This window comes from Passer domesticus, chromosome 9 (genome assembly GCF_036417665.1).
Source record: "Passer domesticus isolate bPasDom1 chromosome 9, bPasDom1.hap1, whole genome shotgun sequence".
NCBI classification, from domain to species: Eukaryota; Metazoa; Chordata; class Aves; order Passeriformes; family Passeridae; genus Passer; species Passer domesticus.
The window spans coordinates 15,316,167-15,385,247 of record NC_087482.1 but is presented as its reverse complement, the minus strand read 5'-3'; the positions used below and the strand labels follow the sequence as shown (position 1 = coordinate 15,385,247).

Below are 69,081 nucleotides of genomic sequence, written 5' to 3'. Positions count from 1 at the left end.
CAGCTCTCTCAAAGTCTTTTTTGTCCATTTCCAAGCTCCAAGCGGTGTGGAGGGCAGCAGTTTTTCTGCTTTCTTATGGTTGTTTTTATCCTTTTTGCATATTCATGTATTTTTTCCTTTCTTGCTGCAGCTCTTGCTGAGAGTTTCCCCAAAACTGGTAAAAAATTCACTTTGTTAGAGGAAAATCTCCTGCAATATGCATTCTAGGAGGCACACATTTATCTTATAGATGATGCAAATTGAATGCACATTGCTGAGGTTTGGTCAGAGAAATAATCTTCTGGAATCAGCATTTCTGGGGATGAATATTCAGGCTAGGATTTTGGTGCATGTTGATTGCCCTGAACCCTCCTTTGTTGTGCTAGGATTTTCATTAGGCGAGATTACTGTAGTCTCAGCATGAATTTGTGCATACAATCTATCAGAATCCCTCCCTTTCTCTATTAATTTATTAAATTTGTACTTTTAGGATACACTTTGACAAAGCTTACTTATTTTCTAATTTAATGTTTAGTATTTATAAAACTTAACAACTACGCTTTTATACTACTAGTCAGGGTATAAAATTAACAGCTCTTCTCATAAGGTAGATTATTCTAAATCTTTAATTTCTTTTCTTTGGATTGTCAATTATATTTTTTTATATCAATGCATGTGCTTATTGTACTTTAGATATATTTTGACTCCATAGTCGTTTAAGGCTGGTAATATTTGTAAAATAAGTTTTTCATGTTTTCTTATGTTGCCTGCTAAAATGTGTCTTTATAACTGTCTCATGTTCTTGTTTTCTAATTCTTGAGCAATTTGCTTTATTCTACTCTCAGGATTTATTTCTTCTCTATCTCTTCCAGAACAAAAAGTTTTAATATATTGCTTACAAATTTTGCCATTTTCTTCTTTTTGCTCTATTTCACGTTTTCTTTATTCCAGTGTCTTTTACTACTCATAGTGCACCTTCTGAATTTGTTAAAATTATAGCGTACTACACTAACTTGGGAGTGTGCATATGGCTCATTCTTTTTGGGCTTGGATGACTGATACAGTGACAATAATCCTCTGCAGTTTTAACACTCTAGCTCTCTCAAAGCCCCTTTGGGTTGCAGCCAAAGGGCCAAGATGTGTATCTTCTTGGTAGCAGAGCTTACACCTTGGGATCTAGTCACTGGTGTCATTCGTCTCATTCTCAGTATTTACTTCATAAGATTTATAAGAGCCTTTTAAATTGTTTTTCAGGATTTAGGATAGCATCTGCTTATTTCTAATTGTTATAGTTTTATTTCTTTGACATTTTAGCTGTAAAGTTGTAATTAGTCTGTACACTTCTCTTTCTTTCAGCTCTACTTGGCTTTTTTCCTTTATTTTAATTTGATCCTTATTAAATATCTAACGGCTTTTGTTATACCCTATCTGATTTAATGTTACTTTTAGTGTTTCTTGGAACTTAAATCTGGTTTGTATCTTATATACTTATTTTTTTTCCAATTTTTCACGAATCATATTATTGTTCTAATATATTCTTTACAGTGTTTCATTAGCTTTTGCTTCTATTTCTTTTGTCTGTTATAACAAAAGCACAAAAATATTTTATTTTTTGAAATAAATTTGCATATCACTCCTTAAATATTCAGTTCACTTAAAACAACCTCATGAATAATACACTTTAAAATAAAATATTTTACTTCTCATAACAATGGGTTTTACAGCTTACAAGCTTAGGTATTAACATGCATCAGTCTATTTTACTTCAAGGAGTAGTGGTGACATTTTAGTGAGGTTTGGCTGGTGTTTCTGTTGGTGGATTTACAGGTCTCCTGTCCTGTCTTTCTTTGCAGCTGAACCTGCTGGTGAAGGTGGTGCAGCTTCCCAAACCACCTCCAGGACGGAGCCTCTGGGAGATGCTGAGGGTAGGTCAAGGCCTTTCCCCTGGGAGAGCTGCCAGCTCAGAGCCCAAAGCTGGGCCAGGGGGGCATCGCTGCAGGTGCCAGCACAGAACCATGCACGTGTGTGCCCTAGCCCTGCACGATCCCCTCACCGCTGCTGCGGCTCAGTGGTGCCCGTGCAGATCAGCAGAGATGGCAGAAGCTTCTGTGGCTGTTGAGTTACAGGTGTGTCTGCAGGGAGGACTTCTCCAGCTCCTTTGCTGATTCCTACAGAGAAGCCTGGCAACCATCGCAGGGGTGAGTAGTGTGTCCCTGCTGACCCCTCTGGCTGAGCCCTGCTTTTGTGGGATCTGTTCCTGGGAAATGGAATTCTGTTGCTCTAAGGTCCTCCAAGGGGGAAGGACCAAGCCACAGGACACCACAAACCCCATGATCCATCCGAAAACATGAGGCAAATGCTGAAGGAAATGCAGCAGGCAGGAGAAGGTGGGTGCATTTCCCTCATGCTTCCCCTGGGACTCAGCAGCCGGGGGCTTTGGCTGCACATCTGGACACGCTGTGTCTGGCACAGCGGGAAGGCGTCCATGGCAGCCTCTCTGCCCCACAGCTGCTGCTGCTGCTTTGACGCCCTGCAGGGCTGTTTCCCAGCCTGGCCTGGCTGCAGCTTCTGCCCAGCCCCTGCAGGAAGGCATTTGGCATCAGCTGACCGGCCACCTAATCGCACCACAGGCCTGAGATCCCCTGCAATTTTCCAGTCGCCGGGTAGAACAGAAAGCTCAGCAGTTTGGAGAAGGGAGGGCCCTGGCCTTCCCAAAATGTTTATAGGGATTTCCTGATTCTTAGCCATATCTTTGACAAGCATTCCCTTCTGAAGGCGCCACCTCCCCAGTGGGGAACAGCCCCACCTGATCCAGCTGTCCCTCTTCCTTTCTCCAGAAGTGGATGCAGAGGCTGGGCATGAGGCGGCGTTTCCCAGAGGAAGCAGTGGTTCCGTGCCAGCCTCTGCTGCAGGAAGAGAGGCGATGCCAGGCACAGGCACAGGAGGTAATTGTTGTGCCTCTGGGCCTGAGCCCGTCTGAGGCTTGAGCTGCTCTCTCTGCTGCCTGACAGTGCAGGGACAGCCTGGACAAGTCAGGCACAGCCCAGGGGAAGTATCCCGAGCAGGCTCAGGGCACTCGGGTACTGAGCAGTCCTGCTGGGGTCCCTCCATGGGAGACATGTCATGTTATGAATAGAAAATTGTATTTTTTTTAAGTTTCAGAGTTAAAAAAAACCAAGCCAGACCGAGTCAGACTCCTTTGGTTTCGCTGCCGAAGGAAAGCTCTTCAAATGCCTGTTAATGGCAGGTGATTAACTGATTGTTTCCCTGATGCTGGCCGCATGCCAAGAAGATACCAAGGGAAACCCTCCAGGGTAAAGAGAATGGGCAGTGACACCAGAGACAACATGCAAATAAGAAATGCAGTGCACCCTGGGTTTTTACAGTTTTACAGTTTTTACAAGAAAAAAACCCCTAAAATCACGAGCCAACAAGTGACTTAAGTGGTCTAAGAATGGGAGCATAGTCCCGTACCTGCTTGGACCTTTTTATTTTCTCACCCTAACCTGAAAAGACACTGATTAAAGAGACCCCCCGGGTTTGTAAACAAAACAAACCAAGGACTCAACGACTCTCCCGTGAGGACAGAGTCCCCAGTTCTGTCTGCAGACCAGCGGACAAACTGCATCATCCTCCTCCTTCGTGCCACGCCTGGGAGCAGCGGCGGCGAGGGCGCAACCCGTCAATTTCTCCCCACCTGAGCTGATTCTTCTTAATAAAGGCATTAAAAAGGAGAAAGATCTCCTGCCCATTTATTTCATGTCCTGAAACCTGGGAGCGACAGCAATGGTGCCCACGGTGCGGAAAGGACAGAGGGGGAGAGCAAGGCTCCAGTGTGTCCTGAGCGGGCCTGGCTGTTTGCCCTTGGGATCTGGGAGCTGTCCCAGCAGAAGAAGGACGGGAGGGACAGAGGGAGGGATGGATAGCTGTGTCACTGCCTGCTGCAGTTTTCCCTGGGGTTTTAGAGAGGATTTCCTCTGTGTCTGAGGGAGAGAACCCGGGGGCCCTGCGCTGCTCCAGCCACCCCTCCCAGGGATGTTGCTGAGGGCAGGGAAAGAGTGTGGAGAGTGACCAGGAGCCAGCCCAGAGCTCCCCAGGCCCCTGTGCACCTTCGGCCTTGTCTATTCACATCTGGCTCCCAGGGCCTTACCCGACCCCCTGGCAGTGCCCAGTTCTCTGTGGCAGAAGGGGATCCCAGCACACTCTGGAAAGTATTCTCATATGTGCTCCGTTCTAGATGAGGTTGCTGGGAAGGCTTCTCCATCAGCTTGGATGAATAAAGTTTTGAAGCCCTTGGAGCCTCCTGCAGGTATGTTCTCAGTGTGCCACCAAGGAAGAATTGTAGACAAGCGGGCAGGAACCAGGTGACAGAAGCTTCTGTGTCTGTTGTGTTACAGATGTGTCTACAGGGAGGACTTCTCCAGCTTCTCCAGCTCCTACCTTGGATGCTATACGCAAGCTCATCTCCCATCACAATGGTGAGCAGTGTGTTCCTGCTGACCTCAAAGGCGGAGCCTTACTTTTGTGGGATCCATTCCTGGGAAATGGAAATATTTTTCTCTAAGGTACTCCAACAGGGAAAATCCAAGATACAACAGATAAGATATCCCTGGAACCATCCAAACAGATGAGGCAAGAGCTGAAGGAACCCCTGCAGACAAGAGAAGGTGGGTGCATTTCCCTCATGCTTCCCCTGGGACTCAGCAGCCGGGGTCTTTGGCTGCACATCTGGACACGCCATGCCCGGCACAGTGGGAAGGGATCCATGGCAGCCTTGCTGCCCCGCTGCTGCTTTCACACCCTGCAGGGCTGTTTGCCAGCCTGGCCTGGCTGCAGCTTCTGCCCAGCCTCTGTAGGAAGTTATTGGGCATCAGCTGACAGGCCATGCCCAAACTGTAACACACCCTGAGATCCCCCACTATATCCAGCCCTGCAGATTAGGAAAAGGGTGGCTGTTTGGAGGTGGAAGTGCTCTCATCATGCCACTGTAACCTGGCCATTTTCCTGCTCCATAAATTTCACAAATATTACCTCTGATGCCACCACCCAAGTGGGAAACAGCCCCATCTGATGCAGCTGTCTCCCTTTCTTTGTCAAGAGATGGACATAGTGCTTCAGTGGAAGGTGGTATTTCTTGAAGGAAGCACTCCATCTTCGGTGCGAGCCCCTGCTGCAGGAAGGAAGGCAAAGCCAGACACGGGCACAGGCACAGCAGGTAATTGCTGTGCCGGGCTCAGGCCTGGCCGGGGCTGTGTGGCAGCAGCTCTTCCCCCAGGGCCTGCCCTTGCCCGGCCCGGCAGCAGCCAAAGCTGGAGGTGCCTCGGCTTCCAGGCCTCTGGAGCTGGTTCAGAGCCCCGGGGAAACGGGACAGGTGCAGCAACGTCCCTGGCGCTGCAGCTGCTGGGGAGCTGGCCCTGAGTGCCCAGAGGCCCAAGGCACAGGAGCACCCCCGAGCGGGAGCCCTGCCACCAGCCCAGGGCCAGAGCCAGCCCTGGCACACAATGGAAACAGTTCTCATCTTGGTTTGCTTCCAGACTGGGATGCTGGGAAGGATTCTCCATTAGCCTGGCGCTCTGAAGTTGTGAAGCCCTCTGAGCATTCTGCAGGTATGTTCTCACTGTCCCACCAAGGCGTAATGTTTGACTGACTGGTAAGAACCAGGTGACAGAAGCTTCTGTGGCTGTTGTGTTACAGGCGTGTCTGCAGGGACGACCTCACCAACTCCTACCTTGGATGCTGCACAAAAGGCCAGCTCCCATGGCAGGGGTGAGTAGTGTGTCCCTGCTGACCCCTCAGGCTGAGCCCTGCTTTTGTGGGGTCCATTCCTGGGAAATGGAACTACTTTCTCTTAAGGTCATCTGACAGGAAAGACCAAAGACATGGCAGGCAGGAAATTCCAGGACCCATTAGAAATCATGTGGCAAATGCTGAAGGAACGTCTGTAGAGAAGAGAAGGTGGGTGCATTTCCCTCATGCTGCTCCTGGGACTCAGCAGCCAGGGGCTTTGGCTGCACATCTGGACACACCGTGCCCGGCACAGCAGGAAGGGATCCATGGCAGCCTTGCTGCCCCGCTGCTGCTTTCACGCCCTGCAGGGCTGTTTCCCAGCCTGGCCTGGCTGCAGCTTCTGCCCAGCCTCTGCAGGAAGGCATTTGGCATCAGCTGGCAGACAGCCCCAATTGCACCACAGGCCATGCCCACCCTCAGATCTCCTGTAATTTCCTGGTGTCCAGGCAGATCAGATGTTGGGGCTGTTTGGGGAAGGAAGCAGCCTTGGGTTGTCCCAAAATCCTGGGTGTTTTCTGATCCTTATGCATTCCTTTCACAAGTGATGCCTCCTGAAATTGTCCCCTTCCCCATTCCCAGTCAGGAATGTTTTCATCTGATCCAGCTGTCTCTTTTCCATTCTCCAGAAATGAAAGGAGAGCCTGCGGAGAAAGAAGCATTTCCCGGAGGAAGCAGTGGTTGCATGCCAGCCTCAGCTCCAGGAAGGGAGGCCATGCCAGGCACAGGCACAGGAGGTAATTGCTGTGCCTCTGGGCCTGAGCCCTGCTGAGGCTTGAGCTGCCCTCTCTGCTGTTTGGCAGTGCGGGCACAGCCTGGACTAGAGCAGCACAGCCCAGGGGAATTATCCCGAGCAGGCTCAGGGCACTGAGCTGTCCTGCTGGGGTCCCTCCATGGGAGACATGTCCTGAAACCTGGGAGTGACTGCACGGGGTGCCCACGGTGGGGAAAGGACAGAGGGGGAGAGCAAGGCTCCAGTGTGTCCTGAGAGGGCCTGGCTGTTTGCCCTTGGGATCTGGGGGGTTTCCCCACAGAAGGAGGGCAGGAGGGACAGAGGGAGGGCAGGATGGATAGCTGTGGCACTGCCTGCTGCAGTTTTCCCCCATGCTTTAGGGAGGATTTCTTCTGTGTGTGAGGGGGAGAGTCCCAGGTCCCTGCACTGCTGCAGCCACCCCTCCCAGGGATGTTGCTGAGGGCAGGGAAAGAGTGTGGAGAGTGACCAGGAGCCAGCCCAGAGCTCCCCAGGCCCTGGGCAGCTTTGGCCATGTCTATTCACATCTGGCTCCCATGGCCTTACCCGACTCCCTGGCAGTGCCCAGTTCCCTGTGGCAGAAAGAGATCCCAGCACACACTGGAAAATGTTCTCATCTGTGCTGCATTGTAGATGAGGGTGCTGGGAAGGCTTCTCCATCAGCTTGGATGAATAAAGTTTTGAAGCCCTTGGAGCCTCCTGCAGGTATGTTCTCAGTGTGCCACCAAGGAAGAATTGTAGACAAGCGGGCAGGCACCAGGTGACAGAAGCTTCTGTGGCTGTTGTGTTACAGATGTGTCTACAGGGAAGACTTCTCCAGCTTCTCCAGCTGCTACCTTGGATGCTGCACTCAAGCCCAGCTCCCATCTCAGGGGTGAGTAGTGTGTCCCTGCTGACCCCACAGGCTGAGCCCTGCTTTTCTGGGATCCATTCCTGGGAAATGGAAATATTTTTCTCTAAGGTACTCCAACAGGGAAAATCCAAGATACAACAGATAAGATATCCCTGGAACCATCCAAACAGATGAGGCAAGAGCTGAAGGAACCCCTGCAGACAAGAGAAGGTGGGTGCATTTCCCTCATGCTTCTCCTGGGAGTCAGCAGCCGGGGTCTTTGGCTGCACATCTGGACACGCCATGCCCGGCACAGTGGGAAGGGATCCATGGCAGCCTCGCTGCCCCGCTGCTGCTTTCACGCCCTGCAGGGCTGCTTCCCAGCCTGGCCTGGCTGCAGCTTCTGCCCAGCCTCTGCCGGAAGTTATTTGGCATCAGCTGACAGGCAGCCCAAACTGTAACACACCCTGAGATCCCCCACTATATCCAGCCCTGCAGATTAGGAGAAAGGTGGCTGTTTGGTGGTGGAAGTGCTCTCATCATGCCACTGTAACCTGGCCATTTTCCTGCTCCATAAATTTCACAAATATTACCTCTGATGCCACCGCCCAAGTGGGAAACAGCTCCATCTGATGCAGCTGTCTCCCTTCCTTTGTCAAGAGATGGACATAGTGCTTCAGTGGAAGGTGGTATTTCTTGAAGGAAGCACTCCATCTTCGGTGCGAGCCCCTGCTGCAGGAAGGAAGGCAAAGCCAGACACGGGCACAGGCACAGCAGGTAATTGCTGTGCCGGGCTCAGCCCTGGCCGGGGCTGTGTGGCAGCAGCTCTTCCCCCAGGGCGTGCCCTTGCCCAGCCCGGCAGCAGCCAAAGCTGGAGGCGCCGCGGCTTCCAGGCCTCTGGAGCTGGTTCAGAGCCCTGGGGAAACGGGACTGGTGCAGCAACGTCCCTGGCGCTGCAGCTGCTGCGGAGCTGGCCCTGAGTGCCCAGAGGCCCAAGGCACAGGAGCAGCCCCGAGCGGGAGCCCTGCCACCAGCCCAGGGCCAGAGCCAGCCCTGGCACACAATGGAAACAGTTCTCATCTTGGTTTGCTTCCAGACTGGGATGCTGGGAAGGATTCTCCATTAGCCTGGCGCTCTGAAGTTGTGAAGCCCTCTGAGCATTCTGCAGGTATGTTCTCACTGTCCCACCAAGGCGTAATGTTTGACTGACTGGTAAGAACCAGGTGACAGAAGCTTCTGTGGCTGTTGTGTTACAGGCGTGTCTGCAGGGACGACCTCACCAACTCCTACCTTGGATGCTGCACAAAAGGCCAGCTCCCATGGCAGGGGTGAGTAGTGTGTCCCTGCTGACCCCTCAGGCTGAGCCCTGCTTTTGTGGGGTCCATTCCTGGGAAATGGAACTACTTTCTCTTAAGGTCCTCTGACAGGAGAGACCAAAGACATGGCAGGCAGGAAATTCCAGGACCCATTAGAAATCATGTGGCAAATGCTGAAGGAATGTCTGCAGAGAAGACAAGGTGGGTGCATTTCCCTCATGCTGCTCCTGGGACTCAGCAGCCGGGGGCTTTGGCTGCACATCTGGACACGTCGTGCCCGGCACAGCAGGAAGGGATCCGTGGCAGCCTCGCTGCCCTGCTGCTGCTTTCACGCCCTGCAGGGCAGTTTCCCAGCCTGGCCTGGCTGCAGCTTCTGCCCAGCCTCTGCAGGAAGGCATTTGGCATCAGCTGGCAGACGGCCCAATTGCACCACAGGCCATGCCCACCCTCAGATCCCCTGTAATTTCCTGGTGTCCAGGCAGATCAAATGTTGCGGCTGTTTGGGGAAGGAAGCAGCCTTGGGTTGTCCCAAAATCCTGGGTGTTTTCTGATCCTTGTGCATTCCTTTCACAAGTGATGCCTCCTGAAATTGTCCCCTTCCCCATTCCCAGTCAGGAATGTTTTCATCTGATCCAGCTGTCTCTTTTCCATTCTCCAGAAATGAAAGGAGAGCCTGCGGAGAAAGAAGCATTTCCCGGAGGAAGCAGTGGTTGCATGCCAGCCTCAGCTCCAGGAAGGGAGGCCATGCCAGGCACAGGCACAGGAGGTAATTGCTGTGCCTCTGGGCCTGAGCCCTGCTGAGGCTTGAGCTGCCCTCTCTGCTGTTTGGCAGTGCGGGCACAGCCTGGACTAGAGCAGCACAGCCCAGGGGAATTATCCCGAGCAGGCGCAGGGCACTGAGCAGTCCTGCTGGGGTCCCTCCATGGGAGACATGTCCTGAAACCTGGGAGTGACTGCACGGGGTGCCCACGGTGGGGAAAGGACAGAGGGGGAGAGCAAGGCTCCAGTGTGTCCTGAGAGGGCCTGGCTGTTTGCCCTTGGGATCTGGGGGGTTTCCCCACAGAAGGAGGGCAGGAGGGACAGAGGGAGGGCAGGATGGATAGCTGTGGCACTGCCTGCTGCAGTTTTCCCCCATGCTTTCGGGAGGATTTCTTCTGTGTGTGAGGGGGAGAGTCCCAGGTCCCTGCACTGCTGCAGCCACCCCTCCCAGGGATGTTGCTGAGGGCAGGGAAAGAGTGTGGAGAGTGACCAGGAGCCAGCCCAGAGCTCCCCAGGCCCCTGGGCAGCTTTGGCCATGTCTATTCATATCTGGCTCCCATGGCCTTACCCGACTCCCTGGCAGTGCCCAGTTCCCTGTGGCAGAAAGAGATCCCAGCACACACTGGAAAATGTTCTCATCTGTGCTGCATTGTAGATGAGGGTGCTGGGAAGGCTTCTCCATCAGCTTGGATGAATAAAGTTTTGAAGCCCTTGGAGCCTCCTGCAGGTATGTTCTCAGTGTGCCACCAAGGAAGAATTGTAGACAAGCGGGCAGGCACCAGGTGACAGAAGCTTCTGTGGCTGTTGTGTTACAGATGTGTCTACAGGGAAGACTTCTCCAGCTTCTCCAGCTGCTACCTTGGATGCTGCACTCAAGCCCAGCTCCCATCTCAGGGGTGAGTAGTGTGTCCCTGCTGACCCCACAGGCTGAGCCCTGCTTTTCTGGGATCCATTCCTGGGAAATGGAAATATTTTTCTCTAAGGTACTCCAACAGGGAAAATCCAAGATACAACAGATAAGATATCCCTGGAACCATCCAAACAGATGAGGCAAGAGCTGAAGGAACCCCTGCAGACAAGAGAAGGTGGATGCATTTCCCTCATGCTTCCCCTGGGAGTCAGCAGCCGGGGGCTTTGGCTGCACTTCTGGACACGCTGTGCCCGGCACAGCGGGAAGGGATCCATGGCAGCCTCGCTGCCCCGCTGCTGCTTTCACGCCCTGCAGGGCAGTTTCCCAGCCTGGCCTGGTTGCAGCTTCTGCCCAGCCTCTGTAGGAAGTTATTGGGCATCAGCTGACAGGCCATGCCCTAACTGTAACACACCCTGAGATCCCCCACTATATCCAGCCCTGCAGATTAGGAAAATGGTGGCTGTTTGGAGGTGGAAGTGCTCTCATCATGCCACTGTAACCTGGCCATTTTCCTGCTCCATAAATTTCACAAATATTACCTCTGATGCCGCCACCCAAGTGGGAAACAGCTCCATCTGATGCAGCTGTCTCCCTTCCTTTGTCAAGAGATGGACATAGTGCTTCAGTGGAAGGTGGTATTTCTTGAAGGAAGCACTCCATCTTCGGTGCCAGCCCCTGCTGCAGGAAGGAAGGCGATGGCAGACACGGGCACAGGCACAGCAGGTAATTGCTGTGCCGGGCTCAGGCCTGGCCGGGGCTGTGTGGCAGCAGCTCTTCCCCCAGGGCCTGCCCTTGCCCGGCCCGGCAGCAGCCAAAGCTGGAGGCGCCTCGGCTTCCAGGCCTCTGGAGCTGGTTCAGAGCCCCGGGGAAACGGGACTGGTGCAGCAACGTCCCTGGCGCTGCAGCTGCTGCGGAGCTGGCCCTGAGTGCCCAGAGGCCCAAGGCACAGGAGAAGCCCCGATCGGGAGCCCTGCTGCCAGCCAGGGCCAGAGCCAGCCCTGGCACACAATGGAAGCAGTTCTCATCTTGGTTTGCTTCCAGACAGGGATGCTGGGAAGGATTCTCCATTAGCCTGGCGCTCTGAAGTTGTGAAGCCCTCTGAGCATTCTGCAGGTATGTTCTCACTGTCCCACCAAGGCGTAATGTTTGAATGACTGGTAAGAACCAGGTGACAGAAGCTTCTGTGGCTGTTGTGTTACAGGCGTGTCTGCAGGGACGACCTCAGCAACTCCTACCTTGGATGCTGCACAAAAGGCCAGCTCCCATGGCAGGGGTGAGTAGTGTGTCCCTGCTGACCCCTCAGGCTGAGCCCTGCTTTTGTGGGGTCCATTCCTGGGAAATGGAACTACTTTCTCTTAAGGTCCTCTGGCAGGAGAGACCAAAGACATGGCAGGCAGGAAATTCCAGGACCCATTAGAAATCATGTGGCAAATGCTGAAGGAACATCTGCAGAGAAGGCAAGGTGGGTGCATTTCCCTCATGCTGCTCCTGGGACTCAGCAGCCGGGGGCTTTGGCTGCACATCTGGCCACGTCGTGCCCGGCACAGAAGGAAGGGATCCATGGCAGCCTCGCTGCCCCGCTGCTGCTTTCACGCCCTGCAGGGCTGTTTGCCAGCCTGGCCTGGCTACAGCTTCTGCCCAGCCTCTGCAGGAAGGCATTTGGCATCAGCTGGCAGACAGCCCCAATTGCACCACAGGCCATGCCCACCCTCAGATGCCCTGCAATTTCCTGGTGTCCAGGCAGATCAGATGTTGGGGCTGTTTGGGGAAGGAAGCAGCCTTGGGTTGTCCCAAAATCCTGGGTGTTTTCTGATCCTTATGCATTCCTTTCACAAGTGATGCCTCCTGAAATTGTCCCCTTCCCCATTCCCAGTCAGGAATGTTTTCATCTGATCCAGCTGTCTCTTTTCCATTCTCCAGAAATGAAAGGAGAGCCTGCGGAGAAAGAAGCATTTCCCGGAGGAAGCAGTGGTTGCATGCCAGCCTCAGCTCCAGGAAGGGAGGCCATGCCAGGCACAGGCACAGGAGGTAGTTGCTGTGCCTCTGGGCCTGAGCCCTGCTGAGGCTTGAGCTGCCCTCTCTGCTGTTTGGCAGTGCGGGCACAGCCTGGACTAGAGCAGCAGAGCCCATGGGAATTATCCCGAGCAGGCTCAGGGCACTGAGCTGTCCTGCTGGGGTCCCTCCATGGGAGACATGTCCTGAAACCTGGGAGTGACTGCACGGGGTGCCCACGGTGGGGAAAGGACAGAGGGGGAGAGCAAGGCTCCAGTGTGTCCTGAGAGGGCCTGGCTGTTTGCCCTTGGGATCTGGGGGGTTTCCCCACAGAAGGAGGGCAGGAGGGACAGAGGGAGGGCAGGATGGATAGCTGTGGCACTGCCTGCTGCAGTTTTCCCCCATGCTTTAGGGAGGATTTCTTCTGTGTGTGAGGGGGAGAGTTCCAGGTCCCTGCACTGCTGCAGCCACCCCTCCCAGGGATGTTGCTGAGGGCAGGGAAAGAGTGTGGAGAGTGACCAGGAGCCAGCCCAGAGCTCCCCAGGCCCCTGGGCAGCTTTGGCCATGTCTATTCACATCTGGCTCCCATGGCCTTAGCCGACTCCCTGGCAGTGCCCAGTTCCCTGTGGCAGAAAGAGATCCCAGCACACACTGGAAAATGTTCTCATCTGTGCTGCATTGTAGATGAGGGTGCTGGGAAGGCTTCTCCATCAGCTTGGATGAATAAAGTTTTGAAGCCCTTGGAGCCTCCTGCAGGTATGTTCTCAGTGTGCCACCAAGGAAGAATTGTAGACAAGCGGGCAGGCACCAGGTGACAGAAGCTTCTGTGGCTGTTGTGTTACAGATGTGTCTACAGGGAAGACTTCTCCAGCTTCTCCAGCTGCTACCTTGGATGCTGCACTCAAGCCCAGCTCCCATCTCAGGGGTGAGTAGTGTGTCCCTGCTGACCCCACAGGCTGAGCCCTGCTTTTCTGGGATCCATTCCTGGGAAATGGAAATATTTTTCTCTAAGGTACTCCAACAGGGAAAATCCAAGATACAACAGATAAGATATCCCTGGAACCATCCAAACAGATGAGGCAAGAGCTGAAGGAACCCCTGCAGACAAGAGAAGGTGGGTGCATTTGCCTCATGCTTCCCCTGGGAGTCAGCAGCCGGGGGCTTTGGCTGCACTTCTGGACACGCTGTGCCCGGCACAGCGGGAAGGGATCCATGGCAGCCTCGCTGCCCCGCTGCTGCTTTCACGCCCTGCAGGGCAGTTTCCCAGCCTGGCCTGGTTGCAGCTTCTGCCCAGCCTCTGTAGGAAGTTATTGGGCATCAGCTGACAGGCCATGCCCTAACTGTAACACACCCTGAGATCCCCCACTATATCCAGCCCTGCAGATTAGGAAAAGGTGGCTGTTTGGAGGTGGAAGTGCTCTCATCATGCCACTGTAACCTGGCCATTTTCCTGCTCCATAAATTTCACAAATATTACCTCTGATGCCGCCACCCAAGTGGGAAACAGCTCCATCTGATGCAGCTGTCTCCCTTCCTTTGTCAAGAGATGGACATAGTGCTTCAGTGGAAGGTGGTATTTCTTGAAGGAAGCACTCCATCTTCGGTGCCAGCCCCTGCTGCAGGAAGGAAGGCGATGGCAGACACGGGCACAGGCACAGCAGGTAATTGCTGTGCCGGGCTCAGGCCTGGCCGGGGCTGTGTGGCAGCAGCTCTTCCCCCAGGGCCTGCCCTTGCCTGGCCCGGCAGCAGCCAAAGCTGGAGGCGCCTCGGCTTCCAGGCCTCTGGAGCTGGTTCAGAGCCCCGGGGAAACGGGACTGGTGCAGCAACGTCCCTGGCGCTGCAGCTGCTGCGGAGCTGGCCCTGAGTGCCCAGAGGCCCAAGGCACAGGAGAAGCCCCGATCGGGAGCCCTGCTGCCAGCCAGGGCCAGAGCCAGCCCTGGCACACAATGGAAGCAGTTCTCATCTTGGTTTGCTTCCAGACAGGGATGCTGGGAAGGATTCTCCATTAGCCTGGCGCTCTGAAGTTGTGAAGCCCTCTGAGCATTCTGCAGGTATGTTCTCACTGTCCCACCAAGGCGTAATGTTTGACTGACTGGTAAGAACCAGGTGACAGAAGCTTCTGTGGCTGTTGTGTTACAGGCGTGTCTGCAGGGACGACCTCACCAACTCCTACCTTGGATGCTGCACAAAAGGCCAGCTCCCATGGCAGGGGTGAGTAGTGTGTCCCTGCTGACCCCTCAGGCTGAGCCCTGCTTTTGTGGGGTCCATTCCTGGGAAATGGAACTACTTTCTCTTAAGGTCCTCTGGCAGGAGAGACCAAAGACATGGCAGGCAGGAAATTCCAGGACCCATTAGAAATCATGTGGCAAATGCTGAAAGAACATCTGCAGAGAAGACAAGGTGGGTGCATTTCCCTCATGCTGCTCCTGGGACTCAGCAGCCGGGGGCTTTGGCTGCACATCTGGCCACGTCGTGCCCGGCACAGAAGGAAGGGATCCATGGCAGCCTCGCTGCCCCGCTGCTGCTTTCACGCCCTGCAGGGCTGTTTGCCAGCCTGGCCTGGCTGCAGCTTCTGCCCAGCCTCTGCAGGAAGGCATTTGGCATCAGCTGGCAGACAGCCCCAAATGCACCACAGGCCATGCCCACCCTCAGATGCCCTGCAATTTCCTGGTGTCCAGGCAGATCAGATGTTGGGGCTGTTTGGGGAAGGAAGCAGCCTTGGGTTGTCCCAAAATCCTGGGTGTTTTCTGATCCTTATGCATTCCTTTCACAAGTGATGCCTCCTGAAATTGTCCCCTTCCCCATTCCCAGTCAGGAATGTTTTCATCTGATCCAGCTGTCTCTTTTCCATTCTCCAAAAATGAAAGGAGAGCCTGCGGAGAAAGAAGCATTTCCCGGAGGAAGCAGTGGTTGCATGCTAGCCTCAGCTCCAGGAAGGGAGGCCATGCCAGGCACAGGCACAGGAGGTAATTGCTGTGCCTCTGGGCCTGAGCCCTGCTGAGGCTTGAGCTGCCCTCTCTGCTGTTTGGCAGTGCGGGCACAGCCTGGACTAGAGCAGCACAGCCCAGGGGAATTATCCCGAGCAGGCGCAGGGCACTGAGCAGTCCTGCTGGGGTCCCTCCATGGGAGACATGTCCTGAAACCTGGGAGTGACTGCACGGGGTGCCCACGGTGGGGAAAGGACAGAGGGGGAGAGCAAGGCTCCAGTGTGTCCTGAGAGGGCCTGGCTGTTTGCCCTTGGGATCTGGGGGGTTTCCCCACAGAAGGAGGGCAGGAGGGACAGAGGGAGGGCAGGATGGATAGCTGTGGCACTGCCTGCTGCAGTTTTCCCCCATGCTTTCGGGAGGATTTCTTCTGTGTGTGAGGGGGAGAGTTCCAGGTCCCTGCACTGCTGCAGCCACCCCTCCCAGGGATGTTGCTGAGGGCAGGGAAAGAGTGTGGAGAGTGACCAGGAGCCAGCCCAGAGCTCCCCAGGCCCCTGGGCAGCTTTGGCCATGTCTATTCACATCTGGCTCCCATGGCCTTACCCGACTCCCTGGCAGTGCCCAGTTCCCTGGGACAGAAAGAGATCCCAGCACACACTGGAAAATGTTCTCATCTGTGCTGCATTGTAGATGAGGGTGCTGGGAAGGCTTCTCCATCAGCTTGGATGAATAAAGTTTTGAAGCCCTTGGAGCCTCCTGCAGGTATGTTCTCAGTGTGCCACCAAGGAAGAATTGTAGACAAGCGGGCAGGCACCAGGTGACAGAAGCTTCTGTGGCTGTTGTGTTACAGATGTGTCTACAGGGAAGACTTCTCCAGCTTCTCCAGCTGCTACCTTGGATGCTGCACTCAAGCCCAGCTCCCATCTCAGGGGTGAGTAGTGTGTCCCTGCTGACCCCACAGGCTGAGCCCTGCTTTTCTGGGATCCATTCCTGGGAAATGGAAATATTTTTCTCTAAGGTACTCCAACAGGGAAAATCCAAGATACAACAGATAAGATATCCCTGGAACCATCCAAACAGATGAGGCAAGAGCTGAAGGAACCCCTGCAGACAAGAGAAGGTGGGTGCATTTCCCTCATGCTTCCCCTGGGAGTCAGCAGCCGGGGGCTTTGGCTGCACATCTGGACACGCCGTGCCCGGCACAGTGGGAAGGGATCCATGGCAGCCTTGCTGCCCCGCTGCTGCTTTCACGCCCTGCAGGGCTGTTTGCCAGCCTGGCCTGGTTGCAGCTTCTGCCCAGCCTCTGTAGGAAGTTATTTGGCATCAGCTGACAGGCCATGCCCTAACTGTAACACACCCTGAGATCCCCCACTATATCCAGCCCTGCAGATTAGGAAAAGGGTGGCTGTTTGGTGGTGGAAGTGCTCTCATCATGCCACTGTAACCTGGCCATTTTCCTGCTCCATAAATTTCACAAATATTACCTCTGATGCCACCACCCAAGTGGGAAACAGCCCCATCTGATGCAGCTGTCTCCCTTCCTTTGTCAAGAGATGGACATAGTGCTTCAGTGGAAGGTGGCATTTCTTGAAGGAAGCACTCCATCTTCGGTGCGAGCCCCTGCTGCAGGAAGGAAGGCGATGGCAGACACGGGCACAGGCACAGCAGGTAATTGCTGTGCCGGGCTCAGCCCTGGCCGGGGCTGTGTGGCAGCAGCTCTTCCCCCAGGGCGTGCCCTTGCCCAGCCCGGCAGCAGCCAAAGCTGGAGGCGCCTCGGCTTCCAGGCCTCTGGAGCTGGTTCAGAGCCCTGGGGAAACGGGACTGGTGCAGCAACGTCCCTGGCGCTGCAGCTGCTGCGGAGCTGGCCCTGAGTGCCCAGAGGCCCAAGGCACAAGAGCAGCCCCCAGCGGGAGCCCTGCCGCCAGCCCAGGGCCAGAGCCAGCCCTGGCACACAATGGAAACAGTTCTCATCTTGGTTTGCTTCCAGACTGGGATGCTGGGAAGGATTCTCCATTAGCCTGGCGCTCTGAAGTTGTGAAGCACTCTGAGCATTCTGCAGGTATGTTCTCACTGTCCCACCAAGGCGTAATGTTTGAATGACTGGTAAGAACCAGGTGACAGAAGCTTCTGTGGCTGTTGTGTTACAGGCGTGTCTGCAGGGACGACCTCACCAACTCCTACCTTGGATGCTGCACAAAAGGCCAGCTCCCATGGCAGGGGTGAGTAGTGTGTCCCTGCTGACCCCTCAGGCTGAGCCCTGCTTTTGTGGGGTCCATTCCTGGGAAATGGAACTACTTTCTCTTAAGGTCCTCTGACAGGAGAGACCAAAGACATGGCAGGCAGGAAATTCCAGGACCCATTAGAAATCATGTGGCAAATGCTGAAGGAATGTCTGCAGAGAAGACAAGGTGGGTGCATTTCCCTCATGCTGCTCCTGGCACACAGCAGCCGGGGGCTTTGGCTGCACATCTGGACACACCGTGCCCGGCACAGCGGGAAGGGATCCATGGCAGCCTCGCTGCCCCGCTGCTGCTTTCACACCCTGCAGGGCTGTTTGCCAGCCTGGCCTGGCTGCAGCTTCTGCCCAGCCTCTGCAGGAAGGCATTTGGCATCAGCTGGCAGACAGCCCCAATTGCACCACAGGCCATGCCCACCCTCAGATGCCCTGCAATTTCCTGGTGTCCAGGCAGATCAGATGTTGGGGCTGTTTGGGGAAGGAAGCAGCCTTGGGTTGTCCCAAAATCCTGGGTGTTTTCTGATCCTTGTGCATTCCTTTCACAAGTGATGCCTCCTGAAATTGTCCCCTTCCCCATTCCCAGTCAGGAATGTTTTCATCTGATCCAGCTGTCTCTTTTCCATTCTCCAGAAATGAAAGGAGAGCCTGCGGAGAAAGAAGCATTTCCCGGAGGAAGCAGTGGTTGCATGCCAGCCTCAGCTCCAGGAAGGGAGGCCATGCCAGGCACAGGCACAGGAGGTAATTGCTGTGCCTCTGGGCCTGAGCCCTGCTGAGGCTTGAGCTGCCCTCTCTGCTGTTTGGCAGTGCGGGCACAGCCTGGACTAGAGCAGCACAGCCCAGGGGAATTATCCCGAGCAGGCTCAGGGCACTGAGCAGTCCTGCTGGGGTCCCTCCATGGGAGACATGTCCTGAAACCTGGGAGCGACTGCACGGGGTGCCCACGGTGGGGAAAGGACAGAGGGGGAGAGCAAGGCTCCAGTGTGTCCTGAGAGGGCCTGGCTGTTTGCCCTTGGGATCTGGGGGGTTTCCCCACAGAAGGAGGGCAGGAGGGACAGAGGGAGGGCAGGATGGATAGCTGTGGCACTGCCTGCTGCAGTTTTCCCCCATGCTTTAGGGAGGATTTCTTCTGTGTGTGAGGGGGAGAGTTCCAGGTCCCTGCACTGCTGCAGCCACCCCTCCCAGGGATGTTGCTGAGGGCAGGGAAAGAGTGTGGAGAGTGACCAGGAGCCAGCCCAGAGCTCCCCAGGCCCCTGGGCAGCTTTGGCCATGTCTATTCACATCTGGCTCCCATGGCCTTACCCGACTCCCTGGCAGTGCCCAGTTCCCTGTGGCAGAAAGAGATCCCAGCACACACTGGAAAATGTTCTCATCTGTGCTGCATTGTAGATGAGGGTGCTGGGAAGGCTTCTCCATCAGCTTGGATGAATAAAGTTTTGAAGCCCTTGGAGCCTCCTGCAGGTATGTTCTCAGTGTGCCACCTAGGAAGAATTGTAGACAAGCGGGCAGGCACCAGGTGACAGAAGCTTCTGTGGCTGTTGTGTTACAGATGTGTCTACAGGGAAGACTTCTCCAGCTTCTCCAGCTGCTACCTTGGATGCTGCACTCAAGCCCAGCTCCCATCTCAGGGGTGAGTAGTGTGTCCCTGCTGACCCCACAGGCTGAACCCTGCTTTTCTGGGATCCATTCCTGGGAAATGGAAATATTGTTCTCTAAGGTACTCCAACAGGGAAAATCCAAGATACAACAGATAAGATATCCCTGGAACCATCCAAACAGATGAGGCAAGAGCTGAAGGAACCCCTGCAGACAAGAGAAGGTGGGTGCATTTCCCTCATGCTTCCCCTGGGAGTCAGCAGCCGGGGGCTTTGGCTGCACATCTGGACACGCCGTGCCCGGCACAGTGGGAAGGGATCCATGGCAGCCTTGCTGCCCCGCTGCTGCTTTCACGCCCTGCAGGGCTGTTTCCCAGCCTGGCCTGGTTGCAGCTTCTGCCCAGCCTCTGTAGGAAGTTATTTGGCATCAGCTGACAGGCCATGCCCTAACTGTAACACACCCTGAGATCCCCCACTATATCCAGCCCTGCAGATTAGGAAAAGGGTGGCTGTTTGGTGGTGGAAGTGCTCTCATCATGCCACTGTAACCTGGCCATTTTCCTGCTCCATAAATTTCACAAATATTACCTCTGATGCCACCACCCAAGTGGGAAACAGCCCCATCTGATGCAGCTGTCTCCCTTCCTTTGTCAAGAGATGGACATAGTGCTTCAGTGGAAGGTGGCATTTCTTGAAGGAAGCACTCCATCTTCGGTGCGAGCCCCTGCTGCAGGAAGGAAGGCGATGGCAGACACGGGCACAGGCACAGCAGGTAATTGCTGTGCCGGGCTCAGCCCTGGCCGGGGCTGTGTGGCAGCAGCTCTTCCCCCAGGGCCTGCCCTTGCCCAGCCCGGCAGCAGCCAAAGCTGGAGGCGCCTCGGCTTCCAGGCCTCTGGAGCTGGTTCAGAGCCCTGGGGAAACGGGACTGGTGCAGCAACGTCCCTGGCGCTGCAGCTGCTGCGGAGCTGGCCCTGAGTGCCCAGAGGCCCAAGGCACAAGAGCAGCCCCCAGCGGGAGCCCTGCCGCCAGCCCAGGGCCAGAGCCAGCCCTGGCACACAATGGAAACAGTTCTCATCTTGGTTTGCTTCCAGACTGGGATGCTGGGAAGGATTCTCCATTAGCCTGGCGCTCTGAAGTTGTGAAGCACTCTGAGCATTCTGCAGGTATGTTCTCACTGTCCCACCAAGGCGTAATGTTTGAATGACTGGTAAGAACCAGGTGACAGAAGCTTCTGTGGCTGTTGTGTTACAGGCGTGTCTGCAGGGACGACCTCACCAACTCCTACCTTGGATGCTGCACAAAAGGCCAGCTCCCATGGCAGGGGTGAGTAGTGTGTCCCTGCTGACCCCTCAGGCTGAGCCCTGCTTTTGTGGGGTCCATTCCTGGGAAATGGAACTACTTTCTCTTAAGGTCCTCTGACAGGAGAGACCAAAGACATGGCAGGCAGGAAATTCCAGGACCCATTAGAAATCATGTGGCAAATGCTGAAGGAATGTCTGCAGAGAAGACAAGGTGGGTGCATTTCCCTCATGCTGCTCCTGGCACACAGCAGCCGGGGGCTTTGGCTGCACATCTGGACACACCGTGCCCGGCACAGCGGGAAGGGATCCATGGCAGCCTCGCTGCCCCGCTGCTGCTTTCACACCCTGCAGGGCTGTTTGCCAGCCTGGCCTGGCTGCAGCTTCTGCCCAGCCTCTGCAGGAAGGCATTTGGCATCAGCTGGCAGACGGCCCCAATTGCACCACAGGCCATGCCCACCCTCAGATGCCCTGCAATTTCCTGGTGTCCAGGCAGATCAGATGTTGGGGCTGTTTGGGGAAGGAAGCAGCCTTGGGTTGTCCCAAAATCCTGGGTGTTTTCTGATCCTTGTGCATTCCTTTCACAAGTGATGCCTCCTGAAATTGTCCCCTTCCCCATTCCCAGTCAGGAATGTTTTCATCTGATCCAGCTGTCTCTTTTCCATTCTCCAGAAATGAAAGGAGAGCCTGCGGAGAAAGAAGCATTTCCCGGAGGAAGCAGTGGTTGCATGCCAGCCTCAGCTCCAGGAAGGGAGGCCATGCCAGGCACAGGCACAGGAGGTAATTGCTGTGCCTCTGGGCCTGAGCCCTGCTGAGGCTTGAGCTGCCCTCTCTGCTGTTTGGCAGTGCGGGCACAGCCTGGACTAGAGCAGCACAGCCCAGGGGAATTATCCCGAGCAGGCTCAGGGCACTGAGCAGTCCTGCTGGGGTCCCTCCATGGGAGACATGTCCTGAAACCTGGGAGCGACTGCACGGGGTGCCCACGGTGGGGAAAGGACAGAGGGGGAGAGCAAGGCTCCAGTGTGTCCTGAGAGGGCCTGGCTGTTTGCCCTTGGGATCTGGGGGGTTTCCCCACAGAAGGAGGGCAGGAGGGACAGAGGGAGGGCAGGATGGATAGCTGTGGCACTGCCTGCTGCAGTTTTCCCCCATGCTTTAGGGAGGATTTCTTCTGTGTGTGAGGGGGAGAGTCCCAGGTCCCTGCACTGCTGCAGCCACCCCTCCCAGGGATGTTGCTGAGGGCAGGGAAAGAGTGTGGAGAGTGACCAGGAGCCAGCCCAGAGCTCCCCAGGCCCCTGGGCAGCTTTGGCCATGTCTATTCACATCTGGCTCCCATGGCCTTACCCGACTCCCTGGCAGTGCCCAGTTCCCTGGGACAGAAAGAGATCCCAGCACACACTGGAAAATGTTCTCATCTGTGCTGCATTGTAGATGAGGGTGCTGGGAAGGCTTCTCCATCAGCTTGGATGAATAAAGTTTTGAAGCCCTTGGAGCCTCCTGCAGGTATGTTCTCAGTGTGCCACCAAGGAAGAATTGTAGACAAGCGGGCAGGCACCAGGTGACAGAAGCTTCTGTGGCTGTTGTGTTACAGATGTGTCTACAGGGAAGACTTCTCCAGCTTCTCCAGCTGCTACCTTGGATGCTGCACTCAAGCCCAGCTCCCATCTCAGGGGTGAGTAGTGTATCCCTGCTGACCCCACAGGCTGAACCCTGCTTTTCTGGGATCCATTCCTAGGAAATGGAAATATTTTTCTCTAAGGTACTCCAACAGGGAAAATCCAAGATACAACAGATAAGATATCCCTGGAACCATCCAAACAGATGAGGCAAGAGCTGAAGGAACCCCTGCAGACAAGAGAAGGTGGGTGCATTTCCCTCATGCTTCCCCTGGGAGTCAGCAGCTGGGGTCTTTGGCTGCACTTCTGGATACGCCGTGCCTGGCACAGTGGGAAGGGATCCATGGCAGCCTTGCTGCCCCGCTGCTGCTTTCACGCCCTGCAGGGCTGTTTGCCAGCCTGGCCTGGTTGCAGCTTCTGCCCAGCCTCTGTAGGAAGTTATTTGGCATCAGCTGACAGGCCATGCCCAAACTGTAACACACCCTGAGATCCCCCACTATATCCAGCCCTGCAGATTAGGAAAATGGTGGCTGTTTGGAGGTGGAAGTGCTCTCATCATGCCACTGTAACCTGGCCATTTTCCTGCTCCGTAAATTTCACAAATATTACCTCTGATGCCGCCACCCAAGTGGGAAACAGCTCCATCTGATGCAGCTGTCTCCCTTCCTTTGTCAAGAGATGGACATAGTGCTTCAGTGGAAGGTGGTATTTCTTGAAGGAAGCACTCCATCTTCGGTGCGAGCCCCTGCTGCAGGAAGGAAGGCAAAGCCAGACACGGGCACAGGCACAGCAGGTAATTGCTGTGCCAGGCTCAGGCCTGGCCGGGGCTGTGTGGCAGCAGCTCTTCCCCCAGGGCCTGCCCTTGCCCGGCCCGGCAGCAGCCAAAACTGGAGGCGCCTCGGCTTCCAGGCCTCTGGAGCGGGTTCAGAGCCCCGGGGAAACGGGACTGGTGCAGCAACGTCCCTGGTGCTGCAGCTGCTGCGGAGCTGGCCCTGAGTGCCCAGAGGCCCAAGGCACAGGAGCAGCCCCGAGCGGGAGCCCTGCCGCCAGCCCAGGGCCAGAGCCAGCCCTGGCACACAATGGAAACAGTTCTCATCTTGGTTTGCTTCCAGACTGGGATGCTGGGAAGGATTCTCCATTAGCCTGGCGCTCTGAAGTTGTGAAGCCCTCTGAGCATTCTGCAGGTATGTTCTCACTGTCCCACCAAGGCGTAATGTTTGACTGACTGGTAAGAACCAGGTGACAGAAGCTTCTGTGGCTGTTGTGTTACAGGCGTGTCTGCAGGGACGACCTCACCAACTCCTACCTTGGATGCTGCACAAAAGGCCAGCTCCCATGGCAGGGGTGAGTAGTGTGTCCCTGCTGACCCCTCAGGCTGAGCCCTGCTTTTGTGGGGTCCATTCCTGGGAAATGGAACTACTTTCTCTTAAGGTCCTCTGACAGGAGAGACCAAAGACATGGCAGGCAGGAAATTCCAGGACCCATTAGAAATCATGTGGCAAATGCTGAAGGAATGTCTGCAGAGAAGACAAGGTGGGTGCATTTCCCTCATGCTGCTCCTGGCACACAGCAGCCGGGGGCTTTGGCTGCACATCTGGACACACCGTGCCCGGCACAGCGGGAAGGGATCCATGGCAGCCTCGCTGCCCCGCTGCTGCTTTCACACCCTGCAGGGCTGTTTGCCAGCCTGGCCTGGCTGCAGCTTCTGCCCAGCCTCTGCAGGAAGGCATTTGGCATCAGCTGGCAGACAGCCCCAATTGCACCACAGGCCATGCCCACCCTCAGATGCCCTGCAATTTCCTGGTGTCCAGGCAGATCAGATGTTGGGGCTGTTTGGGGAAGGAAGCAGCCTTGGGTTGTCCCAAAATCCTGGGTGTTTTCTGATCCTTGTGCATTCCTTTCACAAGTGATGCCTCCTGAAATTGTCCCCTTCCCCATTCCCAGTCAGGAATGTTTTCATCTGATCCAGCTGTCTCTTTTCCATTCTCCAGAAATGAAAGGAGAGCCTGCGGAGAAAGAAGCATTTCCCGGAGGAAGCAGTGGTTGCATGCCAGCCTCAGCTCCAGGAAGGGAGGCCATGCCAGGCACAGGCACAGGAGGTAGTTGCTGTGCCTCTGGGCCTGAGCCCTGCTGAGGCTTGAGCTGCCCTCTCTGCTGTTTGGCAGTGCGGGCACAGCCTGGACTAGAGCAGCAGAGCCCATGGGAATTATCCCGAGCAGGCTCAGGGCACTGAGCTGTCCTGCTGGGGTCCCTCCATGGGAGACATGTCCTGAAACCTGGGAGTGACTGCACGGGGTGCCCACGGTGGGGAAAAGACAGAGGGGGAGAGCAAGGCTCCAGTGTGTCCTGAGAGGGCCTGGCTGTTTGCCCTTGGGATCTGGGGGGTTTCCCCACAGAAGGAGGGCAGGAGGGACAGAGGGAGGGCAGGATGGATAGCTGTGGCACTGCCTGCTGCAGTTTTCCCCCATGCTTTAGGGAGGATTTCTTCTGTGTGTGAGGGGGAGAGTTCCAGGTCCCTGCACTGCTGCAGCCACCCCTCCCAGGGATGTTGCTGAGGGCAGGGAAAGAGTGTGGAGAGTGACCAGGAGCCAGCCCAGAGCTCCCCAGGCCCCTGGGCAGCTTTGGCCATGTCTATTCACATCTGGCTCCCATGGCCTTACCCGACTCCCTGGCAGTGCCCAGTTCCCTGTGGCAGAAAGAGATCCCAGCACACACTGGAAAATGTTCTCATCTGTGCTGCATTGTAGATGAGGGTGCTGGGAAGGCTTCTCCATCAGCTTGGATGAATAAAGTTTTGAAGCCCTTGGAGCCTCCTGCAGGTATGTTCTCAGTGTGCCACCTAGGAAGAATTGTAGACAAGCGGGCAGGCACCAGGTGACAGAAGCTTCTGTGGCTGTTGTGTTACAGATGTGTCTACAGGGAAGACTTCTCCAGCTTCTCCAGCTGCTACCTTGGATGCTGCACTCAAGCCCAGCTCCCATCTCAGGGGTGAGTAGTGTGTCCCTGCTGACCCCACAGGCTGAACCCTGCTTTTCTGGGATCCATTCCTGAGAAATGGAACTATTTTTCTCTAAGGTACTCCAACAGGGAAAATCCAAGATACAACAGATAAGATATCCCTGGAACCATCCAAACAGATGAGGCAAGAGCTGAAGGAACCCCTGCAGACAAGAGAAGGTGGGTGCATTTCCCTCATGCTTCCCCTGGGAGTCAGCAGCCGGGGGCTTTGGCTGCACATCTGGACACGCCATGCCCGGCACAGTGGGAAGGGATCCATGGCAGCCTTGCTGCCCCGCTGCGGCTTTCACACCCTGCAGGGCTGTTTCCCAGCCTGGTCTGGCTGCAGCTTCTGCCCAGCCTCTGCCGGAAGTTATTTGGCATCAGCTGACAGGCCATGCCCAAACTGTAACACACCCTGAGATCCCCCACTATATCCAGCCCTGCAGATTAGGAAAAGGGTGGCTGTTTGGTGGTGGAAGTGATCTCATCATGCCACTGTAACCTGGCCATTTTCCTGCTCCATAAATTTCACAAATATTACCTCTGATGCCACCACCCAAGTGGGAAACAGCTCCATCTGATGCAGCTGTCTCCCTTCCTTTGTCAAGAGATGAACATAGTGCTTCAGTGGAAGGTGGTATTTCTTGAAGGAAGCACTCCATCTTCGGTGCCAGCCCGTGCTGCAGGAAGGAAGGCAAAGCCAGACACGGGCACAGGCACAGCAGGTAATTGCTGTGCCGGGCTCAGGCCTGGCCGGGGCTGTGTGGCAGCAGCTCTTCCCCCAGGGCCTGCCCTTGCCCGGCCCGGCAGCAGCCAAAACTGGAGGCGCCTCGGCTTCCAGGCCTCTGGAGCGGGTTCAGAGCCCCGGGGAAACGGGACTGGTGCAGCAACGTCCCTGGCGCTGCAGCTGCTGCGGAGCTGGCCCTGAGTGCCCAGAGGCCCAAGGCACAGGAGCAGCCCCGAGCGGGAGCCCTGCCGCCAGCCCAGGGCCAGAGCCAGCCCTGGCACACAATGGAAACAGTTCTCATCTTGGTTTGCTTCCAGACTGGGATGCTGGGAAGGATTCTCCATTAGCCTGGCGCTCTGAAGTTGTGAAGCCCTCTGAGCATTCTGCAGGTATGTTCTCACTGTCCCACCAAGGCGTAATGTTTGACTGACTGGTAAGAACCAGGTGACAGAAGCTTCTGTGGCTGTTGTGTTACAGGCGTGTCTGCAGGGACGACCTCACCAACTCCTACCTTGGATGCTGCACAAAAGGCCAGCTCCCATGGCAGGGGTGAGTAGTGTGTCCCTGCTGACCCCTCAGGCTGAGCCCTGCTTTTGTGGGGTCCATTCCTGGGAAATGGAACTACTTTCTCTTAAGGTCCTCTGACAGGAGAGACCAAAGACATGGCAGGCAGGAAATTCCAGGACCCATTAGAAATCATGTGGCAAATGCTGAAGGAATGTCTGCAGAGAAGACAAGGTGGGTGCATTTCCCTCATGCTGCTCCTGGCACACAGCAGCCGGGGGCTTTGGCTGCACATCTGGACACACCGTGCCCGGCACAGCGGGAAGGGATCCATGGCAGCCTCGCTGCCCCGCTGCTGCTTTCACACCCTGCAGGGCTGTTTGCCAGCCTGGCCTGGCTGCAGCTTCTGCCCAGCCTCTGCAGGAAGGCATTTGGCATCAGCTGGCAGACAGCCCCAATTGCACCACAGGCCATGCCCACCCTCAGATGCCCTGCAATTTCCTGGTGTCCAGGCAGATCAGATGTTGGGGCTGTTTGGGGAAGGAAGCAGCCTTGGGTTGTCCCAAAATCCTGGGTGTTTTCTGATCCTTGTGCATTCCTTTCACAAGTGATGCCTCCTGAAATTGTCCCCTTCCCCATTCCCAGTCAGGAATGTTTTCATCTGATCCAGCTGTCTCTTTTCCATTCTCCAGAAATGAAAGGAGAGCCTGCGGAGAAAGAAGCATTTCCCGGAGGAAGCAGTGGTTGCATGCCAGCCTCAGCTCCAGGAAGGGAGGCCATGCCAGGCACAGGCACAGGCGGTAATTGCTGTGCCTCTGGGCCTGAGCCCTGCTGAGGCTTGAGCTGCCCTCTCTGCTGTTTGGCAGTGCGGGCACAGCCTGGACTAGAGCAGCACAGCCCAGGGGAATTATCCCGAGCAGGCTCAGGGCACTGAGCAGTCCTGCTGGGGTCCCTCCATGGGAGACATGTCCTGAAACCTGGGAGCGACTGCACGGGGTGCCCACGGTGGGGAAAGGACAGAGGGGGAGAGCAAGGCTCCAGTGTGTCCTGAGAGGGCCTGGCTGTTTGCCCTTGGGATCTGGGGGGTTTCCCCACAGAAGGAGGGCAGGAGGGACAGAGGGAGGGCAGGATGGATAGCTGTGGCACTGCCTGCTGCAGTTTTCCCCCATGCTTTAGGGAGGATTTCTTCTGTGTGTGAGGGGGAGAGTCCCAGGTCCCTGCACTGCTGCAGCCACCCCTCCCAGGGATGTTGCTGAGGGCAGGGAAAGAGTGTGGAGAGTGACCAGGAGCCAGCCCAGAGCTCCCCAGGCCCCTGGGCAGCTTTGGCCATGTCTATTCACATCTGGCTCCCATGGCCTTACCCGACTCCCTGGCAGTGCCCAGTTCCCTGGGACAGAAAGAGATCCCAGCACACACTGGAAAATGTTCTCATCTGTGCTGCATTGTAGATGAGGGTGCTGGGAAGGCTTCTCCATCAGCTTGGATGAATAAAGTTTTGAAGCCCTTGGAGCCTCCTGCAGGTATGTTCTCAGTGTGCCACCAAGGAAGAATTGTAGACAAGCGGGCAGGCACCAGGTGACAGAAGCTTCTGTGGCTGTTGTGTTACAGATGTGTCTACAGGGAAGACTTCTCCAGCTTCTCCAGCTGCTACCTTGGATGCTGCACTCAAGCCCAGCTCCCATCTCAGGGGTGAGTAGTGTATCCCTGCTGACCCCACAGGCTGAACCCTGCTTTTCTGGGATCCATTCCTAGGAAATGGAAATATTTTTCTCTAAGGTACTCCAACAGGGAAAATCCAAGATACAACAGATAAGATATCCCTGGAACCATCCAAACAGATGAGGCAAGAGCTGAAGGAACCCCTGCAGACAAGAGAAGGTGGGTGCATTTCCCTCATGCTTCCCCTGGGAGTCAGCAGCTGGGGTCTTTGGCTGCACTTCTGGATACGCCGTGCCTGGCACAGTGGGAAGGGATCCATGGCAGCCTTGCTGCCCCGCTGCTGCTTTCACGCCCTGCAGGGCTGTTTGCCAGCCTGGCCTGGTTGCAGCTTCTGCCCAGCCTCTGTAGGAAGTTATTTGGCATCAGCTGACAGGCCATGCCCAAACTGTAACACACCCTGAGATCCCCCACTATATCCAGCCCTGCAGATTAGGAAAATGGTGGCTGTTTGGAGGTGGAAGTGCTCTCATCATGCCACTGTAACCTGGCCATTTTCCTGCTCCGTAAATTTCACAAATATTACCTCTGATGCCGCCACCCAAGTGGGAAACAGCTCCATCTGATGCAGCTGTCTCCCTTCCTTTGTCAAGAGATGGACATAGTGCTTCAGTGGAAGGTGGTATTTCTTGAAGGAAGCACTCCATCTTCGGTGCGAGCCCCTGCTGCAGGAAGGAAGGCAAAGCCAGACACGGGCACAGGCACAGCAGGTAATTGCTGTGCCAGGCTCAGGCCTGGCCGGGGCTGTGTGGCAGCAGCTCTTCCCCCAGGGCCTGCCCTTGCCCGGCCCGGCAGCAGCCAAAACTGGAGGCGCCTCGGCTTCCAGGCCTCTGGAGCGGGTTCAGAGCCCCGGGGAAACGGGACAGGTGCAGCAACGTCCCTGGTGCTGCAGCTGCTGCGGAGCTGGCCCTGAGTGCCCAGAGGCCCAAGGCACAGGAGCAGCCCCGAGCGGGAGCCCTGCCGCCAGCCCAGGGCCAGAGCCAGCCCTGGCACACAATGGAAACAGTTCTCATCTTGGTTTGCTTCCAGACTGGGATGCTGGGAAGGATTCTCCATTAGCCTGGCGCTCTGAAGTTGTGAAGCCCTCTGAGCATTCTGCAGGTATGTTCTCACTGTCCCACCAAGGCGTAATGTTTGACTGACTGGTAAGAACCAGGTGACAGAAGCTTCTGTGGCTGTTGTGTTACAGGCGTGTCTGCAGGGACGACCTCACCAACTCCTACCTTGGATGCTGCACAAAAGGCCAGCTCCCATGGCAGGGGTGAGTAGTGTGTCCCTGCTGACCCCTCAGGCTGAGCCCTGCTTTTGTGGGGTCCATTCCTGGGAAATGGAACTACTTTCTCTTAAGGTCCTCTGACAGGAGAGACCAAAGACATGGCAGGCAGGAAATTCCAGGACCCATTAGAAATCATGTGGCAAATGCTGAAGGAATGTCTGCAGAGAAGACAAGGTGGGTGCATTTCCCTCATGCTGCTCCTGGCACACAGCAGCCGGGGGCTTTGGCTGCACATCTGGACACACCGTGCCCGGCACAGCGGGAAGGGATCCATGGCAGCCTCGCTGCCCCGCTGCTGCTTTCACACCCTGCAGGGCTGTTTGCCAGCCTGGCCTGGCTGCAGCTTCTGCCCAGCCTCTGCAGGAAGGCATTTGGCATCAGCTGGCAGACAGCCCCAATTGCACCACAGGCCATGCCCACCCTCAGATGCCCTGCAATTTCCTGGTGTCCAGGCAGATCAGATGTTGGGGCTGTTTGGGGAAGGAAGCAGCCTTGGGTTGTCCCAAAATCCTGGGTGTTTTCTGATCCTTGTGCATTCCTTTCACAAGTGATGCCTCCTGAAATTGTCCCCTTCCCCATTCCCAGTCAGGAATGTTTTCATCTGATCCAGCTGTCTCTTTTCCATTCTCCAGAAATGAAAGGAGAGCCTGCGGAGAAAGAAGCATTTCCCGGAAGAAGCAGTGGTTGCATGCCAGCCTCAGCTCCAGGAAGGGAGGCCATGCCAGGCACAGGCACAGGAGGTAATTGCTGTGCCTCTGGGCCTGAGCCCTGCTGAGGCTTGAGCTGCCCTCTCTGCTGTTTGGCAGTGCGGGCACAGCCTGGACTAGAGCAGCACAGCCCAGGGGAATTATCCCGAGCAGGCTCAGGGCACTGAGCAGTCCTGCTGGGGTCCCTCCATGGGAGACATGTCCTGAAACCTGGGAGCGACTGCACGGGGTGCCCACGGTGGGGAAAGGACAGAGGGGGAGAGCAAGGCTCCAGTGTGTCCTGAGAGGGCCTGGCTGTTTGCCCTTGGGATCTGGGGGGTTTCCCCACAGAAGGAGGGCAGGAGGGACAGAGGGAGGGCAGGATGGATAGCTGTGGCACTGCCTGCTGCAGTTTTCCCCCATGCTTTAGGGAGGATTTCTTCTGTGTGTGAGGGGGAGAGTCCCAGGTCCCTGCACTGCTGCAGCCACCCCTCCCAGGGATGTTGCTGAGGGCAGGGAAAGAGTGTGGAGAGTGACCAGGAGCCAGCCCAGAGCTCCCCAGGCCCCTGGGCAGCTTTGGCCATGTCTATTCACATCTGGCTCCCATGGCCTTACCCGACTCCCTGGCAGTGCCCAGTTCCCTGGGACAGAAAGAGATCCCAGCACACACTGGAAAATGTTCTCATCTGTGCTGCATTGTAGATGAGGGTGCTGGGAAGGCTTCTCCATCAGCTTGGATGAATAAAGTTTTGAAGCCCTTGGAGCCTCCTGCAGGTATGTTCTCAGTGTGCCACCAAGGAAGAATTGTAGACAAGCGGGCAGGCACCAGGTGACAGAAGCTTCTGTGGCTGTTGTGTTACAGATGTGTCTACAGGGAAGACTTCTCCAGCTTCTCCAGCTGCTACCTTGGATGCTGCACTCAAGCCCAGCTCCCATCTCAGGGGTGAGTAGTGTATCCCTGCTGACCCCACAGGCTGAACCCTGCTTTTCTGGGATCCATTCCTAGGAAATGGAAATATTTTTCTCTAAGGTACTCCAACAGGGAAAATCCAAGATACAACAGATAAGATATCCCTGGAACCATCCAAACAGATGAGGCAAGAGCTGAAGGAACCCCTGCAGACAAGAGAAGGTGGGTGCATTTCCCTCATGCTTCCCCTGGGAGTCAGCAGCTGGGGTCTTTGGCTGCACTTCTGGACACGCCATGCCCGGCACAGTGGGAAGGGATCCATGGCAGCCTTGCTGCCCCGCTGCTGCTTTCACGCCCTGCAGGGCTGTTTGCCAGCCTGGCCTGGTTGCAGCTTCTGCCCAGCCTCTGTAGGAAGTTATTTGGCATCAGCTGACAGGCCATGCCCAAACTGTAACACACCCTGAGATCCCCCACTATATCCAGCCCTGCAGATTAGGAAAATGGTGGCTGTTTGGAGGTGGAAGTGCTCTCATCATGCCACTGTAACCTGGCCATTTTCCTGCTCCGTAAATTTCACAAATATTACCTCTGATGCCGCCACCCAAGTGGGAAACAGCTCCATCTGATGCAGCTGTCTCCCTTCCTTTGTCAAGAGATGGACATAGTGCTTCAGTGGAAGGTGGTATTTCTTGAAGGAAGCACTCCATCTTCGGTGCGAGCCCCTGCTGCAGGAAGGAAGGCAAAGCCAGACACGGGCACAGGCACAGCAGGTAATTGCTGTGCCAGGCTCAGGCCTGGCCGGGGCTGTGTGGCAGCAGCTCTTCCCCCAGGGCCTGCCCTTGCCCGGCCCGGCAGCAGCCAAAGCTGGAGGCGCCTCGGCTTCCAGGCCTCTGGAGCTGGTTCAGAGCCCCGGGGAAACGGGACTGGTGCAGCAACGTCCCTGGCGCTGCAGCTGCTGCGGAGCTGGCCCTGAGTGCCCAGAGGCCCAAGGCACAGGAGAAGCCCCGATCGGGAGCCCTGCTGCCAGCCAGGGCCAGAGCCAGCCCTGGCACACAATGGAAGCAGTTCTCATCTTGGTTTGCTTCCAGACAGGGATGCTGGGAAGGATTCTCCATTAGCCTGGCGCTCTGAAGTTGTGAAGCCCTCTGAGCATTCTGCAGGTATGTTCTCACTGTCCCACCAAGGCGTAATGTTTGAATGACTGGTAAGAACCAGGTGACAGAAGCTTCTGTGGCTGTTGTGTTACAGGCGTGTCTGCAGGGACGACCTCACCAACTCCTACCTTGGATGCTGCACAAAAGGCCAGCTCCCATGGCAGGGGTGAGTAGTGTGTCCCTGCTGACCCCTCAGGCTGAGCCCTGCTTTTGTGGGGTCCATTCCTGGGAAATGGAACTACTTTCTCTTAAGGTCCTCTGGCAGGAGAGACCAAAGACATGGCAGGCAGGAAATTCCAGGACCCATTAGAAATCATGTGGCAAATGCTGAAGGAACATCTGCAGAGAAGGCAAGGTGGGTGCATTTCCCTCATGCTGCTCCTGGGACTCAGCAGCCGGGGGCTTTGGCTGCACATCTGGCCACGTCGTGCCCGGCACAGAAGGAAGGGATCCATGGCAGCCTCGCTGCCCCGCTGCTGCTTTCACGCCCTGCAGGGCTGTTTGCCAGCCTGGCCTGGCTGCAGCTTCTGCCCAGCCTCTGCAGGAAGGCATTTGGCATCAGCTGGCAGACAGCCCCAATTGCACCACAGGCCATGCCCACCCTCAGATGCCCTGCAATTTCCTGGTGTCCAGGCAGATCAGATGTTGGGGCTGTTTGGGGAAGGAAGCAGCCTTGGGTTGTCCCAAAATCCTGGGTGTTTTCTGATCCTTATGCATTCCTTTCACAAGTGATGCCTCCTGAAATTGTCCCCTTCCCCATTCCCAGTCAGGAATGTTTTCATCTGATCCAGCTGTCTCTTTTCCATTCTCCAGAAATGAAAGGAGAGCCTGCGGAGAAAGAAGCATTTCCCGGAGGAAGCAGTGGTTGCATGCCAGCCTCAGCTCCAGGAAGGGAGGCCATGCCAGGCACAGGCACAGGAGGTAGTTGCTGTGTCTCTGGGCCTGAGCCCTGCTGAGGCTTGAGCTGCCCTCTCTGCTGTTTGGCAGTGCGGGCACAGCCTGGACTAGAGCAGCAGAGCCCATGGGAATTATCCCGAGCAGGCTCAGGGCACTGAGCTGTCCTGCTGGGGTCCCTCCATGGGAGACATGTCCTGAAACCTGGGAGTGACTGCACGGGGTGCCCACGGTGGGGAAAAGACAGAGGGGGAGAGCAAGGCTCCAGTGTGTCCTGAGAGGGCCTGGCTGTTTGCCCTTGGGATCTGGGGGGTTTCCCCACAGAAGGAGGGCAGGAGGGACAGAGGGAGGGCAGGATGGATAGCTGTGGCACTGCCTGCTGCAGTTTTCCCCCATGCTTTAGGGAGGATTTCTTCTGTGTGTGACGGGGAGAGTTCCAGGTCCCTGCACTGCTGCAGCCACCCCTCCCAGGGATGTTGCTGAGGGCAGGGAAAGAGTGTGGAGAGTGACCAGGAGCCAGCCCAGAGCTCCCCAGGCCCCTGGGCAGCTTTGGCCATGTCTATTCACATCTGGCTCCCATGGCCTTACCCGACTCCCTGGCAGTGCCCAGTTCCCTGTGGCAGAAAGAGATCCCAGCACACACTGGAAAATGTTCTCATCTGTGCTGCATTGTAGATGAGGGTGCTGGGAAGGCTTCTCCATCAGCTTGGATGAATAAAGTTTTGAAGCCCTTGGAGCCTCCTGCAGGTATGTTCTCAGTGTGCCACCTAGGAAGAATTGTAGACAAGCGGGCAGGCACCAGGTGACAGAAGCTTCTGTGGCTGTTGTGTTACAGATGTGTCTACAGGGAAGACTTCTCCAGCTTCTCCAGCTGCTACCTTGGATGCTGCACTCAAGCCCAGCTCCCATCTCAGGGGTGAGTAGTGTGTCCCTGCTGACCCCACAGGCTGAACCCTGCTTTTCTGGGATCCATTCCTGAGAAATGGAACTATTTTTCTCTAAGGTACTCCAACAGGGAAAATCCAAGATACAACAGATAAGATATCCCTGGAACCATCCAAACAGATGAGGCAAGAGCTGAAGGAACCCCTGCAGACAAGAGAAGGTGGGTGCATTTCCCTCATGCTTCCCCTGGGAGTCAGCAGCCGGGGGCTTTGGCTGCACATCTGGACACGCCATGCCCGGCACAGTGGGAAGGGATCCATGGCAGCCTTGCTGCCCCGCTGCGGCTTTCACACCCTGCAGGGCTGTTTCCCAGCCTGGTCTGGCTGCAGCTTCTGCCCAGCCTCTGCCGGAAGTTATTTGGCATCAGCTGACAGGCCATGCCCAAACTGTAACACACCCTGAGATCCCCCACTATATCCAGCCCTGCAGATTAGGAAAAGGGTGGCTGTTTGGTGGTGGAAGTGATCTCATCATGCCACTGTAACCTGGCCATTTTCCTGCTCCATAAATTTCACAAATATTACCTCTGATGCCACCACCCAAGTGGGAAACAGCTCCATCTGATGCAGCTGTCTCCCTTCCTTTGTCAAGAGATGAACATAGTGCTTCAGTGGAAGGTGGTATTTCTTGAAGGAAGCACTCCATCTTCGGTGCCAGCCCGTGCTGCAGGAAGGAAGGCAAAGCCAGACACGGGCACAGGCACAGCAGGTAATTGCTGTGCCGGGCTCAGGCCTGGCCGGGGCTGTGTGGCAGCAGCTCTTCCCCCAGGGCCTGCCCTTGCCCGGCCCGGCAGCAGCCAAAACTGGAGGCGCCTCGGCTTCCAGGCCTCTGGAGCGGGTTCAGAGCCCCGGGGAAACGGGACTGGTGCAGCAACGTCCCTGGCGCTGCAGCTGCTGCGGAGCTGGCCCTGAGTGCCCAGAGGCCCAAGGCACAGGAGCAGCCCCGAGCGGGAGCCCTGCCGCCAGCCCAGGGCCAGAGCCAGCCCTGGCACACAATGGAAACAGTTCTCATCTTGGTTTGCTTCCAGACTGGGATGCTGGGAAGGATTCTCCATTAGCCTGGCGCTCTGAAGTTGTGAAGCCCTCTGAGCATTCTGCAGGTATGTTCTCACTGTCCCACCAAGGCGTAATGTTTGACTGACTGGTAAGAACCAGGTGACAGAAGCTTCTGTGGCTGTTGTGTTACAGGCGTGTCTGCAGGGACGACCTCACCAACTCCTACCTTGGATGCTGCACAAAAGGCCAGCTCCCATGGCAGGGGTGAGTAGTGTGTCCCTGCTGACCCCTCAGGCTGAGCCCTGCTTTTGTGGGGTCCATTCCTGGGAAATGGAACTACTTTCTCTTAAGGTCCTCTGACAGGAAAGACCAAAGACATGGCAGGCAGGAAATTCCAGGACCCATTAGAAATCATGTGGCAAATGCTGAAGGAACGTCTGCAGAGAAGACAAGGTGGGTGCATTTCCCTCATGCTGCTCCTGGCACACAGCAGCCGGGGGCTTTGGCTGCACATCTGGACACACCGTGCCCGGCACAGCGGGAAGGGATCCATGGCAGCCTCGCTGCCCCGCTGCTGCTTTCACACCCTGCAGGGCTGTTTGCCAGCCTGGCCTGGCTGCAGCTTCTGCCCAGCCTCTGCAGGAAGGCATTTGGCATCAGCTGGCAGACAGCCCCAATTGCACCACAGGCCATGCCCACCCTCAAATGCCCTGCAATTTCCTGGTGTCCAGGCAGATCAGATGTTGGGGCTGTTTGGGGAAGGAAGCAGCCTTGGGTTGTCCCAAAATCCTGGGTGTTTTCTGATCCTTGTGCATTCCTTTCACAAGTGATGCCTCCTGAAATTGTCCCCTTCCCCATTCCCAGTCAGGAATGTTTTCATCTGATCCAGCTGTCTCTTTTCCATTCTCCAGAAATGAAAGGAGAGCCTGCGGAGAAAGAAGCATTTCCCGGAGGAAGCAGTGGTTGCATGCCAGCCTCAGCTCCAGGAAGGGAGGCCATGCCAGGCACAGGCACAGGAGGTAGTTGCTGTGCCTCTGGGCCTGAGCCCTGCTGAGGCTTGAGCTGCCCTCTCTGCTGTTTGGCAGTGCGGGCACAGCCTGGACTAGAGCAGCAGAGCCCATGGGAATTATCCCGAGCAGGCTCAGGGCACTGAGCTGTCCTGCTGGGGTCCCTCCATGGGAGACATGTCCTGAAACCTGGGAGTGACTGCACGGGGTGCCCACGGTGGGGAAAAGACAGAGGGGGAGAGCAAGGCTCCAGTGTGTCCTGAGAGGGCCTGGCTGTTTGCCCTTGGGATCTGGGGGGTTTCCCCACAGAAGGAGGGCAGGAGGGACAGAGGGAGGGCAGGATGGATAGCTGTGGCACTGCCTGCTGCAGTTTTCCCCCATGCTTTAGGGAGGATTTCTTCTGTGTGTGACGGGGAGAGTTCCAGGTCCCTGCACTGCTGCAGCCACCCCTCCCAGGGATGTTGCTGAGGGCAGGGAAAGAGTGTGGAGAGTGACCAGGAGCCAGCCCAGAGCTCCCCAGGCCCCTGGGCAGCTTTGGCCATGTCTATTCACATCTGGCTCCCATGGCCTTACCCGACTCCCTGGCAGTGCCCAGTTCCCTGTGGCAGAAAGAGATCCCAGCACACACTGGAAAATGTTCTCATCTGTGCTGCATTGTAGATGAGGGTGCTGGGAAGGCTTCTCCATCAGCTTGGATGAATAAAGTTTTGAAGCCCTTGGAGCCTCCTGCAGGTATGTTCTCAGTGTGCCACCTAGGAAGAATTGTAGACAAGCGGGCAGGCACCAGGTGACAGAAGCTTCTGTGGCTGTTGTGTTACAGATGTGTCTACAGGGAAGACTTCTCCAGCTTCTCCAGCTGCTACCTTGGATGCTGCACTCAAGCCCAGCTCCCATCTCAGGGGTGAGTAGTGTGTCCCTGCTGACCCCACAGGCTGAACCCTGCTTTTCTGGGATCCATTCCTGAGAAATGGAACTATTTTTCTCTAAGGTACTCCAACAGGGAAAATCCAAGATACAACAGATAAGATATCCCTGGAACCATCCAAACAGATGAGGCAAGAGCTGAAGGAACCCCTGCAGACAAGAGAAGGTGGGTGCATTTCCCTCATGCTTCCCCTGGGAGTCAGCAGCCGGGGGCTTTGGCTGCACATCTGGACACGCCATGCCCGGCACAGTGGGAAGGGATCCATGGCAGCCTTGCTGCCCCGCTGCGGCTTTCACACCCTGCAGGGCTGTTTCCCAGCCTGGTCTGGCTGCAGCTTCTGCCCAGCCTCTGCCGGAAGTTATTTGGCATCAGCTGACAGGCCATGCCCAAACTGTAACACACCCTGAGATCCCCCACTATATCCAGCCCTGCAGATTAGGAAAAGGGTGGCTGTTTGGTGGTGGAAGTGATCTCATCATGCCACTGTAACCTGGCCATTTTCCTGCTCCATAAATTTCACAAATATTACCTCTGATGCCACCACCCAAGTGGGAAACAGCTCCATCTGATGCAGCTGTCTCCCTTCCTTTGTCAAGAGATGAACATAGTGCTTCAGTGGAAGGTGGTATTTCTTGAACGAAGCACTCCATCTTCGGTGCCAGCCCGTGCTGCAGGAAGGAAGGCAAAGCCAGACACGGGCACAGGCACAGCAGGTAATTGCTGTGCCGGGCTCAGGCCTGGCCGGGGCTGTGTGGCAGCAGCTCTTCCCCCAGGGCCTGCCCTTGCCCGGCCCGGCAGCAGCCAAAACTGGAGGCGCCTCGGCTTCCAGGCCTCTGGAGCGGGTTCAGAGCCCTGGGGAAACGGGACTGGTGCAGCAACGTCCCTGGCGCTGCAGCTGCTGCGGAGCTGGCCCTGAGTGCCCAGAGGCCCAAGGCACAGGAGCAGCCCCGAGCGGGAGCCCTGCCGCCAGCCCAGGGCCAGAGCCAGCCCTGGCACACAATGGAAACAGTTCTCATCTTGGTTTGCTTCCAGACTGGGATGCTGGGAAGGATTCTCCATTAGCCTGGCGCTCTGAAGTTGTGAAGCCCTCTGAGCATTCTGCAGGTATGTTCTCACTGTCCCACCAAGGCGTAATGTTTGACTGACTGGTAAGAACCAGGTGACAGAAGCTTCTGTGGCTGTTGTGTTACAGGCGTGTCTGCAGGGACGACCTCACCAACTCCTACCTTGGATGCTGCACAAAAGGCCAGCTCCCATGGCAGGGGTGAGTAGTGTGTCCCTGCTGACCCCTCAGGCTGAGCCCTGCTTTTGTGGGGTCCATTCCTGGGAAATGGAACTACTTTCTCTTAAGGTCCTCTGACAGGAAAGACCAAAGACATGGCAGGCAGGAAATTCCAGGACCCATTAGAAATCATGTGGCAAATGCTGAAGGAACGTCTGCAGAGAAGACAAGGTGGGTGCATTTCCCTCATGCTGCTCCTGGCACACAGCAGCCGGGGGCTTTGGCTGCACATCTGGACACACCGTGCCCGGCACAGCGGGAAGGGATCCATGGCAGCCTCGCTGCCCCGCTGCTGCTTTCACACCCTGCAGGGCTGTTTGCCAGCCTGGCCTGGCTGCAGCTTCTGCCCAGCCTCTGCAGGAAGGCATTTGGCATCAGCTGGCAGACAGCCCCAATTGCACCACAGGCCATGCCCACCCTCAGATGCCCTGCAATTTCCTGGTGTCCAGGCAGATCAGATGTTGGGGCTGTTTGGGGAAGGAAGCAGCCTTGGGTTGTCCCAAAATCCTGGGTGTTTTCTGATCCTTGTGCATTCCTTTCACAAGTGATGCCTCCTGAAATTGTCCCCTTCCCCATTCCCAGTCAGGAATGTTTTCATCTGATCCAGCTGTCTCTTTTCCATTCTCCAGAAATGAAAGGAGAGCCTGCGGAGAAAGAAGCATTTCCCGGAGGAAGCAGTGGTTGCATGCCAGCCTCAGCTCCAGGAAGGGAGGCCATGCCAGGCACAGGCACAGGAGGTAATTGCTGTGCCTCTGGGCCTGAGCCCTGCTGAGGCTTGAGCTGCCCTCTCTGCTGTTTGGCAGTGCGGGCACAGCCTGGACTAGAGCAGCACAGCCCAGGGGAATTATCCCGAGCAGGCTCAGGGCACTGAGCAGTCCTGCTGGGGTCCCTCCATGGGAGACATGTCCTGAAACCTGGGAGCGACTGCACGGGGTGCCCACGGTGGGGAAAGGACAGAGGGGGAGAGCAAGGCTCCAGTGTGTCCTGAGAGGGCCTGGCTGTTTGCCCTTGGGATCTGGGGTGTTTCCCCACAGAAGGAGGGCAGGAGGGACAGAGGGAGGGCAGGATGGATAGCTGTGGCACTGCCTGCTGCAGTTTTCCCCCATGCTTTAGGGAGGATTTCTTCTGTGTGTGAGGGGGAGAGTCCCAGGTCCCTGCACTGCTGCAGCCACCCCTCCCAGGGATGTTGCTGAGGGCAGGGAAAGAGTGTGGAGAGTGACCAGGAGCCAGCCCAGAGCTCCCCAGGCCCCTGGGCAGCTTTGGCCATGTCTATTCACATCTGGCTCCCATGGCCTTACCCGACTCCCTGGCAGTGCCCAGTTCCCTGGGACAGAAAGAGATCCCAGCACACACTGGAAAATGTTCTCATCTGTGCTGCATTGTAGATGAGGGTGCTGGGAAGGCTTCTCCATCAGCTTGGATGAATAAAGTTTTGAAGCCCTTGGAGCCTCCTGCAGGTATGTTCTCAGTGTGCCACCAAGGAAGAATTGTAGACAAGCGGGCAGGCACCAGGTGACAGAAGCTTCTGTGGCTGTTGTGTTACAGATGTGTCTACAGGGAAGACTTCTCCAGCTTCTCCAGCTGCTACCTTGGATGCTGCACTCAAGCCCAGCTCCCATCTCAGGGGTGAGTAGTGTATCCCTGCTGACCCCACAGGCTGAACCCTGCTTTTCTGGGATCCATTCCTAGGAAATGGAAATATTTTTCTCTAAGGTACTCCAACAGGGAAAATCCAAGATACAACAGATAAGATATCCCTGGAACCATCCAAACAGATGAGGCAAGAGCTGAAGGAACCCCTGCAGACAAGAGAAGGTGGGTGCATTTCCCTCATGCTTCCCCTGGGAGTCAGCAGCTGGGGTCTTTGGCTGCACTTCTGGATACGCCGTGCCCGGCACAGTGGGAAGGGATCCATGGCAGCCTTGCTGCCCCGCTGCTGCTTTCACGCCCTGCAGGGCTGTTTGCCAGCCTGGCCTGGTTGCAGCTTCTGCCCAGCCTCTGTAGGAAGTTATTTGGCATCAGCTGACAGGCCATGCCCAAACTGTAACACACCCTGAGATCCCCCACTATATCCAGCCCTGCAGATTAGGAAAATGGTGGCTGTTTGGAGGTGGAAGTGCTCTCATCATGCCACTGTAACCTGGCCATTTTCCTGCTCCGTAAATTTCACAAATATTACCTCTGATGCCGCCACCCAAGTGGGAAACAGCTCCATCTGATGCAGCTGTCTCCCTTCCTTTGTCAAGAGATGGACATAGTGCTTCAGTGGAAGGTGGTATTTCTTGAAGGAAGCACTCCATCTTCGGTGCGAGCCCCTGCTGCAGGAAGGAAGGCAAAGCCAGACACGGGCACAGGCACAGCAGGTAATTGCTGTGCCGGGCTCAGGCCTGGCCGGGGCTGTGTGGCAGCAGCTCTTCCCCCAGGGCCTGCCCTTGCCCGGCCCGGCAGCAGCCAAAGCTGGAGGCGCCTCGGCTTCCAGGCCTCTGGAGCGGGTTCAGAGCCCCGGGGAAACGGGACTGGTGCAGCAACGTCCCTGGCGCTGCAGCTGCTGCGGAGCTGGCCCTGAGTGCCCAGAGGCCCAAGGCACAGGAGAAGCCCCGATCGGGAGCCCTGCTGCCAGCCAGGGCCAGAGCCAGCCCTGGCACACAATGGAAGCAGTTCTCATCTTGGTTTGCTTCCAGACAGGGATGCTGGGAAGGATTCTCCATTAGCCTGGCGCTCTGAAGTTGTGAAGCCCTCTGAGCATTCTGCAGGTATGTTCTCACTGTCCCACCAAGGCGTAATGTTTGAATGACTGGTAAGAACCAGGTGACAGAAGCTTCTGTGGCTGTTGTGTTACAGGCGTGTCTGCAGGGACGACCTCACCAACTCCTACCTTGGATGCTGCACAAAAGGCCAGCTCCCATGGCAGGGGTGAGTAGTGTGTCCCTGCTGACCCCTCAGGCTGAGCCCTGCTTTTGTGGGGTCCATTCCTGGGAAATGGAACTACTTTCTCTTAAGGTCCTCTGGCAGGAGAGACCAAAGACATGGCAGGCAGGAAATTCCAGGACCCATTAGAAATCATGTGGCAAATGCTGAAGGAACATCTGCAGAGAAGGCAAGGTGGGTGCATTTCCCTCATGCTGCTCCTGGGACTCAGCAGCCGGGGGCTTTGGCTGCACATCTGGCCACGTCGTGCCCGGCACAGAAGGAAGGGATCCATGGCAGCCTCGCTGCCCCGCTGCTGCTTTCACGCCCTGCAGGGCTGTTTGCCAGCCTGGCCTGGCTGCAGCTTCTGCCCAGCCTCTGCAGGAAGGCATTTGGCATCAGCTGGCAGACAGCCCCAATTGCACCACAGGCCATGCCCACCCTCAGATGCCCTGCAATTTCCTGGTGTCCAGGCAGATCAGATGTTGGGGCTGTTTGGGGAAGGAAGCAGCCTTGGGTTGTCCCAAAATCCTGGGTGTTTTCTGATCCTTATGCATTCCTTTCACAAGTGATGCCTCCTGAAATTGTCCCCTTCCCCATTCCCAGTCAGGAATGTTTTCATCTGATCCAGCTGTCTCTTTTCCATTCTCCAGAAATGAACGGAGAGCCTGCGGAGAAAGAAGCATTTCCCGGAGGAAGCAGTGGTTGCATGCCAGCCTCAGCTCCAGGAAGGGAGGCCATGCCAGGCACAGGCACAGGAGGTAGTTGCTGTGCCTCTGGGCCTGAGCCCTGCTGAGGCTTGAGCTGCCCTCTCTGCTGCTTGGCAGTGCGGGCACAGCCTGGACTAGAGCAGCACAGCCCAGGGGAATTATCCCGAGCAGGCTCAGGGCACTGAGCAGTCCTGCTGGAGTCCCTCCATGGGAGACATGTCCTGAAACCTGGCAGTGACTGCACGGGGTGCCCACGATGGGGAAAGGACAGAGGGGGAGAGCAAGGCTGCAGTGTGTCCTGAGAGTGCCTGGCTGTTTGCCCTTGGGATGTGGGAGCTGTCCCAGCAGAAGGACGGCCGGAGGGAGTGTAGGAGGGAGGGACAGCTGTGGCACTGCCTGCTGCAGTTTTCCCCAGGGCTTTAGGGAGGGTATTCTGTGAGTTTGAGGGAGAGAGCCCCAGGGCCCTGGGCTACTCCAGCCACCCCTCCCAGGGATGTTGCTGAGGGCAGGGAAAGAGTGTGGAGAGTGATCAGGAGCCAGCCCAGAGCTCCCCAGGCCCCTGTGCAGCTTTGGCCATGTCCATTGCCATCTGGGTCCCATAGCCTTACCCGACCCCCTTGCAGTGCCCTTTTCCCTGTAGCATTAGAGGTTCCTTCATGCCACAGATATGGTTCTGATCTCTGCTCCCTTTTAGACTGGAATCGTGACATGGGTTTTCAGGAAGTCCTGATGAAGGATGGTTTGAAGTTCCTGGAGGATGCTGGAGGCAAGTTTTCATTCTGCCCTTCCTGAGTGAATAATCAGGATCAATGCAACAAAAGCTCATTTATAAACCATTTCCCTTAACATTATGTAAAGGCTGAAGGATTCTGAGAATCTTTCCCTTCTCCCTTCTGGATCCCTGAGGGATCCCTCAGGATCGCTGTCAGTGGGACGAAGGAGCATTGATCTTTCAGTCCTCCTCCCGTGTGCTGTGCCAGTGTGTCCTTCCGTGTGCTCTGTGCAGTCAAAGAGAAGAGCAGGGAGGGAAGGGGCCGCGCCCAGGGCTGTGCCCCGGGGCTGAGCCTTGTGGGCAGCCTGAGGATCTCCTGCAGTGCCACAGGAGCTCTTCTGTCCTGCCTTTCTTTGCAGCTGAACCTGCTGGTGAAGGCCCCACATCCAGGACTGAGGCTCTGGGAGATGCTGAGGGTAGGTCAAGGCCTTTCCCCTGGGAGAGGTGCCAGCTCAGAGCCCAAAGCTGGGCCAGGGAGGCAGCGCTGCAGGTGCCAGCACAGAACCATGCACGTGTGTGCCCGCGCCCTGCACGATCCCCTCACCACTGCTGCGGCTCAGTGGTGCCCGTGCAGATCAGCAGAGATGGCAGAAGCTTCTGTGGCTGTTGAGTTACAGGTGTGTCTGCAGGGAGGACTTCTCCAGCTCCAGGGCTGGATGCTTGGCCCCAACCCAGCTCCCATGGCAGGGGTGAGTAGTGTGTCCCTGCTGACCCCACAGGCTGAGCCCTGCTTTTGCGGGACCCATTCCTGGGAAATGGAACTCTTTCTCTTAAGGTCCTCCAAAAGGGAAGACCCAAGATACTGCAGCCAAAATGTCTCATGAGGCAGACGAATTCCTGAGAGAAACACAGAAGGAAGCACCCGGAGGACAAGGTGGGTGCATTTCCCTCATGCTTCCCCTGGGACTCAGCAGCCGGGGGCTTTGGCTGCACATCTGGACACGCCGTGCCCGGAACAGCGGGAAGGGATCCATGGCAGCCTCGCTGCCCCGCTGCTGCTTTCACACCCTGCAGGGCTGTTTCCCATTCTGGCCTGGCTGCAATTCCTCCCCAGCCTCTGCAGGATGGAATTTGGCATTAGCTGATAGGGTGCCCCAACTGTACTGTGGGCCTGAGATCCCCTGCCATTTCCCAGTCTCTGAGAAATCAGGCGGTGTAGCTGTTTGCTCATGGGAGTGCACTGGCCTAGCCCAAATTACCTGGGATTTTTCCTGGTCTTTATCTGTGACTTTGACAAGCATTTCCTGATGAAGATGCCACTTCCCCAGTGGGGAATGTTTCCATTTGATCCAGTTGTCCCTTTTTTCCTTTTTCAAGTGATGGACCAAAAGGCTGTTCAGGAGGAGGAACACTCAGGGAGAAGCAGTGGCTCATTGGCAGCCCTAGCTGCAGGAAGGAAGGCGATGCCAGACATGGGCACAGGCACAGCAGGTAATTGCTGTGCCGGGCTCAGCCCTGGCCGGGGCTGTGTGGCAGCAGCTCTTCCCCCAGGGCCTGCCCTTGCCCGGCCCGGCAGCAGCCAAAGCTGGAGGCGCCTCGGCTTCCAGGCCTCTGGAGCTGGTTCAGAGCCCCGGGGAAACGGGACTGCTGCAGCAACGTCCCTGGCGCTGCAGCTGCTGCGGAACTGGCCCTGAGTGCCCAGAGGCCCAAGGCACAGGAGCAGCCCCGAGCGGGAGCCCTGCCGCCAGCCCAGGGCCAGAGCCAGCCCTGGCTCCCGACTGGGCAGGGGCTGCGCTGGGTCCTGACAGGGCCTGAGCCTGTCCCCTGGGGCTGGGGGAGCTGTCACGGGGCAGGGAGGGCCAGGGCTGGCAGTGGCTGCTCAGGGATGGCTTTGGCCCGTGTCCCTGGCAGCAGCCACTGCCCAAGCAGCTGCGCTGCCCCCGGGCTCTCCTCCCGGCCTGCTGGGCTTTGTTGGCTGGCACAGCCTGTGCCAAGGGCCGGCAAGGTGCCTGCAGGCCCCAGCTCTGGGGGAAACAGAGAACGTCCTGCCCGTATCCACCGTGCTGCCAGCTCAGCAGTGCAGCACAACACGGGCTCACACTTCCCATTGCTCCTACAGATGCAGCTGGCGCCACAAGACCTGTTCCCAATGCCCAGGATGGCCTCGGAAGTGGTTTCTGTCAGGGAACAGGCTGCTGGCTAGGGTTTCTGGCAGGCGTGCTTTATTTGGAGCTTGTCTTCATATTGTGCTGCATTGGAATCTGGTATTCTTGGAACAGAAAACAGTGAGTGTTTTGTGCTCTCCCCCTCCAACAGCTTCTTTTGAAAGTCTAACGTGGACAGGGAACATTCCCATTGAGGCTGCAGTGGAGTTGTGGCCAGTCCATGATAGTCCAAATAACTCTCCTGAGGGTTCTGCTGCTGCCCAGTGCTTCCATTGGCCTCTCAATTGCTGGGCCTTGTCCTGGGGGCCCCGCTGGGGCTGCAGCCAGAGCTGGCTCCCACTGAGGCTGCCTGGCCAAGAGCAGCCCCAGGGGCACGGGGCAGAGGCAGAGGGAGGTGGGGAGGAGAAAGAGCAGGGCCGAGGTTGCCCTTGAAAGGCAGTGGCGCTCTGGGGCCCGCTCCTGGCCAGGGACCCTGCCCAGAGCCGTGCCCTGCTGGCCGGGGCCTTGAGGGGCAGCTGTCCAGCTGGGCCCAGCTGTGCCAGCAGCTCCAGCCGTGCTGGGGAGCCTTGCCAGTTATGGGCCCTGCTGTGCAGGAGGCTCCCTGTGTGCCACTGGCAGCTGGGGCCTCAGCCACCACCTCTATTCACAGGTGCTCGCGTGTATCTTCAGAAGACAAACCTAAAAACAGAGGCAATGACAACCTGGCTGTTTATCCCAGCTCTTCCCTTCTGCCCCTATCTGCCGTGCCGTGGCTGCATCCCCGCCATGCGGCCGTCCCAAAACCCACCCCTCCTCAACGAGACCCTCTGCCCCTGAGCCCCCTGGTCCTGTTCCCCAGCCAGGACTGAAGGTGGGCAGCCCTTGCCTGGCAGGGCAGGGCTTGTCCCACATTTTATGTTTAAATAAAGAATTAGAGTTTTCACAGCTATGTCTGGTTGGTAGCACCAAAAAAGCCCACCCGGCACCAGCACTGACTGAGCTCCATGCCCAGGAGCAGCTGTGGATGCCCACGGTGTGGGCAGGCAGGAGCCAGGCAGGGGCTGCTGTGCCCAGCGGCGGGGCCCCGAGGGGATGGGGGAGCCCATGCTGAGCGTCCCTGGGCTGAGGGCACATTTCCTTCCGTGGCATCATCTGGGCCTGGACCTGAAGAGGCTCAAAGGGATATTTTGGTGTCCCTGCTGAGGGGTGCAGGGATCCCTCATGAGGCACAAAGGAGTATTGATGGCCTCTCCTAAGGTGTGCAGGGATCCCTCATGCGTTGGGCAGCAGGGTTAAATTTGAGAGGGTTTTTACTCTTCTCAGCACAGCACAGGGACACTTGGCCGAGGTTTTGCCAAGCTGGGAGAAAGCCTCTTGCAAAGGCTTGGGCCCAGCCTGTGGGCACAGCGGGCGGGCGCAGCCCATCCCCTGGGCCAGTCCGGGCTGCTCAGGCCGGGCCGGGCCAGGCTCGGGCCCCGGCAGGGAAGGGCCGCGGCCCTGGGCTCTGCTGAGGCTGCTGAGCTCCGGCCTGCCCTGTGCTGCAGCCCAACACATTGACAGCCATGGCCGTGCCCTGGGCCACCGCAGGCACCCGGGGCTACAGCTGAGGCCGCGCCTTCTCCCACTGAAGGGAGGCTGGCTCTGTTCCTTCGCAGGGCACAGCTTAGCTCCCAGCACCTTTGGGAACCTGCCTGCCGGGGAAGTGCTGAGGGGCAGAGTGTTCCAACCCTTCTCACTGGGAAGTGTGTCTGGTGGTGTGGGGATTTTAAATTTTTTTTCCCTCTGAATTTGTGTCCTGCCAGAGGGTTAAGTTTGCTTGCTCTCAGTAGGGCGCTTTTCTTCTTGGCAGTCAGTGGGGCTTCAATGCAGCCAGGGTTGAAGGAGGATCTCTGGCCGCTTGGGCTGTGGTTGTGGGACACCTTGGCTTCATCCTTCCTTTGGCTGTGATTTGCACTGGTGCTTGTGCAGGCATTTTATGGCAAGTGGCTTCAGTTTGTTCCTCTTGGTACCAAAAACCGAGAATAAACCTCTTTAACACCACTGTAGTATTAAGAGGCAGGCCTTACTTTCTTGACTTGCTGGATGCACAGGCCAATGGCATCACAGGGCCTTCTTGGTGGGGTCTTCAGATACCCTGGTGGTCACTGAAGAAGGAAGCTGATTTTTCTGGGAAAAAGACAGTTTCCCATGTGTGGAAAAGAATAACCTCTCACTTCCCCATCCTTTTCTATACAAAGTTATACAGGCAAGTGCATCCATATATCTCTATTTTCCTTGTCAATCTATCTATCTATCTATCTATCTATCTATCTATCTATCTATCATCTATCATATTAATCTATTGTGGTGTTGCATTTCATTCAAATGGTATGCTCTATCTTGAAAATGTACCCCTCAAAAATGTATGATTTATTCCAACCTGTGTTCCTCCCCTGAAGTCCCATGAATCTGCAATCCCATTGGCCCAAATCTTATTTCGTGCCCACTTTGAATTTCCCTCTTAAGCTGTGCGAGGAAGACCAGATTCTCTCATGGCCCATCTCTCCCCTAGGCTCGCCCTCTCTCCCCCTTCCTTTTGCCTTTCCCCCTTCTCCCTCTGAAACCATGTTACACCCGGGGCTGGGGCCCCCAATAAACCCTCATCTAATCAGCACCCTCAGAAGCCGTGTGGAGTCTCCTTGCGTGCCTGCTGCTGCCAGCGAACTCACAGCCCAGGGGGCCCTCCGGGGACTCCCCGGGGAACCCCCCCCCCCCAAACAAACTGCTACAATCTATGAAATGTTTCTGTGATTTCCTTCTTGCTAGACATATGCAGGCTTGTTTAGATTGACTGTGAACCAAAATCCTGCAAAGCTGGAAAATGACTGGTGGCCATCACTCTGATTTCCTTAAAAGCCATTTTTCATTCTAATTTTTTCATCTATGGTGGCTGGTAAATACCTGTCTTCCTTAAGCTATGTGCTGGCAATACTGGAGGTAGAAAATAACATAATGCTGCATAGTTTAGATACTTGATAGTTTCCTTGTGAAATTTTATGGCAGTATCTCCTGCCCCAAAACTAAAGCAGCAGGTCAGCTACTGAGCACAACTTACTGCATAGCTGCAGCTCATGTTTCTACAGTGGAAGTGGCTTTTTGTTTTTCTGCATGGGTATGAAACACTACCAATTGAAAGGCCGTTTACAGAGCAAAGAGCCTTGTTAACTGTTGCCTGGACTTTGGGAAGGTGGTAGCTGTTAGATCAATACCCAGTAAACTGCCGAAATTAATTTTTGTGACTACTCTCTTGTGATTTTGGCCTGGCTTCTTTAGGAGGTTCAATTTTCATTAGAAATGGCACAGTGGAGCCAGTGCTGCCTCAGGACAGGTGGAGCTGGGACAAATGGCTCATTGATTTTGATCTCAACAAAAAGCCACCTGAGCTCCTCATGACAGCAACCCCACGGACTGGAAATGGATCCATTAAAACTAACTCATCATAGAGCTTTTAACTCGAAGCTCTGACACATGGAGCTTGCTCAGTTCTGCCATGGAGGAAGGGAGTTTGAAGACAAAGAGGTTTAGCAAGGAGATCCATGTACAACAAAAGTGCTTCTATTTTAGCAAATGAAGTATCTTAGATGTGAAACTTCATCCGTACTCCAGTCTTATCCTTCCATTTACCCAAATTCTCTGTCTTAAATCCTTTGTCAGTAGGAAAATATGACAGGGAAGTGTAGATCCTCCTTTCCTTCTTGAGCCGGGCAGCTTGTAACCTTGTCTTCTCCGACAAACAGGAGCAGACAAATGGGAATTTTGTCATGAAACCATACTTGGGAAAGTTTGCCCTGTGTTTTTGTCCCAAAGTAACTGAGATTCATCGGAGTATTTACAAGCCCTAAAGGATGGATTTATTTTGCTTGCTAGAATTTTGATTTTTTTAGACCTTTTCTGCTGCAGAAGAGCCTGGCACTTGCAGAACTCTTACCCCATGCACTTCTCCAGTGCTTCTTGCAGAGAATCATGTGTTGTGAATGAAACTTTCACAGTTGACTTCTGCCTCCTTTCCTGCCACTGTTTTGTTCTTTTCCCATTTATAAGGACACAGGTGAACTAGAAATGTTGTGGTCAGATGTGCTCTGTGGCTGCTCTGTGCTCAGAGGAGCTCTCCTGGATGTACAGCTTAGCATCTCCCTCTTTAAAGGGCTGCCCGGCTTCCTCCTGTCCCATCTCGTGGGTCCATCTTTTCATTCCCTTTTAATTTAAAATACTTCCACAATTTAATATTAAATGCTAGGTAAAAAAATCCAGTGGCACTCCCAGATAGAAAAAAATATGTTGTGTGTAACCCAGAGGAGGAATTCTGCTGGCAAAGTGATGGCTTTCCACTGAAGTGGATCAAACAGGTGCTCAGTTGGATGCTGGTGCTGAAGTACTTTTCTTGTGGCTTGAGTGTCTCATGGCAACAGCCTGAGATTTTAATAGCAGAAAGAAGGGATTTCCTGCTAATTTTTCTCTGAGAACTGTCACCTGTACAATCTTTTACAGCCTCATGTAGTCTGGCCTGTAACTGCTCCAAAGCCTGGTTAATTTTTTTAATGCTTTTGAAATTTTTGGTCCCATTTGCAGAGAACAGGAGGGTGCTGGCTATTTTTTTTCAGGTGCAGTGTATTTTCACTGGGGACGGGACTGGGTTTAGTTTTACCTTCCCAGCATCAGCTGCACTGATGCTGGGAAGTTACTCTCTCTTATTCCAGTTACTCTCCAGGCTGGTACGTGCAACCCCAGTGGCAGCAGTGGTAGATTGAACTGTGCCTGGGCTGGGTTGGGAGGGGAATAATCCTACTGCATCCATGATTTTCCCTCCTGGGCACCTGCAGCAGGCAGAGCTGTGCCCTCCCACTGAGGCTGCCTCAGCCAGGAATGCTTGCAAAATCCCCGTGCTCCTTTTGCACAGTTCTGTTTTTTCCCTGGCAGAAGCAGGGCTGGTATCTCCAGACCAGGGGACATGGTGACACTGGGTGTTGCCATGGAACGTGGTGACGCTGGGTGTTGCCATGGGACAGGTGAGTCCTTGAAGGCACACACTTGTCCCACTGAGCTTGGGGCCCCTATTTGGAGATCAGCTGCAGACGACTGGAAAAAAGAATGTGGCATCTCCCAGTTCAAACAAACAAACCAGAAAACTTTATTTTGAGGGATGAGGGGGCCAAACAACAGGGGTGGGTGCTCGTCTGGTCCTGCCCTGGTTTTCAGGCCGACTGTAGGGCTTTTTATCTCGCAGCTGCCGCCGCAAGACGTGCCTCACACGAATTGGCCCGGATTGGGAGCGGGGCAAGATCCAGGGGGGTATGTATGGGGCTGTTTGTTTCCTGTATGACTGAGATTCCTGGGACAGCCTCAATGCCACCTGGCTGGTGGTACCAGCACTCTGGGCTGGACCATCCTCCAACCTGCGGCGCTTTGCCAGTGGGCTCTTGGGTGCCTGAGGATCCGTGTCTCCCCGTGGGTGGCCTCGCTTCAGGCCCTGCTTTCGGCAAGGCAAGCTGCTGCTGGTGACCAGCCCCACGGCCTGGGACCACCCTGACACCTCCTGAGGGGTTGGACCATCCTCCAACCTGCGGCGCTTTGCCAGTGGGCTCTTGGGTGCCTGAGGATCCATGTCTCCCCGTGGGTGGCCTCGCTTCAGGCCCTGCTTTCGGCAGGGCAAGCTGCTGCTGGTGACCAGCCCCACGGCCTGGGACCACCCTGACACCTCCTGAGGGGCTGGACCATCCTCCAACCTGCGGCGCTTTGCCAGTGGGCTCTTGGGTGCCTGAGGCTCCGTGTCTCCCCGTGGGTGGCCTCGCTTCAGGCCCTGCTTTCGGCAGGGCAAGCTGCTGCTGCTGCTGGTGACCAGCCCCACGGCCTGGGACTGCCCTGACACCGCCTGAGGGGCGGTGCTGGGGCTGCTGGTCTCAGCACGCAGCAGTGGCACGCGGTTGAGCCGGATGCGTTTTCCTTTCTGGCTGCCCGAGTCTTGTGCTTGCTGTCTCCATGAACGGCGACGAGCCTGGTCCGGCCTGGCATGTCCGGAGAGGCAGCTGCCGCTCTCTGCGTCTGCCTCTGCCCGGTGACACGGTGTGCATTGGGGAGAGAGAGAGAGGGCAGGGGGAGTGAGCACCTTGTAGAGCTCAGGAAATGTCCCTGCAGCATTGTCCCCAAGGCCCTGCTGGCTGGCTAAAGGGCAGGGGAAGTGCCGGTGCCCACAGCCCAGCCTGGCTCCTCTGGCCCATGAGAGGAGGGCCTCTACTCTGGGGTGATTCTGTGGATCTCCTGTTTCCCCTTTCTGCTGCTCTTGGCCGCTCCCCCTCTGCCATCTGTGGGGAGGGAGACTTGGCTCTCACCTCGCTCCTTGCCAGGGGGGCGCTTCTTAGCAGCGTTCTGCTGCACCATTGTGGGTACAGAGGAATGCCTGGATGGTCTGTGCCACAGCACTGCCGGCCTTTCTCCTCCTGACAAAGCCTTCCAATCCTTCCTTGAGTGAAGAGAGATGCCTCAGAGACACCAAAACTCGCTCAGCAGCCTTGGGCAAGCTCCCTCTCGGGATCCTGTCCTCAGCTCTGAGTGCAATGTTGATGTACAGCAACAGTTATACCTCAGGCCTCCCTGGAGATGTGCCCGTGACCTCACAATCGGTGAGTTCTGCGTGCCCCACTCCCCTCACTTGGGGACGGTGTCCTTGTGGGTGCTGGCTGGGACTTTGTCCATGTCAGGCATGGCTGTGGTGGGAAGAAGAGAAATGGGAACAGGTCCATCAACAGGTTTATGGGCTTGAGTAGGCTCAGGTCTTACTACAGGTCATCAGTGATGATTGTTCCCCCCACCACAGCACCCAGGGGACCTTGTAAAATCTGAAGACTGCTTATTTTTAGGCCTCTCATGTTAAAAGAATTCCATGCTGGGCCTGTGTTACATAATTTTCTCAAAAAAATTGTCCAATTAGACCAAGCTGAAAAGTAGTTCTTTTACTGTGGTAGGTTTAGGAAGGAACACAGATGTCGACTAAAAATCAGTCATTCCTAAGAAAGCGTAACTGTCATTATCAAAGAATTGTGGATGTTGAATAGCTTAAATGTACAAAATAACATGAAACTAAAGTTGAAGCAGGTTATTACTTACAGTCTAATTCAGAGCCCCTTGAAGTATGTCAAAAAGAAGCTTTGACTTCAGTGCTTTTTGCATCTGACTTAATTCCACAAATTGGAAACAATGTTTTGGTCAAGCTTTTTTAAATTTTTTTTAACAATTTAATATGTGTCAAAAACTCCTAAGGTTCACTACATTTGCCTATGGAGTATTTTTGATTTCCAGTGTTTTCTTATTCCCATGTTGGGTTGTTGTTGCTGGGTTTTTTGCCTTTTTTTAAATTTTATTTTCCAGTCTAAAATAAAAATCTGCTGTATTTAAGTTTTTGATCCTGTATGATAATGAGGACTAAACTATCCCATTTCAGTTACTTTTCAAAATAAATATGTGGATGAAAGTAGGTAAAATCTACTTAACAATATGATTATATTCACATGAGGGTCTGAAAAAAATAAGTACTTTTTTCTTATCTGTTAGCTCACATAATTAGTTGTTAGAGCACTCTTGGAAAAAGAGCTATGGGAGTAAAAGCAGTGGAGCTAAAAAAGTGCAGCTAATGTAAGGCAATGGTTGTAGTGCAAAGATGCCAGAGAATATAATAAAAAATATCTGTTGTGATCTAAATTTAGCATTATTAGAGTCTGGGGAAAACTATGGTTGAGAAGTCATTAGGACAAGAACAAAGGTTAGTGCTGCAGAGAAGAGAGCTGATGCCAAGCTGAAGACACTGTTATTTACAGATGATTCAGATCTGCCTATCAGTTCAGAAAATTGCCCTCTAAAAATGGAAACCATCATCATATTAAACTTCACATGGAAACAAGAACCACAGCATGTGGACTGGCCTTTCTCCTCGTGTTGTCTATGTATAAATATCTATTTAGCAGTGGGCAACTGGGCTGCCTCTGTCTGGTGGGGATGATGGGGTAGTAGTTTGTGGAAGGTAGCTGGGACAAACTTTAGGAGAGGTAAAGGACAAGTACCCACAGCCAAAGAATATGGTCAATGAAACACTTGTGGTTTTGTCATGAAGAGTAAATTTTAAGGAATTAAACACTTGTGGTTTTACCATGAAGAGTAAATTTTCTTAGTGTAAAGTCATCTTTTTATCATAGACTGTTGAATTTTAAGCAGTGTATGTGGCTGTAATGCAGCTCTCAACGTCAACATTTTGGAAAATTTCAGAGTATGGTATGTCTTTAGGTCCATGGTTTTCATGTGCCTTCACTTGCTATGAGGGGTTTATCCAAACCCCAGGTTCAGATAGTATCCAGCTTGTTCCAGATGTCCTGCACTTTTGTTTCATGGGCACATAGATAATAAAAAAGTTATCAGTTTCTTTATGCCTTTTAACTGTTGTTGTTAGCCAAGGACATGGTGTACATTTTTGTGAAAGCATTTTAAAACCAGATGAAATTGTTTTTAATTCCGAGGTTTTTCAGAAATATTTTCAATGATACACATTATAGCATACAATCAGTGCACTGGAATTTGGATTAACTTAAATAAGATCAAGTGAATATATCAGCAATCTTCCACAAAATAATTAAGAAGTAACTGTGTACTGCATATGACTTTTAAATATCTTTAAATATCTGATGACTATTGCAATTGTGTTGTGGTGCAGGGTTCATTTGGTTTCTTCCGTTTCCCCCTAAAGTTATAACGGTTCGGTCCTAGGGTTCCCCCCCCCCACCCCCCCAGCAACCCCTCCTTTTGAGAGTGTCAGTTTTTTGTCTCCACCCCTGTTCCCCTGGTTACCCTCTGTCAATCCCTCCCTGAGTTCCTGTCCATCAGCCACTGTCCCCTTCCCTATTTCCAGAAAGTTCTCCCCTCCTCGGTGGGTGACTGGATCGGGAACAAGGGTCCCTCCCTGTCGCATTCCCTATTGGCGAGCCGGCATGTTTGTCACGGGTTTGTTCCGTCCCAAGTTCTCTCTCATTGGTTGAAATGTTCTATGTTCCGTCCCTTTCTAATCGGCTGTACCCCTGCCTCGTGGTCCCGACTCGGCTGGCGTTCCCTGGAGACATTAAAGCACTCTGGACTTTGCCCTGATTCGGGTCCCTCTTTTCTACTTCGCCTTCTTGCTGATCACTGCTGCCTCCTGCTGAGGTGCTGCCCGGACGCCCCCGGCGCATCTGGGCAGTGCCCCCCCGGCTGTCAGCTGCTGTGCCACAGCTCGGCCGGTGCAGCCTCCTCCCCCGCCCGGGGGAGTAGAGAAAAAACCTCGGACAGCAACTCGGCACAATTGTACTTCAACTCGGATGAAACTTTGACAGATTTCAGTGCATGTTTTGCTTTTTTTTTTGATCTGGGCCAGAACTGTAGAGAAATGGAAGTCTGACCATGTGTGCACTTTGTGTGGAATGTATTGAGTGGTTGCAAACTTGTTTGAAGTCGTTGTTTTGGGGAACTAAATATATTTTTTTCCGTGTGTGTGAAAGTTACAGAAGAGTTACTGTCTAACACATAAAAATTCAAAGCTAGCCCTATAAATGGGTAAGAAATCACATGTCTCTCACAGCTTTCAAGAAGTGAACCTTTCTTTGGAAAAAGAGAACCAACAATAAGCTGTGCTTTTTATTAAAATTTCTTTTTATTTAATATCTCTCTCCATGTTTGTATACAATGTGTATAATTTAGTGGATTTTGTAGTCAAAACAATTGATATTGCCCCTATTTTCCTGCAGGTTTCTCTAAATATATATCCTCTTCAATGATTTTTTCCCTTTTAATAATCTTTATTTATGGTTCACATGAAAAACCAGCCACTGGGGAGTTGGGAACATGGTTTTTATTGTCTGGATGTTGTCAGTGATGGTGCACGGAAGCATAAAGGATCTTGAATTTTGTAAACCAAGGTAATTGTGCAGGAATCTTGATAACAAATTCTTGTTTTGACTAGTAAAGGATAGGTTATTAAATTCATCGTTGTAGTATCTAAAGCTTGCTCCAAAATGGGGTAATTTTTCATCTAAGGACCACTTTGAAGTACACTCTGCATGTTTTTTTTGAAGCATCCCTTAACAACAGAAAGTTACAGCTGGGATGATGTTTCACTGCTTTTTAAATAGATCCTCTATGCAAAACCTGAGGGCTGTAGTTGAGCTGAGCCCTGTTTTGCTTGGAACTTTTTTGCCCCCACAATTTCCCACAAAGTGAAGGTGGAGAAATTACTAACTTTTACTAAGAAAGATAATAGGTCTAATGGGCTCTTGTATATTATGGATTGATCAGTATACTCAAGCTGTAAAATTTTTGTATGAAAAATTAACAAGCACAGAACCTGTAGTCTGGACTCTGGAGGATACCGAACGGTTCCAAGACTTAAAGGCTCGATTGACGAAAACCCCAGTTTTGAGTCTGCCTAATTGAAGAAAACCATTTGATCTGTTTGTTAATGTTAATGAATGGATAGCATATGGAGTGATAACCCAAGGCTGGGGGGGAAGCAGGAAGCTGGTGGCTTATCTGTCAAAATTATTGGATGTGGTTGCAAGAGGGTGGCCAGCCTCTATTCAAGCTGTGGCAGCCACAGCTACCTTATTAGAAGACACTCCAAATCCTACATTAAATGGAAGGATTTCAGTACACACATCCCATTATTTGAGGACAGTGTTAAGCCAAAAACTCCTCAGTGGCTAACACACAGCTGAATCCTGAGGTATGAAATAACCCTGATGAATGTCAAGAATCTAGAGACTGTCACCTCACAAGGTTGAAACCCTGCTCAATTCTTAACCGGGGAACCAAAAATGGAAAATTTAGATCATAATTGTATAGAGCTAATTGAGATGCAAACAAATGTAAGAGAAGAGCTAGAAGAAGACCCCTTACCATATGGAAGGATCCAGTATATAGATGGATCCTCCCAAACAGTAATGGGAAAATGGGCATCAGGATACGCCATTATTGAAGCAGAGGAAAACAAAGAAAAAGGGAAATTACCCTCAAATTGCTCTGCACAAACTGCGAGGTATATGCCCTAAAGAGAGGTTTTGATTTATTAGATGATATAGGGACAATCTACATGGATTCTCAATATGCCTTTGGGATAGCTCATACCTTTGGAAAAATCTGGCCAGAGAGGGCATACCTTAACTCAAAGGGGAAAAATCAGGCACATGAAAGTCTGATAGGGAAGCACTTGAATCCCTCAGAGGACCAAAAGAAATTGCCACAGTCCATATTAAAGGCTACTAAAAAGGGGATACCCCTGAAATCCAAGGAAACAAATTAGCAGACCAGGCAGCCAAAAAAGCAGCCTTTGAAATGCTGGACTCAGTCATAGTCCTAAGGGTAAAAAAAGACCAGGGGAAAATAAAGGAAGAGGGGGTTCCAGTTTTCAAGGACAAGGAGCTAAAAGAAATAGAGCAAATGGGAGCAGTAAAAACAGGGGATGGAAAGTGCTGGACCCCAGATGGATGATAAATATTCAACTGAATAATAACCAGGAAAGTGATGGAAGAGATATACCAATTAACTCACTGGGGAACACAATGAATATATGATCATTTCCTGAAATATTGCATGGGGACAGGAATATATGAAATGGCCAGATCCATCACAGGAGAATGTCTAACCTGCCAAAAAGTCAACAAAAAGGTAATGTGAAAAACAACTCCAGGAGGGAGGAAATTAGCCATAAGACCTTTCCAGAATATTCAGGTTGATTTTACTGAATTAACTCCAGCCCCAGGGTATAAACACCTATTGGTCATACTTAACCACCTAACCCACTGGGCTGAAGTGTTCCCCACAAGAAACTCAAACTGTGACAAAAGTTCTCTTGGAAGAAATTCTTCTGAGATATGGGCTAGTAAATCTTATTGATTTGGACTGTGGCCCCCACTTTACATCCAGTGTTCTGCAACAAGTCATCAGGGCCCTGGGAATAAAGTGGGAGTTACACACCCCTTGGCACTCTCAGAGTTCTGGGAAGGGCGAGAGGGTGAATCAAACCTTAAAGCATATCTTAACAAAATTGGTCTTAGAAACCCAATAGAACTGGGTCAAATGTTTACATCTAGCCCTATTACAAATAAGAACAAGAGCCAGAACAGATCTAGGGGTCTCTCCTTATGAAATGCTGCTTGGGCTGCCTTTCTTGCTTACCCTGTACAGTACCAGGGAACATCTAGAAGGGGGCATGACAATGCAAAAATACTTAGAAACAGTAACAGCAACCCTGGAAGAACTAAGGGAAAAGGGACACCTTCCCCAAACTTCCCCACTGAACTGTAAAATATGTAGTATTAACCCAGGAGACCGGGTATTGATTAAATCATGGAAAACCTCTCCACTCACTGCTCGCTTTGAGGGCCCCTTCCAGGTGCTGCTTACAACAAACACCGCAGGAAGAACAAAGGAGCGGGGGTGGACACATGCAAGTCCAGTGAAGGGTCCAGTACAACCCCCAAATGAGGCAAGCAAATGGACTATAGGCAGCAGAGACAATAAAGACTTGAAATTGGTCCTGAGGAAAACAGCAAAAGAAGGGCAACCCTGAACACAACCCCCCACGGGAAGCATCTACATTGTTATCCTTAAATCCTTAAAGCTTGTTAATGTTTGTTATAGTACAAGGTCAAGTTTTGTTCAGCTAAGAATGACAATCAAAATAAGATCTCAGTTTCTGGTACTGTTCCATAGAGCACTCTCCTTGCAACCCTAATTGGGACCAAATTGAAGAAAGGGAGTCGGTACAATAAAGGTCATGGCAGAATGTCTCCAGAAGAAGGGAAAACCAGAAGTGGGAGGCAAGACTGGATTGGGAACTACCTCCAGGAAATACTCTCTGGGCACCGAGAAAACCCCTGTGGTTCGAGAGGTGAGGAGGCCAGCCCGTACCAGACTCCCACTCGTAGCAATGCTACTACTCACCCACTTTGGAGGAAGTGGAGGAAACACTTGTGAGAAGTGTTACTATCCCTTGTATAGAGGAGATACAGTACGTGTACTCATCAGAGTACACACAGACATGAATCCCAAATGCATCGATCACTCCCAGTTAACAACCTGTAAAGAAGAAAATAAACTATATGGTCTGGCTAAAAATATTGCAAACCCAAGCCAGAGGATGTCAGGAGAGTGCCCTGTGAAAGAAAGATGGGTATGCTTTGAACAAGGAAGTGAAACCACAAGGAAAGTGATACATTCAAAGAGAAAGAAGTGCAATTGAAAAGACAAAGGGATAGAGAGGGACAAATATACAGAAAGAATCTTTTTTATCAATATGGTACAAAAGAATTTAATTTGACTCATTGTTGAGTGTGCAGGGGGACACACTTAAGTGAAATTTGGCCATGGGACAGTATCAGTTTAGGTCCCCTAGACATTTTTAAATGGATTACATCAAGAAAAAGCACAGTGGTACCCAAAAGAAGGGAAGGTGAGTGGAAGCTTAAATCAACAACAACAGGGGAAGAGTTCAATAACATTAAAAAGTGTGTGCTGGATTGGCACGGCTAACAAATCAGCCATGGCATTGCCTTCTGCTAAAAAATCTGGAAGAGAAGAATGTGAGCGAATGTGCATTACAAAGTAAAGTTCTTGTTGAATGGAAAGAAGTAGGATTAACTTTTTAAGCAAACCGTATAACTGATCATCAGAAACTTCTTTCAGCAGAGATCCTTCTGCTCTTTCCACCACACCTGCAACCACCACCACCACACCTGTAAATTGAATCCGTTACTAAATTAAAAGGAAATGTGAATTTTGAAAAGACCCGTACAACTGCTGCTAACTCTGTAATCTGTGCAGAACCATCTACTTCCTCGGTATCTGATTCCCATTTTTTTGTCTCTGAATTTTGCCAAGCAATCACAGACCTTTTAGACTTCCCAGAACCGTCTGTAAAAAATGTGATTGCCTCGAGGGGTGCATTATTTCTTAAAGGCTTATGAATTAATTTTAAAGATGAACTTAATAGCTCATGTTTGGGACAATTGACTGAAATTTTTCCTGCAAAATTTTCCAAAGCAAATTGCATGACTTCTGAATTTTGAATTAACCATTCTAAATAGATGGATGTGACAGGCAGAAAGATTTCTGCAAAATCTTTTCCTGCAAGGGAAAGCATTCGAGATCTAGCCTTGATAATCAATTGTGAAATAATTTCAGGGCAAGTTGTTATAGTTTTACCCAATTGACGAGACAGGAAAAACCACTCTAAGATTATCAGATGGTCCTTCTTCTCTAGATCCCACTGGAATATCAAACCATGAAGCTGTGGACTGTCTCCTAAAACTGCAAACAAAAAAGACAGGTTAGGATTATATCGATGAGCCTGACGTGACTGGATGGCTCTCATCACTTTGTCCAAAGCATTTTGAGCTTCTTTGTTGAATTCTCGCGGTGAGTTTAAGGCTGTGTCTCCTCTCAACAAGTCTGCCAGAGGAGCCAAGTCCTGATTTGAAAGGCCTAGTAGTGGATGAAGCCAGTTCAGAGTCCCCACGAGCTGCTGCACTTCATTCAATGTCTTTGGATTTGTCCTTACCTGGAGTGGCTGCGGGGTTACCGTTTGTTCTGTCATCCTGTATCCTAAATATTTCCAGGGAGGAAGTGTCTGTATTTTTTCCTTTGCTACAGCGAGTCCTGCTTTCTCCTCTGCTGAGATGACCTGATCTGTTGTCTCTTGCATTGATGCTTGGTCCTTGGCTGCTACTAAAATATCTTCCATGTAATGTAATATGAGAGAATTTGGATATTGTGCACGAACTGAGGAAAGTATTTTTGCAACATACCACTGGCATATACTCGGGGAATTTCTCATTCCTTCTGGTAGAGAAAGCCAATGATATCTTTTCAAGGGTGCTTGCTGATTTATGGATGGGATGGAAAATGCAAATCTTGGTGCATCATCTGGATGCAAAGGAATATTGAAAAAACAGTCTTTTAAATCAATAACAGACAACTTCCAATCTTTTGGAATCATAACAGGAGAGGGTAAACCTGGTTGTAAAGAACCCATTTCTTGAATCACTTCATTAACTTTTCTGAGATCCTGTAACAACCTCCATTTCCCACTGTTTGGCTTTTTGATTACAAAAACTGGAGTGTTCCAGGGACTAGTAGTTGGAGTTAAGTGACCTTTGGTTAACTGTTCCTGCACTAACTGCTCTGAAGCAGCAAGTTTCTCTTCAGGTAAGGGCCACTGGCTGACCCAAATGGGTGTGTTAGATGTCCATGTAAGTTTTAAAGTGTTATGTCCATCAACAGCTTTTGTTAAAATCCAGTTTCTAACCTGAGATGCCATTGTGATAAAATGTCCCGTCCCCAAAGAACTATATCAGCTCCTACAATGAATGGTCTTGTGGTGGCAACACGACCTTCAGGCCCCTCAAATGTGACTGCGTGCGAGCTTCGAGAGCTCTCACAGTGACCACCAATACCTGCCAGCTGATCCAGCGTAGGCACGACGGTCCAGTCCTATGGCCATTTCGATCTCGATATCAGAGTGACGTCTGCTCCGGTATCTATCAGGCCAGTGAGGGTGATGGCTTGCCCGAGGTGCTTCAGGACACAGGTGAGATGAGGCCGCCCGCGGCTGATGAGCCTGGTCCAGGCCATGGCAGCTGTGCTGTTCTGGGACTCTGGTAGGAGGAAATCTTGTGCTATGGTCAGTCCTTTGGGTAAAAAACATGGAGGGTCTGGACACAAAGCTAAGACTGTAATTTCCTGTGAACAGGTGACAGATAGCACAGTTGGAATGACATAAAAACCTTCTGCATGGGATCTGCTCACTCCCACTATTAAGAACTGACGTGGTTGTGGTTCAGGTCCCAGCTGTCCTGTAGACACTGTGTGAGCAATAGCATTGGTCAGCACCACTGGCTGGGCTGTAGACAGCTCCAGTCTGGTACCTGGGGACATTGTGGTCGGCAGTCCTGCAAGGATGTGTTGCAGTTCTGAACTTGGTGGCCTGTGGTGGTCTCTGGCCTCTGGCGCAGTGGTTCCTGTGTCATGGCAGCCACTGCCCCGTGCTGGGCTGCACGTTTCCCGGCAGATGGCACGAAAAACCCTGTGCTGGGTAAAGGCTGTTAGTATTGTGACAGAAACCTCTGCATCCACTGTTTCTTGGCAATGGCCTTCTGCGGGTCCTAGGACATCCCCTTTTAAAATGACCTCTCTGACCACACGAATAGCACGAGTCCCTTGGAATTTGTTGGTTCTCAATTGCACCTTTGAATGCTATTAAAGCTTCTGCTAGGGATTGTGTTTGCCTTTCTACTGCTTTTTCCTGCTGCTTTAGGGTGTTTTCTTGAGCTGTTGTGATGGCACTGGCCAATACTTCTGCCTGCATGGCTGCTGCATGCTCAGGGGTGCCCAGGCGGTTGCAAGCATCTACTAGCTGTGTCAGGGTGGGCTCAGGATCCTGTGGTAATGTACGTAATGCCTTTTTACAGGTTGGGTTTGCATTAGAAATTGCAAGCCGTTTTAATAACTCTTGTCTGGCTCGGTCTATTGGAATCTGCTTTTCTAATGCCATTTTTAAACGGTCCAAAAACTTAATATAAGGCTCATCTATGCCCTGTTTTATTTCTGTGAAATCTAGTTCTGGCTTGTTGCCATCAGGGACCTGTAACAAAGCTGTTTTTGCTGCTTCTTTGACATCCTGCAATACTTGTCTACTAAGAGTTCGGGCTTGTATTTGAGGATCTGTATGAGCTCCTTCACCTGAGAGCTGATCTATAGTCAAATTTGCAGTAGCTGGAGTTCCTGCATAACCTCTTAAAAGGTCGTTTAACAAACGTTTCCATGCTAGTTCCCACAAAGAAAATTCTGTTGGAGATAGCAGGGATGTGCAAAGCTGTTTTAGATCATGTGGAGTGAATATGTTTGCTGTGAAGGTGGCCTGTAATAGGCTTCTGAAACAGGCAGAATCTCTACCATACAGACGAGAGGCTTTGCAAATCTCTTTTAACTCAGCAAAGTTGATTTGTTGCCATGTTCCCCTGGGTCCCGGACCTGCAGTGTACTTTACAGGAAAAACCTTCAATTTCGATGCAATTTCCCACTCTCCTTCCTGAACTGCATCCTTTCTTATCCTCTGCCAGGTATCTGTGACTCCCTGTGTGTTAAACTCTTCCTTAGATTGTTTGAAATTACATTGTGGAGCATAGGAATAATTTGTTTTTTGTTCCGGTAAGTTATCGGACATGGGCGCCGCCATTTTGGACAGGGTCAGTTCCGGCGCACCACTTCCGGTTCCCACGCTCGGCAGAGAGGGGGTGTGCTGTCCCGGGCTGTGGGCGGGGAGCAGGGGCAGGGACACCGACCGGGCACCGCCTACAAAAGGGGCGCGTCCCTGCTCCGATGGACAGGAGCTCAGGGAGCAGCCACCCAGGGACTCCTGGGAGTCTGAGGAGCCACGCCCACGAAGGGCAGAGCTGGGCTCGGGGCTATAATGGCGATTGCCACGTGCTGTATTGTTCTCAGACTGGATTCTATCGGCTCGGCTTTTTTCAGTTTTACTGTCAAAATTCACCGATTTTGAACGCCAAAGCAAGGTTTTGAGAGGAGATATAGAGGACTTTGCTCTGGTAGGGTTTTTGGAAGACGGGTTTTGCAGACAAGCCTGGCCAGGGCTGGTCTGCTCCCCCCTGTCTCGGGATGGGGGCGGTGAGGCAGGCGGGGGGGCAGCTGGCCTGGGTGCCTCCCGGCCTCTCCACCGGGGTTTCTCGGCTGGGATAAAGGAAGGTTTTTGGGTCCCCTCAGAACTTCGCTTTCTCCTGTCTTCTCTGTCCTGCCTGCATTCTGCCCTCTCCCTGGTCTTTGCTTGCTTTTCATTTTCCATTATTACAAATTTCAACACCGTCCTGAATATTGGACGCAGCTTTAAGTTGGACTTCTTGTTCTTTTCTGTGTTATATAATTTCAGTCCAACTGAATCCCAGAAGTCTGGATCGAGTTTCTGAGACATGTCTGAGTTTGGGAACTCCTTTAAGACCCATTTTACAAGCTTTTTAAGCTGTTTTTTGTCAAACTGAATATCTTGGATTTCCAACTTATAATTAAAATACGAAAAAATTCCTGCTCAGCTACTGACAACTGATTCCCCATGGTGAAACTCACCGAGTCTTCTGGTCGTCCTTCTTGGTATAGACTTTTTCCCGGGTCCTGGGTGCAACAGTTTCAGCTTAGCCGATTCACAGTATCCTCTGAGGGTGTGTGCCGTTTGCTCCCGTCCCGTCTGAATTATAGCCTCTTCTTCACCGGTATGAGGCTTCGATTTGAGATCTCCTCTAAACCTCAAATCTCTTCTTCTGAGTTTTCTTTTTTAACGCGACAAAAACTCAGGTGCAGGCCTGCTTCCCCAAAAACGCAAATACCAAGGAAAATTGTCCTATTTTGATTGAGGTAATCAAAAATTCCTAGACCATCTTCCTCAATATGAGAAATTCTGTCCAGGCGCCACGTATTAAGTTTTGTTTTGTCGGGCCAGGGTTTTATGAGCCTTTAAAAGAGAACTTAATACCCAAAGAATAGCCTGGCTATTACCTTTGGAGGCAAATAATGAGCAGGATGGCTTCTGCTGCAGTGTTGTAAACAAAACTGTTTAATAAAAGGAAAAACAATAAACAGAAAATCCGATCCAGGTACAGAGGTCTGCTCCTGGTAAAACACCTTCACAAAAGCCTCGTCATTCTTTTGTCTTCTCTTTTTCTACCTGATGGCCCAGGCGGGATCTTTTGGCTCTCATCCAATTAGGTGACCCCAAGGTTTTAGTGAAGTCTCTGGGGTCCTATAAGGTGGCTTTTCACCTGATCGCTGGGAGAAACTTCTGGGCCTACTTCCTTTTTTTGGGGGACAAAGGCTAGTTTGTCCCTCTCTCATTGGGGGCATCCCCCTACACTCCTTCAGGACCCGAGTGCCCTGAGCCTGCTCGGGATAATTCCCCTGGGCTGTGCCGGTCCAATCCAGGCTGTGCCCGCACTGCCAAGCAGCAGAGAGGGCAGCTCAAGCCTCAGCAGGGCTCAGGCCCAGAGGCACAGCAATTACCTCCTGTGCCTGTGCCTGGCATGGCCTCCCTTCCTTCAGCAGAGGCTGGCACGGAACCACTGCTTCCTCCGGGAAATACTTCCTTCTGCACAGGCTCTCCTTTCATTTCTGGAGAAGGGAAAAGAGATAGCTGGATCAGATGGAAACATTCCTGACTGGGAATGGAGAAGGTGAGGCATCACTTGTGAAAGGAATGGATGAGGATCAGAAAACAACCAGGATTTTGGGACAACCCAGGGCTGCTTCCATCCCCAAACAGCCCCAACATCTGATCTGCCTGGACAGAAGGAATTTGCAGGGGATCTGAGGGTGGGCATGGACTGTGGTGCAACTGGGGCTGTCTGTCAGCTGATGCCAAATGCCTTCCTGCAGAGGCTGGGCAGAAGCTACAGCCAGGCCAGGCTGGGAAACAGCCCTGCAGGGCGTGAAAGCAGCAGCGGGGCAGCGAGGCTGCCATGGATCCCTTCCTGCTGTGCCGGGCACGGCGTGTCCAGATGTGCAGCCAAAGCCCCCGGCTGCTGAGTCCCAGGGGAAGCATGAGCTAAATGCACCCACCTTGTCTTCTCTGCAGACATTCCTTCAGCATTTGCCACATGATTTCTAATGAGTCCCGGAATTTCTTGCCTGCCATGACTTTGGTCTCTACTGTCCGAGGACCTTAAGAGAAAGTAGTTCAATTTCCCAGGAATGGATCCCACAAAAGCAGGGCTCAGCCTGAGGGGTCAGCAGGGACACACTACTCACCCCTGCCATGGGAGCTGGCCTTTTGTGCAGCATCCAAGGTAGGAGTTGGTGAGGTCGTCCCTGCAGACACGCCTGTAACACAACAGCCACAGAAGCTTCTGTCACCTGGTTCTTACCAGACAGTCAAACATTACGCCTTGGTGGGACAGTGAGAACATACCTGCAGAATGCTCAGAGGGCTTCACAACTTCAGAGCGCCAGGCTAATGGAGAATCCTTCCCAGCATCCCAGTCTGGAAGCAAACCAAGATGAGAACTGTTTCCATTGTGTGCCAGGGCTGGCTCTGGCCCTGGGCTGGCGGCAGGGCTCCCGCTCGGGGCTGCTCCTGTGCCTTGGGCCTCTGGGCACTCAGGGCCAGCTCCGCAGCAGCTGCAGCGCCAGGGACGTTGCTGCACCAGTCCCGTTTCCCCGGGGCTCTGAACCAGCTCCAGAGGCCTGGAAGCCGAGGCACCTCCAGCTTTGGCTGCTGCCGGGCCAGGCAAGGGCAGGCCCTGGGGGAAGAGCTGCTGCCACACAGCCCCGGCCAGGGCTGAGCCCGGCACAGCAAGTACCTGCTGTGCCTGTGCCCGTGTCTGGCTTTGCCTTCCTTCCTGCAGCAGGGGCTGGCACCGAAGATGGAGTGCTTCCTTCAAGAAATGCCACCTTCCACTGAAGCACTATGTCCATCTCTTGACAAAGGAAGGGAGACAGCTACATCAGATGGAGCTGTTCCCCACTTGGGTGGTGGCATCAGAGGGAATATTTGTGAAATTTATGGAGCAGGAAAATGGCCAGGTTACAGTGGCATGATGAGAGCACTTCCACCTCCAAACAGCCACCCTTTTCCTAATCTGCAGGGCTGGATATAGTGGGGGATCTCAGGGTGTGTTACAGTTTGGGCTGCCTGTCAGCTGATGCCCAATAACTTCCGGCAGAGGCTGGGCAGAAGCTGCAGCCAGGCCAGGCTGGGAAACAGCCCTGCAGGGCGTGAATGCAGCAGCGGGGCAGCGAGGCTGCCATGGATCCCTTCCTGCTGTGCCGGGCACGACGTGTCCAGATGTGCAGCCAAAGCCCCCGGCTGCTGAGTCCCAGGGGAAGCATGAGGGAAATGCACCCACCTTGTCTTTTCTGCAGACGTTCCTTCAGCATTTGCCACACGATTTCTAATGGGTCCTGGAATTTCTTGCCTGCCATGTCTTTGGTCTCTCCTGTGGGTGGACCTTTAGAGAAAGTAGTTCCATTTCCCAGGAATGGATCCCACAAAAGCAGGGCTCAGCCTTTGGGGTCAGCAGGGACACACTACTCACCCCTGCCATGGGAGCTGGGCTTTTGTGCAGCATCCAAGGTAGGAGTTGGTGGAGTTGTCCCTTCAGACACAGCTGTAAAACAAGAGACACAGAAACTTCTGTCACCTGGCCCTGAGCAGTCAGTCAAACATTACGCCTTGATGGGACAGTGAGAACATACCTGCAGAATGCTCAGAGGGCTTCACAACTTCAGAGCGCCAGGCTAATGGAGAATCCTTTCCAGCATCCCAGTCTGGAAGCAAACCAAGATGAGAACTGTTTCCATTGTGTGCCAGGGCTGGCTCTGGCCCTGAGCTGGCGGCAGGGCTCCCGCTCGGGGCTGCTCCTGTGCCTTGGGCCTCTGGGCACTCAGGGCCAGCTCCGCAGCAGCTGCAGCGCCAGGGACCTTGCTGCACCAGTCCTGTTTCCCCGGGGCTCTGAAACAGCTCCAGAGGCCTGGAAGCCGAGGCACCTCCAGCTTTGGCTGCTGCCGGGCCGGGCAAGGGCAGGCCCTGGGGGAAGAGCTGCTGCCACACAGCCCCGGCCAGGGCTGAGCCCGGCACAGCAATTACCTGCTGTGCCTGTGCCCGTGTCTGGCTTTGCCTTCCTTCCTGCAGCAGGGGCTGGCACCGAAGATGGAGTGCTTCCTTCAAGAAATGCCACCTTCCACTGAAGCACTATGTCCATCTCTTGACAAAGGAAGGGAGACAGCTGCATCAGATGGGGCTGTTCCCCACTTGGGTGGTGGTATCAGAGGTAATATTTGTGAAATTTATGGAGCAGGAAAATGGTCAGGTTATGGTGGCATGATGAGAGCACTTCCACCTCCAAACAGCCACCCTTTTCCTAATCTGCAGGGCTGGATATAGTGGGGGATCTCAGGATGTGTTACAGTTAGGAATGCCTGTCAGTTGATGACAAATAACTTCCTACAGAGGCTGGGCTGTAGCTGCAGCCAGGCCAGGCTGGGAAACAGCCCTGCAGGGCGTGAAAGCAGCAGCGGGGCAGCGAGGCTGCCATGGATCCCTTCCTGCTGTGCCGGGCACGGCGTGTCCAGATGTGCAGCCAAAGCCCCTGGCTGCTGAGTCCCAGGGGAAGCATGAGGGAAATGCACCCACCTTGTCTTGTCTGCAGGAGATCCTTCAGCTCTTGCCTTATCTCTTTGGGTGATTGAAGGGATATCTTGTCTGTTCTGTCTTGGATCTTCCCTGTTGGAGTACCTTAGAGAAAAATATTTCCATTTCCCAGGAATGGACCCCACAAAAGCAAGGCTCAACCTTTGGGGTCAGCAGGGACACACTACTCACCCCTGAGATGGGAGCTGGGCTTGAGTGCAGCATCCAAGGTAGCAGCTGGAGAAGTCCTCCCTGTAGACACATCTGTAACACAACAGTCACAGAAGCTTCTGTCACCTGGTGCCTGCCCACTTGTCTACAATTCTTCCTTGGTGGCACACTGAGAACATACCTGCAGGAGGCTCCAAGGGCTTCAGAACTTTATTCATCCAAGCTGATGGAGAAGCCTTCCCAGCACCCTCATCTACAATGCAGCACAGATGAGAACATTTTCCAGTGTGTGCTGGGATCTCTTTCTGCCACAGGGAACTGGGCACTGCCAGGGAGTCGGGTAAGGCCATGGGAGCCAGATGTGAATAGACATGGCCAAAGCTGCCCAGGGGCCTGGGGAGCTCTGGGCTGGCTCCTGGTCACTCTCCACACTCTTTCCCTGCCCTCAGCAACATCCCTGGGAGGGCTGGCTGCAGCAGTGCAGGGACCTGGGACTCTCCCCCTCACACACAGAAGAAATCCTCCCTAAAGCATGGGGGAAAACTGCAGCAGGCAGTGCCACAGCTATCCATCCTGCCCTCCCTCTGTCCCTCCTGCCCTCCTTCTGTGGGGAAACCCCCCAGATCCCAAGGGCAAACAGCCAGGCCCTCTCAGGACACACTGGAGCCTTGCTCTCCCCCTCTGTCCTTTCCCCACCGTGGGCACCCCGTGCAGTCGCTGCCAGGTTTCAGGACATGTCTCCCATGGAGGGACCCCAGCAGGACTGCTCAGTGCCCTGAGCCTGCTCGGGATAATTCCCCTGGGCTGTGCTGCTCTAGTCCAGGCTGTGCCCGCACTGCCAAACAGCAGAGAGGGCAGCTCAAGCCTCAGCAGGGCTCAGGCCCAGAGGCACAGCAATTACCTCCTGTGCCTGTGCCTGGCATGGCCTCCCTTCCTTCAGCAGAGGCTGGCACGGAACCACTGCTTCCTCCGGGAAATACTTCCTTCTGCACAGGCTCTCCTTTCATTTCTGGAGAAGGGAAAAGAGATAGCTGGATCAGATGGAAACATTCCTGACTGGGAATGGAGAAGGTGAGGCATCACTTGTGAAAGGAATGGATGAGGATCAGAAAACAACCAGGATTTTGGGACAACCCAGGGCTGCTTCCATCCCCAAACAGCCCCAACATCTGATCTGCCTGGACAGAAGGAATTTGCAGGGGATCTGAGGGTGGGCATGGACTGTGGTGCAACTGGGGCTGTCTGTCAGCTGATGCCAAATGCCTTCCTGCAGAGGCTGGGCAGAAGCTACAGCCAGGCCAGGCTGGGAAACAGCCCTGCAGGGCGTGAAAGCAGCAGCGGGGCAGCGAGGCTGCCATGGATCCCTTCCTGCTGTGCCGGGCACGGCGTGTCCAGATGTGCAGCCAAAGCCCCCGGCTGCTGAGTCCCAGGGGAAGCATGAGCTAAATGCACCCACCTTGTCTTCTCTGCAGACATTCCTTCAGCATTTGCCACATGATTTCTAATGAGTCCCGGAATTTCTTGCCTGCCATGACTTTGGTCTCTACTGTCCGAGGACCTTAAGAGAAAGTAGTTCAATTTCCCAGGAATGGATCCCACAAAAGCAGGGCTCAGCCTGAGGGGTCAGCAGGGACACACTACTCACCCCTGCCATGGGAGCTGGCCTTTTGTGCAGCATCCAAGGTAGGAGTTGGTGAGGTCGTCCCTGCAGACACGCCTGTAACACAACAGCCACAGAAGCTTCTGTCACCTGGTTCTTACCAGACAGTCAAACATTACGCCTTGGTGGGACAGTGAGAACATACCTGCAGAATGCTCAGAGGGCTTCACAACTTCAGAGCGCCAGGCTAATGGAGAATCCTTCCCAGCATCCCAGTCTGGAAGCAAACCAAGATGAGAACTGTTTCCATTGTGTGCCAGGGCTGGCTCTGGCCCTGGGCTGGCGGCAGGGCTCCCGCTCGGGGCTGCTCCTGTGCCTTGGGCCTCTGGGCACTCAGGGCCAGCTCCGCAGCAGCTGCAGCGCCAGGGACGTTGCTGCACCAGTCCCGTTTCCCCGGGGCTCTGAACCAGCTCCAGAGGCCTGGAAGCCGAGGCACCTCCAGCTTTGGCTGCTGCCGGGCCAGGCAAGGGCAGGCCCTGGGGGAAGAGCTGCTGCCACACAGCCCCGGCCAGGGCTGAGCCCGGCACAGCAAGTAC

At 53.8% G+C, this 69,081-nt stretch overlaps 6 long non-coding RNA genes across 6 annotated transcripts in view; 4 read left to right on the top strand and 2 right to left on the bottom strand.

Annotated features, from left to right (window-relative positions):
- Positions 1–2,366, top strand: part of LOC135307220 (uncharacterized) — a 7,367-nt gene extending 5,001 nt beyond the window's left edge. Inside the window, exons 2-4 of the long non-coding RNA XR_010367940.1 lie at positions 1,833–1,904; positions 2,106–2,177; positions 2,265–2,366. This is a non-coding gene — a long non-coding RNA (uncharacterized LOC135307220). The remainder of the gene's footprint in view (positions 1–1,832; positions 1,905–2,105; positions 2,178–2,264) is intronic.
- Positions 2,367–10,109: 7,743 nt separating this feature from the next.
- On the top strand, positions 10,110–12,359 carry LOC135307226 (uncharacterized). The gene is made up of 3 exons (XR_010367944.1): positions 10,110–10,317; positions 11,692–11,793; positions 12,252–12,359. It is a non-coding gene; the product is annotated as an uncharacterized LOC135307226 (long non-coding RNA).
- Positions 12,360–29,125: 16,766 nt separating this feature from the next.
- On the top strand, positions 29,126–32,880 carry LOC135307219 (uncharacterized). Its single transcript, XR_010367939.1, has 5 exons — positions 29,126–29,383; positions 29,842–29,949; positions 30,598–30,838; positions 32,213–32,314; positions 32,773–32,880. It is a non-coding gene; the product is annotated as an uncharacterized LOC135307219 (long non-coding RNA).
- Positions 32,881–39,423: 6,543 nt separating this feature from the next.
- LOC135307477 (uncharacterized) lies at positions 39,424–41,675 on the top strand. Its single transcript, XR_010368200.1, has 3 exons — positions 39,424–39,633; positions 41,008–41,109; positions 41,568–41,675. It is a non-coding gene; the product is annotated as an uncharacterized LOC135307477 (long non-coding RNA).
- Positions 41,676–64,885: 23,210 nt separating this feature from the next.
- On the bottom strand, positions 64,886–65,700 carry LOC135307218 (uncharacterized). Its single transcript, XR_010367938.1, has 3 exons — positions 65,621–65,700; positions 65,432–65,533; positions 64,886–65,002 (listed from the first exon to the last, which is right to left on the bottom strand). It is a non-coding gene; the product is annotated as an uncharacterized LOC135307218 (long non-coding RNA).
- A 1,023-nt stretch (positions 65,701–66,723) lies between these two features.
- Positions 66,724–67,147, bottom strand: LOC135307539 (uncharacterized). The gene is made up of 3 exons (XR_010368275.1): positions 67,067–67,147; positions 66,907–66,978; positions 66,724–66,819 (listed from the first exon to the last, which is right to left on the bottom strand). It is a non-coding gene; the product is annotated as an uncharacterized LOC135307539 (long non-coding RNA).
- Between the last annotated feature and the right edge of the window lie 1,934 nt (positions 67,148–69,081).